Genomic DNA, 71,247 nt, shown 5'->3' with positions numbered 1-71,247 from the left:
ATTACATTACTCTTTGTTTTTGGCGGGGGGGGGGGGGGGGGGGGGGGGGCGTTACCAATTGGACCACATTCATAAAAACAGAGATGAACTAATACCTGCAGGTAAGCTTCAGAATCTCATATAAATAGTTGGAATTAAATACACCAATTTGGGTAAGGATGCTGTTTACAGTGTAATGAAGATATTACATTTTACACTGCAAGCACACACACACACACACACACACACACACACACACACACACACACACACACACTGTGTATCTGTGTGGCTCAAAGCAAAGCTGAGCTTGGTAGCAAGGTCCCATGCCTACCCTTATTTCACCATGTTAAGCAATGCGCACACACACACACACACACACACACACACACACGCATTCTCCATGTGAGGGGGAGCGGGCGGTGGGGGTACGCCGGTTGCCTTGGAAACACTTCAGTCCAGATAATTATTACTGTAACTGTCTCTGCACACCCCACCTATAATGGAAATGGATCATAAATTATAATCAGTGAGTGGCAGCCTTCTGCTGGGCTTCCTGCTCGCTGCTGCCACCCACTGTGCGGCGGAGGAAGCGCGGGGGAGCCGTTCCTCTGCCCTCGCCTGAACTGACAGGAAAAAAGCCATACATCTGCTTTTTTCCTTTGTTTTCTCTGCGCTTGGTACATTTTCAGAGTGAAAGTTAAACCCATATGACAATAACAATAATATAAAAACATTAATGGCAGAATGGAAATCTGGCATCATGCTGAATCTGTTTAAATATTTACAAAGGCCTATTCCCATGGTCCGTTCGTAAGTAATCAAAAAACAATTAAATATTCTCGCCGGTTGAAAGTCGCTTTTTTGTTTGTTTGTTTTTAAAACAAAATAATTCAGCGCCTTATAAAGAAGTAGTCCGGGCTCGAGTCGTAATTGCAAAGTGAGCGCCCTACTTTTCCCCCGTTCTCACAAAGGGGAAGGAACGACCAAAAAAACTCTAAAAAAACGAGGGGAAAAATGAATAAACAAACAAAATCATAGATTGAAGTAGCATTAGGAATATAAACTAGCAGCCAAAGGAAATGCAGTAATTGCCTGGCTGTGTATTTACGGTGGCCTTTGTTTCGCAGTCATATCCCAGAGAAATGATGAGTTTCTGGCCTCGGGTTTGATGGCTGGAGGATGCGGTTTTCCCCAGCTGAACACTTTTATTAGCAGCGCTTTCTTTTACTCCCTTTCTCATCTGAAACTTGAAGCTATTCATCACGTCCTCGCACCGCAAACCTGCCTTTACGCTGGCTGCTAAACAGCTGATTTTAATTCAGCTCTCTCCTATGAAGTGCTTCCCGATCGCAGACGAGGTCTTCGCCGCACTGCCAATTACTGGCGAGCTGCAACCGCCTTAAATCAGCTTCCACTTATCAACACGGCTTCAACCGCAGCGGTCAGATTACTGTCAGACAGCAGGTTTAAAAGCCAAACCTCAACAGAAAGTCAGGTTTCATATCTGGTGTCGTCTCGGCTCACCTCTTCAGTCTTAAAAATGAGACGCGGCAGCATTTTACTTCCTGCATCCAGCGAGCGGCAAAGTTTCGGGCTGTTCAAATGACCTCAGCATTATGATTGTAACTCTGCAGAAAGCGTGGCAATAAAACCTTTTAATCATCAATTGTTGTTTCTGCTGAAATCCCAGTCCATTTCTTTTCAAAGCACACACACACAATCTCTTTCAGAATAAAGAAAAAAGAAACATCTTCTATCCAGTAACTGAACAACTTTAAATTACACCATCTCTCAACTCTTTTCAAAAGCCAGGCTGTGGCTGCTTCAGGAGGCAGGACCTTTGAAAAGTTGATAGCACCTCGTGTTGGCAGTTTACGGCCAGAGGTTTCGCTCACTGCACAACGCAAATCACAGGTGGGTTTCCTCATTAGGCGCTATTGACAGGCCACATAAAACAGAATCCATCGCTCCTGCAAAAGGCTGCGCAGCCACCATCTTCCTCGCCCCCCCACCTCCTCCTCCTCATCCTCTCGTCTCTTTCTTTTCTCCGCCATGCATATTTCAGATCAGGAATAGATGTCAGGCGGTGCGTGGGAATTATTAATCTCAGGCTCCGTACTCGTGGCGAGCTGTTTAAGGATTCATACTAACAAAGGGCAGCGGAGTCACGCAACAGGGCTGACAAGGCCCGTCTTTCCACCTGCACATACCCTACCTGTCTGCTGCCTCACACACACACACTTTTTCTTCTGTTGCTCTCTCACTCTTTGCCTTCGTCTCTCGCTCTGGCTGACCTTTGGAGCCACTTAGGTTCACAAAACACCTCCAAACAGTTCCTCTCTAATGGCCCACTCCTCAAACAATCGGTAGAACGACCTGAGGAAGATGATTGATCTCTGACAAGCGGCTCGATGCATTCCTATGAGTCATTAGATCAGCCCGGATGGAGAGAGAGAGAGAGACCTATCGGAGAATTGGTGCAGCTGTGTGTACAACCAGACCAGGCATTTATCTAATGTCAAGACTCGCAGACAACCTTTAGTCTGAGTTTGATGTTGGAGGAGCTTTGGAATGACAACACATGCACACGAGCTCAGGTCAAAGAAAACCACACACACTCGGAGTAAAAGCACTCGTCTGCTGTGTGCGCTCAAATTAATCTGCAGGAAGAGCCCACACACGCACACACACACGAGCGCAGGCGGCGAGCGGTGAAACAGTATCAGTGGAGCAGCTCGGCGCCGTGGAAAAGAGAAATGTCTTCTTTAAAGATCCTCTTGTTGTGTTGTCGCACTGGGAGATAAGGACGGATTAGGCTGAGAGACGCTCTGAGCTGAGACACGCAAACATGCTGTTGAACATGGAAGTGAAGCACCAGAAACTCTCCACGCAGCAAATCAACACACACACACACACACACACACACACACACACACACACACACACACACACACACACACAGCCTGACTTTTACACACCGTCAGCTAAGCCCCGTTTAGCTGACGGCCCTGCAGCCTCAGATGTGGATACACATGTGAGGTTCGGAGCTCTGCAGTGTAAATATGCACTGATGTTTTTGAAGCAGGAAATCAAAGGTCAAAGGTGAAAATATTCCAAAGAAGGGTTGTCAAACATAAGGCTCTGGGGCCAGAATCGGCCGGCCAAAGGCTCCAAGCTGGCCCACTGACGGCTCTGAGGGCATACATTTTTGGAAAGTCTTTTCAAGGCCGGACCGTTCCTTCAGTGATTTCAATTAAAACCTTCCTGTTTTTTCACTGATAGAAAAATGTCTGTTTTTAATTTTGGGTCCACAGTAACCTTTCTGTCAGTTTATACATTCACTTCTTACAGTGTCAGCCCAAAGAGCTGTGCTGAAGGATTTCTTTCATTTACTGCTGCTGCATTTCTTTAATGTGTAGAAAAACTGAGATGTACTTCTTTCTGTTGCACCAAGATATTACATTTCCAGCTACATTTTATTTATGTAGCACCAAATCATGACACCAGCTGCCTCAAGGTGCTTAATATTTGTAATTTAAAGAACCTACAATAACACAGGGAAAAACTCAATCACATGACCCCCTATGAGCAGCACCTGGCGACAGTGGGAAGGAAGAACTCACATTTAACAGGAAGAAACCTCCTGCAGAACCAAGCCGAGGGAGGGGCGACCACGTGGGGGTGAAGACGGTAAAAGACACGCTGTGGAAGAAAGCCAGAGATTATAGTAACTAATGATACTGATGACTAATATATACGACAGGTCTCTCCTGCAAATGAGACATTTGGTCTCAGTGGGACCACCTGCAGAGATAAAGGTTCAATAAAAACATCTCACCTACGATTTTCCAACATTAGAGGCCATCAGTAGTTTTACTAGTACATTTCCTTCGACTCTTGCCTGTGTCCTTTGACCTGTGTCCTTTGACCTGTGTCCTCTGACCTCGTGTCCGTCTCGTGTCACGCTGGAATCACGGCTATGCTAACGCCCACGTGTTTGGAGGAAACCTCTGCACCACTGCACAATCTACTAAATGCTTTTTATTTAACGTAAATAAGCAAACCTTAAAAAGTAAAATTAATACATGACATCATTCTTTTTGTATTTCGTCCACTTTGACCCTGCAAAGCGTTCCCAAGGGTGCCCGAGGCCCAGTACTCACCCGTGGGCGGTGCAGGTCAGTTTGTCGTTAGTTAGAGTTTTTGTATTTTCAGGCTGAGAGCAGCTGCGTTTCTGTTGTTTGAAGATTAGCTTGTGAGGTTTTGACAGTGCGCTGGTTGTCGGGGACACGTTAAAAGCAGGCAATGCGACACGACGTCCCACTCCCAAACACGTCCACCTCAAACTGACAAAGACATATTCATTTTGCTTTTTCACACCTACTTTCAGTTTGCTGAAAACAACCTTGTTAGGTGTCACACTACAGGTGTGGACTGCACCTGTGGGGACAGAAATGGACTTTTACTGAGAGCACAGCTGAATTATTTCCAGCATTTCTGTGCTTGTGATCATTTCTGGTCCAGTCTGCAGTGCTTGGCAGGGAGCTGCTCTTTGTGTGAGGCGTGTGTGTTGCTCCTCCTTTACCTCTAAAGCATGTTTGGATGCGTTCGGGTCAGGTGACCGCATTCGCTCGCGTCTCTTTTTAAAACCTGCTGTGCGATTGTTCAGACGGCACGTTTGGAAGCACCGTCGCTTCTAGAAACTTCCTCTGCTGCCAAACGTGACGCTGGCAGCCGTCTCCTCCTTCAGCGTTTGGATACACAAACCTGCTTCACGCTAGCGCCTATAAATCACGCGTATACGTGTTTCAGCCCCGTACGAACGCGCGTCCACCTCCATGTTTCACCATGGCCACTGTGCTGTCACTCTGCTGCTTCCCGCCAGGACCGAGCCAAACATCCTGGACTCCATCTGATCCACACAAATTTCGGGGGGTTTATCTGACCAGAAATGTGCTGCCAATATTTGTCAGGCTTCTTCTCATGTTCTTTGGCAAAGTTTAATCTTTTAGTTTTGTGCCGTTTGTGTGGTTTTTTTTCTTGGACGCCGTCCTCGGACGACGACTTTATGCAATGCTGAACAGTCACTGAAATGCCAGATAATCTAACTTGTTCTCCCTGTCAGGACATCAAATACCGCTGTTCTGTGTCAAAGCTGCCGTCTCTGAAATGTTTTAGAAATGTTTGATGGGAAAATTACGACCCTCCCATTTAAACCATCAAATTGGGAAAACGATAGAAGCTCTGCAGCTCTGATTTGAGGGAAAAGTAGCGCAAATGTTGATGTGGAGCGCTGAGTTAGGCCTCAGTCAGACCGGGCCTTGATGACCCCTTGGCAACCGCTGGTTGCTACGGAAACATTTTCTCCTCATGACTGTCATTTAGTGATCAGTCTCATATCTTGTCAGCTAGCTAGCTCCATCCTTCAAGGACGGAGGTTGCTGTAGCTGCTAGCTGTCTGCTGGGCGTCACCTCAGCTAACTGGACCTCCGGACCGTGTTTGTTCTGTCGGAGCCTTTTTAATGACATCATGTGACCAAGAATATGGCTGCTGTGAGGTCACTGCAGTAACAGACTGAGCTAAAGTTAAAATGATGTCAGGCTTGGTGTTCAGCTGTGGCGTCACTGACGTCTTCACGAGGACAGAAAGACCAGTGACTGTGTCTCTAATCACAAGGTGAGGATTTGTAAAGAGGTGAAAAGGCAGTGGCGCCTTCAACCTTTAATGCACAAAACTGCGCACACACACACACACACACACACATACACACACACACAGACCCCCACCTCCCCTCCATCCATCTCCATCCACCACAGCCCCGATCCTGTGCAGTGCCAAGGCAGCACAGATGCAAACTCCCCCCTGACCGGGCTACTGCCAAGGCGCCGCTTCCGAAGCCTCTCCACCAGCTGGAGACTCTGATGAGGCCAACACATCCATTTCCCTGGTAACCGAAGGGCCCAGACGCACACACACACACACACACACATACACACACACACACACACATGCATATAAACATGTATATGCGTCCATGTGAATATGTATATGCCACACACATGCAGGGTCCCATCAACGCCCTCCTCTGTGCAAAGCCCCCCCCCTCCCCGGCCTGCCTGTGCCAGGTCTATTATCACACAGGATGTGTTGCAGGGCCACAACACAACAGCTAAATACATTTACACCCAGTAAGCAGACATATGCAGAGAACAGCCTGCTGTTGTGCTTAGCAGCACCCGCCCAACGCGTCACCTTTTCTCTACAGTGAGATCCACCTCAAAGACCCTGGAAACATTTAAACTGCTCTGCAGAAATATGAATGTATTTCAGATCTGAAAATGCCTCAAACAGGCATCACATCACAGTTTGGAGGATAGCGTGCTGGTATAGTCGTTATTTGTGGTTTTTTACAGCAAATCAAAAGAGTCAAAGCCATCTCGCCTCATTATACCACAGAGGTCACTGAACGTGGTTCTTCCAGCTGAATCCAAAGACAGCGTCCTGGACATCAGCTTTGGAGCCCGTGTTATTCTGTTTTTCTTTGTTTGTCTCCAGAAGTGACCATATTTGGGTGAGAGGGTGCAAAGATCAGCTCATGCTAGCTAGCATGATTGTCAGACTCTATGGGAGCATCACTCAGACACAGAACTTCAGTGTATTTGTCAGATAATTTAATTAAAAAGGCTCCATCACGATCCAGAGGTCCAGGACAGGGACTCCAGTTAGCTGCAGTAAATGGTAAGTGGAGTGGCATTTATACATTTATATATATTTAAATTTATATTTATATAGAGTTTATATATTCTGCTCAGAGCGCTTTCTCACTACAAGCCTCGTTCTCACACACACACACGAGTTGTTATGGTCTCTGAGCACATTTAACCTGACGTGTTAGCACGCGACTCTAAGCCCACCCTGTCCTGAGCCACAGTCAGAGGCCACGCCCCTAATAATACAAAGTGACTTCTACAAACATCCCCCCCCCCCCCCCCCCCCCGTTCAGGTGTTATGAAGGAGGAAATTATGAAGAGACACCAAACAGTTTGTGTATCCGGCTGCAAACATGTTTCTCTCTGCCGGGAGTGTATGGGGACCAACTCGCTGCTGCCTCTGCTGGACATTTGAGGAACTGCATGTTATTTAATGGTGCATTGCTTTCATATTTCAGCCTGGAGAATGATCTTTAGCTAAGTGTAATAAAATGCACAGCACTTTGAGGAGTTACTATTTTTTAGCCTTTAATGCGGTCAGCTTTTGTAAAGGTCAACCTGTTTGTGTCAGGCTAACAACGAAGGACCAGCATGGCAGGGAATGACACGAGGAAGAGGAAGCAGGCAGGAATGCGGCTGCTGGAATGGGATCAGTGGCTGAGCTTTAACCTTGGGGCTCTTCATGCTGGAAAACGAGAGGGCCCTTAGCCTCCGTTTACACACAAAGGGCCAAAGAGGGTCTGCGCTTCCACCACCCCCCTCGCTGCTCCTCACATACAGACAATCCACTCTAAGACACGAGCAGGGTTTAGCTCTGTTCATGTCGACAGAGCCCTGCAGAAACCTTTTGATGTCCCTCTTGTTTTTGAGGGGACCGCAGAAAGGCTGCAGGACTTTTGGATGCGCTGCCAAGAACAACAAGCGAGGAGGCAGCTGTGTGCGCGAGGAGGCGGATCGGCCCAGGAATCAAAGATGGCTGGCGAAGAAAGGAAAACAGTGTATCAAAGGAGGGGTCCCACGTAATTGGAGTTAGTCAGTGTCTTTAAATAAATTGAATTGGGCGGAGGCCACCAAAACCACACACACACACACACACACACACACACACACACACACACACACACACGCATGCTAGAAGTGGACGATCAGAAACTTTCACTTTCCAGGAAATGTTTGCAGAAACTGAGAATTGATTTCAGCTGGAAAAACAAACTGACTTCAGCCACTTTAAAGGAGAAGCCCACCAATTTACCCCCAGTGACCCGCTCGCTATCATTAAACACTATTTTCAACATGTGGTGTGAAATGTTTCGTCTTTCATAGACAGAGTGATGGCAAAAAACAAAATGAATGGATGGAAATAAAACAGAAAGAAATTATGAGTGAAAACCTGTGAAGACAAAAGTCTGCTGTGCAGTTAAAGCATCAGAATAAATGCCCAAATAACAGCCCTGGGACGTTTCAGGTGACCCGAGCGCTTCAGTTTTATCTATTTAGCACGATCAGATAATACAGAGAAAACACAACAATCAGACGACCCCCGATCAGCAAGTAGTAATTGGTGACAGTGGGGAGGAAAAAGGCCCTTTTAACAGGAAGAAACCTCCAGCAGAACCAGGCTCAGAAAAGTCAGCCTGTGAAAAGAACCAGAGCAGGGTTAGCTCCGCCTCCTACCTCCTACGGTAACTAATGCTGTAAAAAACTATGAGACAGGAAATAAAGAACCGGCGAATGTTTCGACTCATCGCTGTTTACCTGCTCAGCTGATACAGGTACATCCCTCTGTGCTGGACAAAGACGGTGGTTACAGTTTTGCCTGTCTGCAGCACCGCACGACTAACATCATTTTTAAATATAGAGACTGTCATATAAAGATGTTTTTGAGGCTAAATCAGTCACACACTGCAACAGGAAACAAAATTATATCCTGATATTTCAGGAACATTTGCAACAATGATATTTATGACCATACAGAAAAAATACTGAATAATGCTGAAATGATGCTTGCAGTAAACGAAGGACATCGTGCTTTCCACAGAGCTGCTGTCACCGATGACAAGCTTTCTAATTCAGTGAATCTACTGAAAGCAGGTGGCAGCAGCATCGTAGTGCAACAGCAGTGACTCAGCAGAAGTCAAACACAAACACAGATGTAGCTCAGGTCGTGTTTCCCTGGAAATTAGGAGCAAAAGTATAAAAGAACTGCTTAATACATAACGTAGCCTATTATTACATACCACAGAACAAATGTGCCAGAGCTTATCTTTATATAAATAAAGACAGCATGCACATCAAAATAAACCATTTCCAACAAAGTTCTCGGTGTCCCACAAACCTCTGCACACAAGGTCAAAGGTGACTTTTCAATAGCACCAGCTGGAGCTGTGATAGACTTTGGAAAATTCCCGCAAAAATGATGTCACTTCCTGTTGTCGCAGTGAGTGGTGCACATGAAAAGCATGTGATAGGTCATGTTGATCACATGATGACATATCTTCCAAAGTAGGAAGTGCTGTGAACAGCCAATCAGATGGATAAAGAATCTGGATTATCTCGCGGTTTCGTTACCTGATTTCTGCAAACCCCGCCCACTGAGGCGTCATTAATGTTTGATATGTTAGAGTCAGTCCTCCAGGCTGTATGCTCTTATTTTGGAACCTGCTTTTAAAAGGATGAACCCTGAAATCTGTGGCGCACCGTCACAGAACGAAACTGAAAAACATTTCCTACCGGGGATGTTGTGTGTTAGGTCGGGCCACCACATTTTCACCACCTAAACACGCCACTAACCTCCACCCACCATTTCCCCTTCCTGTCACATAGATCCTCACTCGGTGGATTCATGTCTTTACCTTCGGGTGACACGTCACCAGCTGCTAGCTTCTCCTTGGCCGTACTCAGGTCGTTCCCAGCTTCAGGAACAGTTTTCCTGCATACTTTGCATTCCGGGTGGATGCTGAAGAAGCATGTGCTCGCTCTCAGACATGCCGGACGATACGGCACAGCCCTCCTGCTGTGCAGGCTCGTCTGCCCTGAACCTCGGCTGTGCAGTCAGGACTCCCGTGCAGATCACCTGGGTCCTCTAAAATCTAAAAGAGCCAATCAGCAGGCAAACAGGAAGTGTATGAGCCAATCAGGACATTAAGAGTGTCTTCTATCTTCCTGTCTTCCTTCTCTCACCCTAACCAGTCACAGCAGATGGCCCCGCCCCTCCCTGAGCCTGGTTCTGCTGGAGGTTTCTTCCTGTTAAAAGGGAGTTTTTCCTTCCCACTGTTGCCAAAGTGCTTGCTCATAGGGGCTCATATGATTGTTGGGTAGCCTTCTTGTGCGAGCTTTTCAAGTGCACTTTAAGGTTTGTGGGATTTTTTTCCCTTTAGAAATGTTCCCGCATAATTTGTCTCTTTCCACTACAACACACTTGCTTTATCTAAAACACAATCATATTCAAAGTAATCCGACATTGGACTCTGGCGATTTCTCCCGACTTTTGCTGACGTGATTCTGCGTGGGACGGAGCAGCGACACAGACGACTCGACTAACGTACTGCCACCTGCTGGCATAATGAGACACAGCAAGAAAAAAACCTGGAAACTACACTTCATTTTCACCCTCGACTATTGTATGACACGCACACATCAATGAAAACTAAACACATTTTTGCCATAAATTCAGTTAATTTTAGTTAGTTTTCCTTTTCCTGCAAAGTCTTGTTTTTATTTTTATTTCTGTTAACGAAAATGTTTTTTCACTTCTAGTTTTCGTTAACGATAATAACCTTGATCAGGATCAGCATGAAGTTTTTCTTGTAATATGCTGAAAGCTTTAAGAGGAGTGTGTGAACACAGTAACATCCTCCTCCTCGCTCTGATCTGCTCAGTTAAGTGATCATGAAGTGAACTTTATGCTACAAATACACTTTTTCCATCTTGCACACTCCATTACAGCCTCTTAAGAGATATCCATGCGTTTCCTGAGGCTTCGTGCCCCCAGGGCCTCCCCTCTCCTCGCAGGAAGAAATCATCAGCTAAAGCAACAGCTTCTCCTTTCCCCCACGGCTACTCCAACCACACACATGTACCACTTATGCCTGGAAATCACATTTCCCCATCACTTTAGCACCATCGCTTTTTAAAAGCATGCCATTTCCCACCAGTTTAGGCCGAGTAAAGAGATAAAGAGGATAACACAGAGGCTGCTTTAAAGATGGCTGCTCGGGCGTGCTGTGATGTCACAGGTTGTTGTTTCCACGCTGTCCCTTTGTCACGTCGCTTTTCTCATATTAGACGTGAGGTCAGACAATCGAGGTCATCACGTGGCTTCGGTCATCACTGAAGAAGAAAAGCAGTGAGCCTCGACTTCAGTGTTGCTGTTGTCGCCATGAGAAGCGACAGCAACACCAGGACGGTTTGTGGACTCAGGATATTTTCTGCCTTTTGCAGATGATGTGCTTCTCCTGGCTTCATCAGGCGGTGACCTCCAGGCCACGGGCCTCAGCCAGAAAAGGGTGGAGTGACGCTTTGGATCCAGGAGTGCAGTTGATCTGCGTTCCCACCCTCACCTACGACCACGAGCTCTGGAAGCTTCCTCTGACGGGTGTCTGGACTCGGTCATTCATAAAGGGCTGAGTAGAACTGCCACTTGACCTGGATCCCTCCTGATCGCCTCGTAGGCGAGGTGTTTCACACGTTGTACCAGGAGGAGACGCCGGGGCAGACCCAGGACCCCTGGAGAGATTACCTGTCCTGCATGAGCTGGGAGGGGTGGACATGGAGAAGGGAGGACCGAGCGTCTCTGCTGCTCACACGACCCAACAGCAGAAAACAGATGGATGTACCAAACACTTCTAAACACATTTATTCTGATCCTTGACAGAGTGAAACGCTCGCTGCAGTTTAGTCGACAAACTCAGTCAGAAATGTGGACGTTCGGTTTGGTGACATTCGCTTCTGCTGCAAACTGCAAAATAACGTTTGAACTGTAAAATGGGCGCACACAGGAGTGCTCGATAACACAAAGTCTTGCCCCCAAACTAAAATCCATTTTTACAGCCAGGAATCCAAACGTGTTTAAACGCTTTTCCTTAATGTCAGATTTCCTCCGAATCAGGTGAAACTTTTATGTTTTGTTCAGAAGAAACAGGAGAGAGAGGCTGAAGGTGCGGACGTGTGAGCGATGATTGTGAACAATATTTGAGCTGAGGAGAAAAAGAGGGGATGAAAAGGAGGCAGGATGAAAGCGAGAGGGAGGCAGGAGAGAGAGGAGAGGGGACAAGACATCCAGCCTTCAGCCACGTGTTGTGATCAGCTGTCAGGTGGATCTAATCTGCTGTCGTCTCTTTTCCTCACCTTTCTTTCATGTTTAGTCTCAGCTCGTCGACTTTGTTCTGCGCTGCTGTTACGCTGCCTTCCTTCCTCACTTCATTCACATTGTGAAGGGCTTCCAACCCCCCGCCGCCCCCCAGCAGTCTGAGTTTAAGCAGAAGCCGTCGGCCACGTGATGTTCTGTGTTTGTGGCGCCACCAAAATGCAATCAGCTGTGTTTTCACCACTTCAGTCCCGACGTGTCATCGTGTTGAGACGTTTACTTTCAGCTCGCTCGTCACATCGTCACACGAGGAACTCCTGAAGAAAAAACACACTGCTTTAGCACTTTTTGTGCTTACAAAGCCTGACGAGGGCTGAATGGAGACAGTATACAAACGTGATAATGAGGCCTTTTCACTGATGAGACACTCATTTGAAACCGCGCACATTTCTCCTACAAAGAGACGCCAAAGCTGGATGCTCACGCCGTCTCCTCAGAACGTGCTTTCACAGCCGCAGAAAAAAACAAAAGAAGAAGAGATTTTCTCCTCTGTTGTGTCCGCGCGCCGGCATCCAGCTGAACCGCCTTCAGTCCTCTCCTGGACGCCTTCGTGGACCCGTCGGCGCAACAGTCAGCGCGCTCATGGTCGTTCTCGGGTTTGAAATGAAATCTGTCAGCCTGCTCGAGGTAAACAGACAGCTAAGCCCTACAAGGCTTTTCCGCCTAAACGGTCCACTTAAAGCAAATTATCATTTACCTTTTGACGTGTGCCAGATCATTAGGCAGGGACATTAAAACCAGCCACCGCAGCACCAGAGGGGGCCCGAGTGAACCGCTGCCCGCTGCACAGCTCTGAGCGCGTGCACGAGGACAGAAGTGGGCATTTTCAAGAAGGCGTGTGCGTGCTATCAAAGAGGGCCAGCAGCCCTGGGTGTCGCCATGTGCCCAGAATCATTTGATACAAGCAGATGCATCATTAAAACGCCGCCGCGGCGCTCGCTGGCCAGCCGCTCGAACGCACGTCGACGTTTTCTGCCCCCGTTTCTTTCAAACCGCCCCCAAATTCCTCAAAGACGTGCAGAAAGCTCGCAGGACAGGACGGGGCGCATTTTTCCACGTTTTCCAGGAGAGTCGTGTGACTTTCAGCGAGCGTGTGTGATTTTGGCGGCGGGAAATAGGTTGGGCATGGCGAGCAGTGTGTGTGAGAATGTGTCTGTGTGTGAGAGTGTGTCTGTGTGTGTGTCTGTGTGTGACTATGTTTGTGAGACTCTGTGTGTGTGCGAGAGAGAGAGAGCGCCTGCCCGGCCCTTCTCATTAAATCAGGCAGACCAGCTCGTGTCTGGGGTCCACGCTGGCCACATGATGCACACACTCGCACACACACACACACACACACACACTCAGTGTGACAGCGGGCCGACCGTGGGCCAGCCGTGGGCCTGTGATGTGCAGCCAGAGGAGATGCAGACAGACTTCACCTTCTTCTTCTTCGGCTGCTGCTGAGAAACAACAGATGGCTGAAGCACAACTGTCCTCACCCCCTCTCCTCTACACTCACTTCCTTCCTTCCTCATCTATCTGTATATTTATCTATCTCGACCGAGTGAGGGTTTCGGGGTTCTAATAAAGCTCGAAGTTGCTGAATCCTTAAATCTGGTTTACATTTGTTTTTCGTGCGCTGCAGCTCGGTGTTGGTCCCAGCTGACCGTCGTTCACTGAATCAGATGCTAAAGTCACCCCGAGGTCCACGTGCACACTTCCTTTTTCCTTCTCCTCCCTGTTATGTGTTCGCTCTGCAGATGTCAATAAAGCTGGGGTCGTGGAAGTTCAGCGTCTAACTATAACACAGAAGGAGCGTGAACTCAAGCAGAGGTGCTTTATTTTTACGTTTCAGCTCATTTCAAAATCAGCGTTTGAACAAATACAATCAGCGTTCAAGCTGAAGGCACGGAGGGCTCATGAGTGTGCGACGAGTTCGCTCTCAGATGGAGAAAGACGTAAGAAACAGAGGACAGCTCAGAATGAAGACCTTTACACGACGAGCAAAAAACTACACAAAATTCCAGTTTTTTTGGATCCAAACTTGTCAGGTAACATATGTAAACACAAAAGTTATCCTCAAAAACCCACTGTGACAGGAGTGGACATGAAGCAAAGATGAGCTGGTCCTGATGTTTCTGGACCAAGAAACGGAGATCATGCGTTTCTCAGCAGCAGCAGGGAGGATTTCCCGGTTCGATTCCAGAGTCGGAGCTTTTGTCCATATTTCAGGATGTCAGTCAGTCTGAGCTCCTGTTAGCAGAGCTGCGACCACATCTCAGGAGGCGTCTGATTCAATGATGTGCACGACTTGAACTACAAGCTCACTTGTTGCCAAATGCAGCGATCTGATTGGTCGGTTTGATCTGTTGTTCAGATCTAAGAATTCAACCCTGCAAAATGTTTTTAATGTAGGCCTTAAGATTCAAAGTGGAAAGGTAAAACGTATTCTTTGTAGTGTTTCATTAATCAGACGCTGGCTTCCTGAACTTATCGTGTTATTTCAAAATGAAAGAAGCCTTAAAAACAGAAAAACGGTTATACCGGACACTAACGCAGGGGCAGCTCCAGCGATGCAGTCCTGCAGATGGGGCGCCATAAGCTCTGCTGCACGTCTGCACAGGTATTTGAACGCCTCCTGGTACAGTGGGAATGTGTTTTTCTGTGCGTGTGTAATTAAGCTGCCGTCCACTCTTTCACCTGAGATCTTTTCACATGTTCTCGCCGACTCGGGTTCCTCTTCCATCTTTTATTCTCTCACTCGGCTCGGTCATTCAGGTTTGCTCACAATGTTTCGCTGACGGCTGTTAATCGCTGAAACTCCACCGACTGACGCCGCGGCTCGAACTCTGCTTACAAACTCGTGTCTGCGGCTTTTATGTGAAAGCATTTAAAGACGAGGACGCACTGATCCAGACGTGTCATGTTAACAGCAGCCCGTCTCACTGTCTCAGCCAACTTTAAACCAAACTTTAAGTCTCGACTACGAGTTACCTACAACTCAGATTTAGTCATACAAATCCTTACAACTTTATTCAAACTGCAGCTCAACACAGACTCACAGACCGTCCAAGACGCCCGAGCTCTGTTTGTTGGGCTGCACGAAGGGTCTGATCAGGTGATGGCGGTCTGCAGGCAGAAACAAAGCGCTGCAAAGTCTCACCACTAGATGTCAGTAAGGTTCTGTTTTATGAGCCGTCCCAATCGGAGCTACGGCGAGATCAAGAACATTCAGTTTAAAGTGAGTTAAACTAATGTTTGTGTAAAAAATCTATTTTTATACACCCTCTATTTTAACATATTAAATAATATCAAGACTAAATACAACTTTTCTCAGACGGCCCCGCCCCTCCCTGAGCCTGGAGGTTTCTTCCTGTTAAAAGGGAGTTTTTCCTTCCCACTGTCACCAAAGTGCTTGCTCATAGGGGGTCATATGATTGTTGGGTTTTTCTCTGTATGTATTATTGTAGGGTCGACCTTACAGTATAAAGCTCCTTGAGGAGACTGTTGTTGTGATTTGGCGCTGTATGAATTAACTGAATTAAAAAATTTATCCCTGAGTCCCTAAAAAACTCTGTCTGTCGTTCATCTGTGTGAGTGTAGGCTGTGAGCGGAGTCCGATACGAGTCGAAGAGTCAGAGACGCTCACAGCCACACTGAGGCGAGCTGTTGAGGACACGCTGAAATGAAGCACTGCTGCTTCACCGAGCTGTAGATACAAACATAAAACAGCAACTCTTGCACGAACTGAGCCGCGCTCCTCCTTTTCTATCAAATCACCTGAAAAACAGGGAAGCCTCGGACACCTCGGGTCTACACGAGGCAGTCGGCGCTCACACGAAGCCGAACTCTTTTGGTCCAGTTGGCCTCAAACACACCAAACACCAAATAAATAAACAAAAATCTGATAAAGATGCTTTTGAGCAGCATAAAATGTGATTTCATTTATGAAATAATCAGAAATAAACGTGGTGACTTCTTATTACGTTAACCGTGTGCGGCCCATTGTGAGCAGCAGAAACCTGCCCAACATGTTTGGGTCTGAACAAGAATCAGGGAGTAAGATGTGAAAAACTTTCTTAGATTAAATGAAACTCTGTTTTTATCGATCTTCTGCTTTCACGTGTTAATCTGTGCAGATGATTAAGAATGTGAGTATTAGAAACGGGTCATGGAAACAGTGAGAAACAGCCAAGATGCTCTGCTGGGTTACTGTGGTTTAATCCTTTTATAATAACTGCACCACCGAAGCGACACAAATCTGCATTTTTCTCTAAAAAAGCGCAGCAAGAGGAGACGGACGACATCTCAGAGTCAACGTTTTTCTTCTCCGGTCTCTGCAGCTTCCAGAGAGGAAGAGGATGTTTGGTCTTGGGTCTCATGTCTACTGTCTAAGGAACTATAAATACACACCTAGACACTTCCAGGTGAAAGGACGGGGCAATGCAAACACACAAACACAGCTAGCCAGACAGAAGGAGTGCAGGGAGGGAGGGAGGGGCGCAGCAGCCAAATAAAAGTCTATTGAGCTTAACAATAGTGTTATAAAAACGTACAGAGGTAGTGTTTAACAATGCGGTAGGAAGAGACGAGGGTAAATACCTCTGGGAACGACGGGACTTGGCTCAGCATCAAAGTCCTGCCAAGAACACGGCATTGTCTTTAAATTCACACCATTGTCCTCCAACACACACATACACACAGCTCTATACATCTAAAATGATGATGTGCTGGGATATTTTGGGGTCTTTTTGTTTTTCCAATGTGGATTACGAGTCGGAGAAGCTGCAGCGAAGCACGGAGATGGATCAGGGCTGATACTGCACTCAGCGTTTCAGGGGAACATCCCCTGTCGATTATTAGACTTACACTAGCGGCACGAGCCGTCAACCCCCAAAATCAGCCCAGACCTGCAGTTCCTCTGTCGTCCAGCAGAGGCAGCAGTGAGTCAGTCCGTGCTTAAACTTTGCAGCTGAAATAAACGTGTTTACAACCTTTTGGTCTCTGTGGATCACGTCTCCCTCCATGACGCCCGTTATAACCCGTTATTGAGTATTACTCGTATAAGGTTTAAAGTTTGCATCGTTTGGGCTGTTTTTGAACGAGGCCATGCTGCCGTTCACACAGGTGACCTATTAAACACAGAAACACACAGGTGAAAGCGCTGCACTCACAAACAGACGTGAAACTACGAAACCATTCCCTCGAAAATCACCCACAGACAGATTTGACCGTGCATGGAGAGTTTGATGCGACCGGCTCACAAAGGAAGCTCGACGCCCCAAAGCTTCGATGAAAGAGGATCAGAGTCTCCTCCGTGATCTCGGAGCGGATCGGCACCACCGGAGCCCTCGGCTTAAAAGACATTGATAAGTACACAAATATCTGCTGCATAAAGAGACATTAGGCAGTAAATAAGACACGTGAGTATTTTCTCTCAGACATTCTGTGAAGCGTGCAGCGCTCACAACATACTTACCAAGACTGACGAGCTGTTGTCACGAATCCTTCGATAATAGCGGCGATAAAGTGCAGATTTATGGCGAATGTTTTCATCGTTTTGCCTCTATCAGTGCCCCTGCTTCAAAATTAATTATTGATTAATCACTCTGCTTTTTAAGCAAAAAATGCACACCAGCAATATCATACTATCACAAAAAAATGATTATGCCCCCAAATCACATTTATCTGGCCCATTCATTACTATTGTATTGACAAGGCCCGAGCTGCTAATCGCCAAATCCAAAGAAAGGAGGGCTGTCAGCATTTCCGCCGGCCGTGCTAAAGCAGATATATGGAACACGATGTAAGTTAATGCATTGATCAGAGCGGGAGGCAGCGGTGGCAGGGCTAACCGTGCAGAGGAAGGTGCATATGCATAATCATCAGTTTGCTTTGGTCTCAAGTCCACAGCGAAGCAGCAGCGAGACACGATGACACAGAGTGTGTGTGTGTGTGTGTGTGTGTGTGTGTGTGTGTGTGTGTGTGTGTGTGTGTGTGTGTGTGTGTGTGAGTGAGAGAGAGAGAGAGAGAGTGTGACCGTGTTTACATATCTTTGTGAGGACCAAAAGTTGGAATGCTATCCCTGTCCCAACGAGTTTGAAGGAATTTCAAAATGTGGCTTTAGTGTCAGGGTTACAGTTAGGTTAGGGTTAGGGGAGCATTATGTCAATGAGATGTCCCCACAAGGATAGCAAACCAGACATGTGTGTGTGTGTGTGTGTGTGTGTGTGTGTGTGTGTGTGTGTGTGTGTGTGTGTGAGAGAGAGAGAGACAGAGAGCGTGTGTGTGTGTGTGTGTGTGTGTGTGTGTGTGTGTGTGTGAGAGAGAGAGAGACAGAGAGCGTGTGTGTGTGTGTGTGTGTGTGAGAGAGAGAGACAGAGAGAGAGCGTGTGTGTGTGTGTGTGTGGGTGAGGGAGAGAGAGAGCATGTGTGTGTGTATGCATTAGTGTGTGTGTGTGTGTGCAGACGGACGCTGCAGCTCAATTGCCAGTGCAGGCAGCAACAAAAGGTCAAGGCAAAGTTTAGATGGCGCGTACTCGGGGCCTTAAGATATTCACAGCCAGCATTTTAGCCTGAAACATAATGAGATGGAACTGGTAAATATTTGCTGATGGCCTAAAAAATTCCAACCATGCTTGGAAGCTATTTTGAATACAAAAGATGTCGGGGGAGGATGATAAGTGAGGATGGGGGTGGTGGTGAGGGAGGGTCACCTGATAGCTAATTAGTACATTTGCCCAAATAATTAGAATGAGCGCTCATGGCTGATATCACACAGGAGAGCGGTGTGTGCAGCATCCTGAGCGGCAGAATCTGCATTTCATAGGCCGCCGGCCGCTCATAATCCGGCCCCTCGGGGCCTTTAATGGACATATTTACCTTTGCTGCATGTTGGGTATCCGTGATTAAGATTGGCAGGTTGGTGCACCAATAAGTGGCCGCCTCTTAACCCCGAAACATCCAGCTGAACACGCTCCCAAATTCCTGCGGCGCTCAGAAGGCGTTTCAGTGAAGAGGATATAAAGACGAGCCCTCCCACCTCTCTCCGGGCTGACAGAGAGAGGTCCACACGTATTAACAGCGTCTGGAGACACACACATTACGCCGAGCAAATAGATCCTCCGTCTCATTATCCTGTCCTTTAAGTAAAAGCTGAACATGGCTGTTTGTGCTGTTATTACTACTACTTCACTGAGGCAGGGACGAGGGGGAGGTTTCCTAAAAGCAGAAAATTACTGTGCACGTCTTCCTCTTGGTAATATTAATGCAGACCTCACACAAGAGTTTTGGTGATGTCAGAGGTCAGGGGTCAGACTCCTTCTCTAACACAGAGATAGAACCGGGAGCATAACTACAGTCTGTATATAAAAGATGGACAGCACTGAATTCTTTGTAACATACAATGAAATAAAATAATAATTTATAATTATTATTATTATAATAATTTTACTGCTCTGTGCTAAATCAGATTTCTTTTTATCATTATTTGTATCATCCTCTGATCACGTCTCTGATTGGACCAGGCGGCGCTCACAGGGATCATTTTGCACATTTGTAGTCACGCCCCTCTGAGTCTCTTCAGTCTCTGAAGTTTGGAGGTCCAAGCTTCACAAACCAGCTGGTGATGTCATAGTGGCGGTGTACATCTTTTATGTACAGTCTACGCTGTAAACCTTTTTACAGACGGCCTTCACGCGTTCAGAGCGCCGACCTCTGCTAACTCCAAACCAAACTGCAGAGTCATCAGGGCACAAAACATCTCTAATAAAAAAATATTTCCAACTGTTCATGAGGGGAATGAAGGCAGCGGGACACACAGAGGTTTCACTTCAACTCAAGCCGTCAGGAAGCGACAGCGTTTCCTTCGGTTTGGGTTGTTGAGTTAATCTCGAACGTCTTTCTAAGAAGCTTCAAAGAGTCCTGAATGTAACTCGCGTGAAGCCGCAGGAGCCCCGCTTTATCTCCAGCATGGAAAGTTTTTCAAGGTCTTCAGCAGATCATCATCTACTCGTGTGTTCAACGGAGGAGGAGGAGGAGAAGTCAACATAACTGAAATAGAAATCTGAATTAGAAACAAGGATACAGATCAAAATGTAATCCTGCTTATGGCTCGGTCAGGCCAAGGAGAGAGAGGCGCTGCGACAGAAGGAGAGAGATTATGTGATCCTGTGATACCTTAGCCTATCTTTACAATTAGGTTCCTACTGGCTCAGCACGCTGCAGAATCACATTGAACAAGCAGCCAAACAGGGTCAAGGAAAAGATGATTTAAGCCACTACTATATTTACGTGCAGCGCTACGACAGCATGCTGCAATTTGTCTCTGTCTCTCTGTGTTTTTGCAACATCTGGCAGCCAGAGATTTAGGTTAGACAGGTAATTAGTGGCACATATTTGTCCTAAAGACAGGTGTATTTTCATTTAAGAAACACTCCATCACTGCGTGGATGAGAGCCAGTTTGTCAGCCTCCGTGTGAAGGTGTCCACGTGCACCGCGTTGCTCGTTTTAAAAGTAAAGTCCACGCTGTGCACGCCTCCTTTCATTACACAAGCCTTGCATGATTGCAAAGGTTTGGCAGCGACTGTCTCGAAATGTTTTCATGCTTATGAATGCGGCATTACTCTCTGTTAACAACTTACACAGGATTAAATATCTAACATCGGCGTCCTCCTAAAAACATCGTTTCACCCGGAAAATATGTTTTTAGAATTTATCTGGAGGCGACTTCCCCGCTCGTCTTCAGCTCTCTCATCATCAGCCGTTCTCTGCTCTTTAACTCACCCCCTCTCTCCAGATGAAGCCGTATAGTCTTTTAAAATGGAAATGCACTTCATCATGGTCACCGGGCGCATGGTTCTAATAAATCAAGGGCCGTCCGCCATTGCTGCTCCTCTCTGGAAAACAAACTGCCCCTGGATGGATCTCCTCAGCTGCTCCTAATGGAGGTCACATTCACAGACACACATTTACTCACGAGGAAAAAGCAGCAAACACATTTGTCTCAAAGTGTAAGCATGAAGCAGGAGAGGAGACGTTTTAATGATCCCACTTCACTGAAAACTCTTTAACGTGTCTGAGCCGCACCCACACACGTATGAAACACGGCTCGCATTAAACATGACCAGAGTTTCCAGTCACCGTGAGCCCAGAACACTCACAGCTTTTTCTATTCCTGGATCTGGATGATGTCACAGAGAGGCACAGAAGCTCCACCCACCTGCTTATGGTGCACTTTAAGTTTATTTTAAAGTGGGAGAAGGTAAAAGAGCTAGTGTCAGAGGATGAGCGGAGGGGCTGCACCGCGTCCCGGCATCATATAAAGAAGGATCATTTTGAACTGTGAATCATGCAAAGCTGCTCTGGGAGAGTCCGGGAATAAAAAACAGGAACGAGTGACACGTTTGTGTCCCGCAGTAAACCAAACGTTCGTCGAGGTTAGCACACTACACTGGGCTCATTAGCTACAGAAAAATTTCATTAAGAGTCATGACATCACAAACCTGATTGGTCAGTTGCAATGACATCATGTTAATATGTGACATCAGACTGTCGTGTGCACGCATCACCAGCATCACTCATGAGCAGTTAGAAACATCCCAGTTTTCCTCACGCAGGAATTCAGAGCTGTGGAGTTTCCATACAGTCACATGACCTTATTGTCATGTGACGCCTCAGTCTGATCTCAGACTGTTAAAGCCATTGTTCACACTTAACGAAGCATCCATTTAGAACACAGATGATTAATGGTGATAATGTTTTTGCACATTTAGTCTCTGTGATTATTCACAAACTTGTGATTATTGATGATTTCTTCTTCATCATCATCACCATCCACAAGCTCTGTATGCATTCTGCAAACACCCCGAGTTCATAAACTCCAGTTATTAATCTGCAGTTTTCACTCACTGGGCGGGCCGGTTTTGGCCCGTGGACCACATGTTTGAAACCTCTAGATTCAGAAAACTGTAACAGATAAATAAAAATAAAAAAGCAATTGTGGTGTTCTTTTAATCAAAGACAATAATTAGATTTTTAACATCCATTCAGTATTTTTTCATTTCTTTACTTTCAGTTCTCTGTGTAAAGATCCTGCAGCTGAGAGAGGAACTCCTGACTGTTGTCAGTAAAATCATTTCACTCTGTCCTGTCGTTTGCTGATTTAAATAATAAAATCTGATGGTTTTTACACCCCGAAGCCAGCGCGGCGTCCTCGGGTCAGACGTTTCGTGTGAATCGTGTAAATGCTTGAAACGGAAACGACTTCAGCATTTAGAGCAGATTCGTTTTTGGTTGGCCGAAATCACCGAACAATCTTTATTCGAACAATAAAAACCATCAGACCGACCGCTCGGCGTCCTGCCTCGGCGTGTCGCTCGTTTGGTGAAATGAAAAATGGTAAAATGGTAAATGACCTGTATTTGTATAGCGCTTTACTAGTCCCTAAGGACCCCAAAGCGCTTTACACATCCAGTCATCCACCCATTCACACACTGGTGATGGCAGCTACATTGTAGCCACAGCCACCCTGGGGCGCACTGACAGAGGCGAGGCTGCCGGACACTGGCGCCACCGGGCCCTCTGACCACCACCAGTAGGCAGCGGGTGAAGCGTCTTGCCCAAGGACACAAAGACCGAGACTGTCCAAGCCGGGGCTCGAACCGGCAACCTTCCGATTACAAGGCGAACTCCCAACTCTTGAGCCACGATCGAATCAGAAAGCTCTTCATCACAGGCTGGTACAGGTCATAACGAGGCACTAAAGGTCATCGCGGTGGTGTCGCGCGTTCGTACGGCGGCCGAGATTTTTCGCCGTTTCTGAGACGTCCTGCACAAACACACACCTTCTGCAGCCACTTTATCCACAGAAATATATTCCTGCTCATTTAATTGTAAGTGGGGGGGAAAAGAAAACAATGAGATCAATTGTGATTCAACTCATTCCTCTGAATGGAATTATCTGCACACAAAAAGAAATTCAAAGTGTCTCTGCTGTACGGGCTCAATCAAAATATTCTGATCCTAGTTACAGAAACTGAATATGTATGAACAGCTCAAATATGCTGAATTTATTTTGAATATTTAATGAGATATAAAATATAAGTCTATTTCAGCAACTAATAAAATCAGTCTTGTATGAATGTGCCATAGATTGAAAATGAGTGGAGAGAGAGGGGAGAGGGCGAGACGGAAGGAGGAGGAAGAGGAGGAGGGGGGAGACGAGGGAGAAAAACAAAGGGTGTCAGAGCTTCATCAACATGCTCTAACTGAGTGGCACGGCCATATTTTCCAGCATCAAGCTCAGTCAAAATACCCTCTTCCCCTCCATCTTTCCATCTCTCCATATTCCTCCACCCCTCCTCCACATCTCCCTCTATCTCTCTGTGTGTCCAATCACACGGCAGTCCTTCTCAATAAAACAAATTAACTGATTAGACATTTTAATCTCAGTTGTCTTTGACCTTGTAGAATATATTACTGATGTCTACATCGCTGAGAGCAGATAATGCGGCAGGCAGCTGCTTTTCTTAAAGACAAAACTGCCCTTTTTAAAGAGGCGCCAGACACATAAGCTAACAGGTTGGGGGCAGAAAACGCCCCCCTCCCGGCCCTCCTCCTCCTCTGCCTCCTCCTCATCACCGCCGCCCTCCCTAACCCGACCCCCCCTCGCACACACACACACACACTCCTCCCCTCCCTGCAGGCAGCCAGCGGGGAAGGGGTTAAGGCGGAATGCATTAACAAAAGAAAATTATAGCGTAAACAGTTCATAAAATCTCACAGCCCCTGATGTCGGGGCTAGATCATTAAATTTCTGCAACAATTAGACCTTTTCTCACGGCGGCAAATTGGAGCCGTTGCCATGGCAAATCCGAGCCCTTAAGTCATATATCTTTGATTGCGGAAAGGTCAGGCGCAGACAGCCTAATAACTCAGGGAGCTGTTTGACAGATTTCATCCAAGCATGATCACATAACAGAGCCAAACTATGTCGGCAGTTGTTAAAAGCGAGGGAGGGGTCAGCAGGAAGGTTGGGGTTAGGGAATGTTTCTGCTCGGCTGGGCCCAGCCTGATAATGTTCCTCGCTCACTTTAAATAAAAAGGGAGATGGAGGGGGGTGGGGGTGGTGGGGCTCGTTTCTTTAACTGTACATCAGTGGGGGGTGTTTTTTTTTCTTCCACTTGACCAGAGCCAGAATATTCTGAGGAGGGGGTGATGTTAGGGACGGCTGATTTAATGTCTGCATGAAGCCTAAAAATAGAAGAGAATGGAGGAGATGGAAGTGTGACGGCGTGTTTGGAGACGCCGATGATGAACCGTGATTTATTTCCCATTCAGACACATATGTTGAGGGAATAGCGCGGGAACGGCGGCGTGGGATCGAGCTGCAGCTCAAATCCCCGTCATCGACTCGTTTAACGACCCTGACATACAGAACTTTGAATAACAATCAGCTTCTCCCGACTCTGTTAACGCTACATGTCTGATGCTACGGCTCCACAGACCAGCGCCATCCCTCCAACGCTGCCCTCCGCCCCCCGTCCCCCATCCTTCTGTCTCTGTAGGCAGTGCTGGCATTTCAGCCGTCTTTCCCCGAAGGCCTCGGCTCGCAAACGAGTGCTAATAGCACCCCCTGCTGGATGAAACGCACCACAACCTCACGCCCTGTCCCGCACAACGAGGACAGGAGGTGGACAGAATAATGTGAACACCCCACGGTGCAGTGAAAGAAAATTACACTTAAACTGGAGTTTAAGAGAGGAGTCGGTGGGCCCCCCCATAACAAAGAAAAGAGCTGTAACGCTGCCGTTACCCAACACTGAGACGCAAGTAAAAAAAAAAAACATGTGACATGTTTCAAATGTGCAAAAATGTTGAACAGATCGTGCTGCAGGAAGGCGAGACGCTCTGATTCTGAATCAAATACCAAAATAAAATCAGAGCATGTGAAAACAAAAAGGCTCGATAAGGTAAACTCAGCCAAAGCTCAATAAGACCAAAGAAAACAAAGCAGCTCAATAAGTAAAAATCCTGATACGGCGCAAAACTCACAAAACAGCTCAAAACAGAAGAGATTGGCTGAAATCAAATCCCAGCTGAACAGAGTTTAAAGGAAACAGAGGAAAGGACGACGGCCCCGCCACTGAAACGTGTTTCAGACATTTTCAGCAGTTCAAAGAAAACAACACACATAAAAGTGTAAAATTATTATCAGACAATAATCCAGCGAGCAGCTTTAGTCAAACATTTATCTAATGGGAAGAAAGAAGCTCTGCAGCAGCATCTGCACAGAGTCGCTCCGTGGAAACTGTCAAGTCTTCTCAAATGTGTTAATGGAACAAATATATTTTCATATTTGAGCTGCTTTAATCTGACGTCATTTCTCAGGTCTCTGCTCAGGGGGAAAAATCTGCTGTTCCACCGAAACTTTAACGCATCTCTGCACCAGAATACATGTCAGCGACATCAATAACAGGAAATGATGTCATCAGTTTGAAGATGGAGAATTTAAATGTTGGTGTGTTTAGATATTAGTTACATTTTATTAAATAACCAAAATATCATTTGGTTCAGTTTGTTTACAAAACCAAACATGAAACAGCGCACGTCAGTGCCAAAACACACAAAACAAACACAAAAACATAAAATAAAATAAAAAACACACAAAAACACACAAAACAAAAAAATTTAATAAATTAAAAAAAATTAAAAAAAGAAAACCATAAGAAACATAAAAACACAAAAAACAAAAAAGATTAAAAAAAAACATAAAAAACACCAAAAAAACCAAAAATACACACAAAATAAAAAACACAAAAAATTTAAAAAAACACAAAACACATAAAAAAAAATAAAAAAAAAATACACAAAAAATACAAAATAAAAAAAAACAATACAAAAATCACACTTGCCTGCAGTCGCTCGCCAACTGCTCTCCGAGTGGCGTGAAACTTGAAAAACAAATCATGAACGGAGCCGTTCGTCTTCGTTAGCATTACACTCTGGACACACAGACACACTTTATGTGTACGCACACGCTCCGTCTAACGACCGAACTACCTCTGCAGTCTGTAGAGATGCAGCTGAGAACAGCGAATCCAGCCTTCGTCGGAGAGCTTAAGCTTAGACAGACGATCGAGCGCCGAAGCTTCTCTGAGGAACTCGAGCAGCTGAAGGTTCAAACTGTGAACGAGACGCGTACAAGTCGACGTTCTCCTAACTGAGCAGGTCTCGTCACCTGTGCTGGTTTAGAGGGATCTCACTGGTTTGCCAGTTACTTTGATGGTCAGGTCACAATAGCGATGGAACCACAGAAGCTCAATCCCAGTTCAAAAAGGACAAGAGTCAGAGTGTGAGGGTCACGCTGACAGGAAGGTTTCAGTGAGCTCTCTCAGGCTACGTCCACACTAGCCCGGATAGATTCGAAAACGGCGTTTTCGTCTGAAAACGCGCCGCGTCCACACTAGCGTTTTCAGTCGTTTTCACACAGTTGAGCGTCTACATTGAAACGGCCCAAAACGCTTACGTTCAAAGAAAAGCTCTCTGCAGCATGTACAAACTGATATTAATCTTTTTTAGGGCTGCCAAAATTGAGAGCAATCAAAACAACTGCTGTATAATGCCCTCCGCTACCTTTGTTTAATTGGTCACATGACTGGATCATATGACTAACATGCGTCTCCGTTTTCGCTGTCCATACTGTGACGCGAAAGCATCGTTTTCAAATGTATGCGTTTTCGAGAGCATTTTCAAAACGCTCAGCGTGGACGGGAGGCCAAAACGGAGAGAAAACGATGCATTTTTAAATGAAAACGTATTAGTGTGGACATAGCCTTAGGGACACTCCCATAGGGCTTAAATCTGGGACTCGCCACCACTCCTCGATCTTAGAACTGAAGAAGCTTCTCGGGTCCAGACGCTTTTCTTTCCGAGCTCCTCAGTCCAGCATGAAGGAGTTTGTGGGTTCTGCTCCTTCACAGCAACGGGAGCAGTGGAGACGTTTGGGCGAGACAAGAGAAAAAAAACTGTGACAAACTGAGTGTTCAGAGCACTAACCTTAGTGCTCTGAACACTGCGCAGCCTCGCCCCCCTTAGTTCCTCCTTACCACCTTCATGCTCTGTCTCCGCAGTCTGATGTGTGATGTGTGGAGGGTCCGGGCTAAGAGGATTATGGCAGTGGTGACTTTTCCCAGGAGAAGCTGGGACCCTGTTTATTAGAAGGTTTTAAAATTTCTGTACTTTTAGGTGGCAGAAGGAGACATGTGGCCTGGTCAAAACACAAAGAGCTGCACTCTAAAAGATCTTTAAATGTAGTAAACATACCTCGTGTGCCACAGACTGCTCCCAAACACGAGGGGGCAAATAATACCTCTAAAACACTTAAGTTGGCTTTATTAAACGTTAGATCTTTAGCTGGGAAAACATTTTTAATTAATGATTTAATCACTGAGCACAGCCTTGATTTTATGTTTCTAACTGAAACTTGGTTGGACCAAAGTAACAGTGGAGCTGTTCTCATCGAGACGACCCCTCCTAACTACAGTTTTATCAGTGAGGCCAGGGTGAGCAGGAGAGGAGGAGGGGTTGCCGTCTTATTTAATGAATCATTTCAATGTAAGCAGCTATCTCCTGGAAGTTTTCAGTCTTTTGAATATGTGGCTTTACAGCTGAAGGCTCCATCCAAAGTTGTGTTTCTTAATGTTTACAGGCCTCCTAAATACTGCACAGACTTTTTTAATGATCTCAGTGAACTGCTGTCTGTGATCTGTGTTGATTTCGACTGTGTAATTATTGTTGGGGATTTTAACATCCATGTGGACAACCCTCAGGACAAAGGGACTAAAGACCTGAGTAACACTCTGGGCAACTTTGGGCTGACTCAGCATGTAACAGAGGCCACACATAATAGAGGACACACTCTTGACCTGCTGATCTCCAAGGGCCTGAGCATTTCAAAGGTTACTGTGTCTGATGTGGGCCTGTCTGATCATTACTGTGTTTTCTTTGAAAGTAAAATCTCAGCCCACACAAATATATCAACAGCAGTGATCACAAAACGGTGTATAACTGAACACAGTAGTGAGATCTTTAACCAGGTCTTCCCATTAACACCTGACCTGTCCAGAGGTTCAGTCAATGAGCTCGTCACTAGCTTCAATGCTAAAATGTTAAATGTAATGGACACTATTGTTCCCATTAAGGTGAAGGTTATCTCTGGAAGGAAAAAGTCTCCATGGAGAAACTCCACACTGGTGAAAAATGAAAAAAGAGAGTGTAGGAAAGCTGAGCGCAGATGGAGAAAAACAAACCTCCAGGTTCATTATGACATCTATAAAGAGAAACTTCACAATTATAATTTACAACTGAGGAGTGCAAGGAGGTCCTACTTCTCTGACATCATCACCAAAAACAGTCATAATGCTCGGGTCTTATTTTCTACAGTTGACAGGCTAACAAACCCTCCTGTGTCAGTGGCAGCTGAACTTCATTCAACCATGGCCTGCAATGACTTTGCCAAATTCTTCACAGAAAAAATCCAAAAGATTAGACAAGCAATTGGTACATCAACAGCAGATCCAGGATATGTACTGTGTCCACCGAAAAACTGTTCAAACACCATCAAACAGTTTCACCCTATTAACAACAAAGACCTGGAGGACATCTTAGGTCAACTGAACTCCTCCTCTTGCTGTTTAGATGTCCTGCCAACAAGTTTTTTCAAAAAAAGACTTTGGAGTCAGACCTGTTACAGATCATAAACTTTTCTTTAACGTCAGGTGTGTTTCCAGAACCACTAAAAACTGCTGTAATAAAACCTATACTGAAAAAGGACAATCTTGACAAGACACAAATGAATAACTACAGGCCGATCTCAAATCTCCCATTTTTAAGTAAGATCATTGAAAAAGCAGTTTCTCAACAGCTCAATTACTTCTTAACACAGAATAACTGCTATGATGCCTTCCAGTCAGGTTTTAGACAGAACCACAGCACTGAAACCGCTCTGACCAAAGTGTTTAATGACATATGTCTGAATACAGACAGTGGAAAAATGTCAGTCTTAGTTTTACTGGATCTCAGTGCAGCATTTGATACAGTTGACCACAACATATTACTCAAACGACTGGAGAACTGGGCAGGTCTTTCAGGAACTGTACTAAACTGGTTCAAAACATACTTAGAAAACAGGAAATACTTTGTATCAATAGGTAACTTCACATCTGAGCAGACAAGTATCACATGTGGAGTTCCCCAAGGTTCCATCTTGGGACCCCTTCTGTTTAACATTTACAACAAAATAAACTATCATAGCTATGCAGATGACACACAAATATATATCACAATGTCACCAGGAGACCGAGGCCCCGTACAGGCTCTTGGTAAATGCATTGAGGAAATTAATGACTGGTTGTGCCACAATTTTCTCCAGCTAAACAAAAACAAAACTGAAGTAATAGTCTTTGGAGCCAAAGAAAAACGATTACAGGTCACCAGAGAACTTCAATCTATACACCTAAAAACCACAAACCAGGCGCGAAATTTGGGTGTAGTGATGGATGCAGACCTAAACTTAGAAAAACACATTAAGACAATAACAAAATCAGCTTACTATCACCTCAAGAATATTTCAAGGATAAAAGATCTGATGTCTCAACAGGACCTGGAAAAACTAGTCCATGCATTCATCTTTAGCAGGCTTGATTACTGTAACAGCATCTTTACAGGTCTACCTAAAAAATCAATCAGACAACTACAGCTCATTCAGAACTCTGCTGCTCGAGTCCTCACTAAGACCAAAAAAGTGGACCACATCAGTCCAGCTCTGAGGTCTTTACACTGGCTGCCTGTCCGTCAGAGGATAGACTTTAAAGTTCTGATGCTGGTCTATAAAGCTCTGAATGGTTTAGGACCAAAATACATCAGTGACCTCCTGACCCAGTATGAACCTTCCAGATCCCTCAGGTCATCTGGATCCAGTTTTTTATCAGTTCCCAGAGTCAGAACCAGACACGGAGAAGCTGCATTCAGCTTCTATGCTCCATATATCTGGAACAAACTCCCAGAAAGCCTCAGATCAGCTGAAACACTCAGTTTATTTAAATCCAGGTTGAAGACTCACCTGTTCTCAGCTGCTTTTGAATAAAGCACCAAATCCACACTTTTAAGCTTAAATTTCAAAACTTACATTTTAACTACTGACTTTATCTACTGTTCTGATTTTATCTACTGTTTTGATTTTTGATTTAAATACTGTTTTGTTTGTTTGCTTGTCTTAATCAATTTTAAATCATGCTTTTTATTTGTTTTTGCTTTTAATGTCTCTGTAAAGCACTTTGAATCACCTTGTTGTTGAATTGTGCTATATAAATAAACTTGCCTTGCCTTGCCTTATCATTAGAAACCTGGGCCACATTTAATATGAACCTTCAGGAGACACAATGCTGTGCAAAAGTCTTGAGTCAGCCCTCACCCTCTTTATATTTTGTTGGGGAAAGGGAAACTGCAGCAAACGTGCAAACATTCATGAAAACACAGCGTATAAGACAAAAACAGAGTTTGTGTGTTCTGAAAGGTGAATATGTGGTGTGAGCAGCTCTCTGTAGGCTCTGTGAGGATCTTCAGGAATAGTTTCCAGGCTTCCTGAAGGACACTCAAAGCTCTTCTTTGGATGTTGTGTTCTCTGTCAGGATGATCCCACACTGCTTTAGTGATGTTGAGGTCTGGCTCTGGGGAGGCCGATCCATGAGTGGCAGTGTGTTTGGGACCACTGTCATGAAACATAAAACACCCAGATGTTTCCAGATGTTCCTGGGCGGTGGGTCAAACTCTGATGGACCTTCTCTGAGTTCATCGGTTTAACAGAGATCTCCAACAGCACTGACTGACCTCCAGCTGAAACCGTGTTTCACAGATGGCTGCTGGACCTCTCGGGTCCTGCGTCACGTCTTTTTCTGTTTCTTAGGTGACTTTGAGATTCTGTTCATCTGCTGTAGATGGTCTCACACTTCTTCTTCTGTCCTGTGTCCTCAGATTTTTTAAGGATAAGCTGCACACCATGCTGAGATATGCTAACAGCTCTTTTTATGTCAAACTCTGTTTTCTTTGCTATTTTTCATAGATTCGACTAAAGAAATGGGAACAAACGATGTGTTTGTGCGACTGCTGCTGGGAACAAAAAATAAAAGAGATGAAATTTAAAACCAGCTCTGTGCTCGGCTGTCTCAGGTGAGGAGCCTTTTTATGCTTGAATGATTCATAGGTCAGAGTTCAGACTTCTGCACAGTAACTTAAGAGTTACTCAATCGATCCACTGCTTCAAGAATTGACCAAACTGTTTCTCCATAATTTCACCAACCTTCAGTGTGACAAACCTGCGGCACACAAACACAGAGCTGCTTTTATTCCCACTGAAGTGCAATCATATAAAACTCATTTGGATTTAGTTTAAGGAGCCCTGAGCACGCTTTCAGCATTTCCAGTGAGCACAGCTTTTCCATCATGCAGCGAGCTAGGTGTGTTTTCTTTATTCTTTAATTGTCTGCAGCACCAAACGAGTCGAGCTGCTTCACATCAGACATTTAAAGGCCTCGCACAAGTTGTGTAATATTTCAGACAGCCAGCAGAGCCACATGTGTGCTGATTAACGACGGCAATAAGTCATAAATCACATGAAGGTAAATTGGGCTGAGAGGCAGGTAATGTCCATGAGTGTGTGTTCGTGTGCGTGAGAGACATAAAAGTAATAGCAGGGAAGGTGTGTGTGTGTGTGTGTGTGTCAGATGGATGCTGCCGGAGGTCTGCCGGGCCTCCCGCTGCTCACCGACACTCCAGGCGTCGTTGAGCAACGATCTAATTTGCTGACACGGTGTCACTTGTGATAATTGGGGAGCGTCGGCGAGTTCGCTCACCTGTCTCCTCATAGGTGCTGTGATGTCATCACCCAGTGGAGAGGAGCCACTCCTCTTCCTTCTCTAAGCAACATCAAAGCTGCTCGTTTAAAGATGCGTTTGCTCGTTTATCGCCTGCGCTGCCCCCTGTCTGTTAGTGGTGGAACTGCAACAGGTTACAGACAGTTAAACTGAGATTCAGTATGGAGGGAGGGAAGGATCAGGCTGTGGCTGGGGAGTAACAATTCTCAAAATACATGATTACAGCCGAAAACGTTTATACAGATATAAACTTTTACCAGACATAACATTATGACCACCTGCCTAATATTGCGTCGGTCCCCCTGACCCGTCGAGGCATGGCCTCCGCTCAACCCCTGCAGGCGTGCTGTGGTATCTGCACCAACGTGTCAGCAGCAGGTCCTTTCAGTCCTGTAAGCTGTGAGGTGGGCCTCCGTGGATCAGACTGTGTGTCTAGCACATCCCAGAGATGCTCCACTGGACCAAGATCCGGGGAATCTGGAGGCCAAGGCAACACCTCAAAGTGGTTGTTGTGCTCCTCAAACTGTTCCTGAACCGTTTCTGTTTTAGTGCATTATCCTGCTGAAAGAGACCACAGCCATCAGGGAGCACCGTTTCCATGAAAGGGTGCACACGGTCTGCAACAGTGCTGACGTCGGTGGGACGTGTCAGAGTCACATGTAGATGCATGCAGGACCCAAGGTTTCCCAGCAGAACATCCCCCAGACCATCACACTGCCCCCTCCGGCTCGCCTTCTTCCTGGTGTCAGGGATTCTCCAGGTAAGCGATGCACACACACCTGGCCATCCACGTGAGACGAGCCCACCTCCTTCCATGCTCCGTGGTCCAGTTCATGCTCACATTGTTGGTTTTTGGGTGGTGGACAGGATCGCCATGGGCACTCTGACTGGTCACACATGGACTCTACACTCAGACCAAGTCTTCTGTTTGCACTACTTCTATTCTATTAAAAAATGTTCACCTGTTCCCTGATATATCCCGCCCACTTAAGGTGAGATAATCAGTGTTCACCTGTCAGTGCTCAGAACCTTAAACCTGATCGGTGAATCTCATGTGTACGCGCTCAAATCCAGGCATTATTCCCACGAAATAATAATCCTGCATGGTCAAAGCCACATATTCACCTCTGTTTTCATCTCTTGGTAAAATCTGCATCATTTAAAGCAGCACAAAAACTTTGCGTCTGAACTCTCCGTCGGTCCGACCGTCACCAAATCACTGCACTGATTTGTTATGTTGGTGTTTTGAAGAATCAGAGCGTCTGTCTGACTGATGCTGAGTTTGTCTGAAGGTCACAGGTTTGGCATCGCTTGTGTGAAGGATGAGTTCTTATTTTATCTGAGTATTATTTTAAAAGCACAAACCACAGTTAAAGTTTCATTCTGAGAAGAATGAGCTCTCAGAATCAGTTCCTTTAAACTTTAATGTCTAAAACGAGCGTTTAACAAAGACATGCAAAGTTACTGGTGGTTAAATCTGGACAAAATTACAGCTAGAAGATGGTTCTGGGATCAAATATAGGTAGAAAGGAGACCTTTCACCTGTTTCCACCTGTTCTGAGTTGCTAACTATTGCACATGCTAATATGAGCTGGGTAATATGAGCATGTGCGGCACTTATGGAGATCAAAAATGCTTTAAAAATGTTTTATGAGCTGATTCTGAGGATGTCAGGTGGGATTCAGGTTTGACTGATTTGGTCTGGGATGAGATGTAGATCAGCACAGCTCGTTTTAGGCCAACGAGTCTCACAGTTTCACTTCTGTAAGTTATATACTGCCTATTTAAAAAAACACATTATTTAATTGCATGCAAAAACAAAGATGATTGTGATTCTTTCAAGGATTGAAAGTGGTTCGCATTAAGAGACACACCTGGTCACCCACGTGCAGACTCATTCAAACATCCACAGAGCAGGAAGGGTTTCCCTTCCAGATGTGCTCTCTCCATCCACATCCACGAAATTCAAGTCTAAACATGCGGAGAACGTCAAAATGAATCCAGGAGGGATGGGGTTAATTTCATCCATCAGCAAAAATTCAAAAGTTAGAACAAAAACCAAAAAAAAGTCCGATTATGTGAGAAGTGAAAGGGGAGGTGAGGGGGCCGCCCGCACAACGAGGCGAGAAGGAGCAGCAGCCAAACCACTTGGGAGTAATGGTCTGTGAGGCTAATGTTTCCTCTGTCTCTGCTGAACCCTGAAGGAGAGGTGGGAGGACCGCGGGGGGAGGGGGGCTCACTTGTTGTCGGTGCGACGTCGGCGAGGTGGGCAGGAGGGGGGTCACCTGTAATGGCGGAGCGCTACATTGTGGCCGTTCCACACTCATTATACCATTTACAATTACTGCTACCTATCACCCAACTCCCCAAGAGGCCGCCATTAGCACCACGACTCAAATGAAGTGGATAATTGTGTCTCTCTGTGGCATATCATGAGACAAGAGAGTCAGACGAGAGGGGAGGAGGGGGACGAGGGGGGAGGGGGCGTGCGGAGACAGAGAGATGTTTGAAATTTAAAGAGGGAGATGCGACGTTTGAGGCCCGGTGTGTGAGCTACAGGTCAGAGCGCTGCAGCAGAAAGCATGACTGCGGGTCTCATAATTAACAACGTCCCAGAAAAATCACAGCTTTTCCCTTAAAAGCGAATCAGATCTGTCGCAGGGCGGCTCTGCATGATTCAAAGATCATAATGATCCTTCTGTACCTGATCCTGGGCCGTTTTAGCTCCTCCCTCTTGCAGGCTAGCTGTCTCCTGGCTTCTATCCTTTCTCTGTGACTCGGATCTAAGAGTAGAAAAACGTACTACCTGGTTTAATATGAAAGTTCCGGTGTGACGACACGTTCGGATTGAGCTTCAGTCGGCCTGAAACACCACAGCTGCTGCTCGCGTGTTTGATTATTTTCCACTGTTATTTTAGGATATTTCTAGCTTCTTATGATAACGTGATCATTTCTGGACTTTGAAGCTTTGCTATCTTCCTGGTTAAAAGATTTGGCAACAATAGTCACGTGACTCTTACAGGGCTACGACACTATGGGTCAAATCCCACACGCTACCAACGCGGCACACTTTTATATCTAATTCACTGCTTAAATGAGACGAGATTCGCTGCGTGCCGTGAGCTCGACATCAACTCGAAGCCCTGACGATTCAGGAAGCAACTGACGGCATACATCCTCCCTCTGCCTCGCACTTAAATGCAAAGATGATAAAAAGCTGTAAAGAACGGAAAATGCATCAGTGCGAGAGATGCCATCAGACACACTTCGATGACACGTCCCCGAAGCATCACGGAGGAAAGGTGGAGCGCTGCCACCTCTCCGGAGATCTCCAAGTGGCTGCAGGGTCCAAGTGTTAAGGACCGATGTGGATCACAAGAGCCTGAAGGGCTAATGACAGTCCCCATCTCCAAAGAGGAGGCCTGCCGCTGCGAGTGTTCATTCAAAATGGAACACATAGGGGTGGGAAAGAAGAATTGGTGAATAGGAGAGGGAACAAAAATAGAGATTCATCTCATGGCATCTCTTGAATGCTAAATATAAGATGAAGGCCAATAATTTTAGAGCAAGCCCAGACAGACTTGTCAAACTTTGCGCCTTTACTATCCTTTGTCTTAGCACAGTTGTCATGTAGGGCCTGTACCCGTATGAAATATTAATTCTGCATAATAACTTTCAAAGGGGAATAAAGCACAGAGTTAATTATTAATAGCATGTGTATTCAAGGCATCTCCCTTTTTTCACACACACCAAAATATTCCCTGACAGTTGCCACTCGAAGGAAGAGAATCCCCATAATGCCGCGCTGCCGCAGAAATGACAATCACTAAACACTGATGCAAGTTCCATGAAACATCTAACCTACATTTCACAGGTATCAGCGGGAAATTCGGGTTTCTCCCTCAGCTGCCTAACATCCCACGCGCTCGCCACATTTACAGAGCGTGCTCGAAAGCAGCAAACGGCCACATATGTGAGAAATTAGTATGAAAATGATTTTTTTAAACATGTTTGAATTCATTTCCGCGTTTCCGTTCAGAGCTCTGAACAGTTTACCTCAGCTCGTCTGCGCACTAACAGCCAGCCCCTTTGTTCCACTCACACAGCTGCACTGAGCTTTTCCACACACTTATTGTAGTTTTATATTCTCACCTTGTTTTAGACTGGATGGGATGGGCGTGTTCACCGAGGCAGTGGGAGGGTGCTCGGGTGGGTGTGGGGATGTTGACCTGCCTCTACAAGATTGTGAGAAAACAGATACGATTTGGGATTGGCAGACTGGAAAAGTGGTTCCTGTTTTTAATAAGATCGCCAGCAGAGCGGAGAGTCCCGGTAGTTGAACCTCGGACTGGATCGGATCTTTATACTCTCAAGGATAAGAGATCTTGGAGAGGGTGTTTGAGCACACTCCTCAGGGGATCCTGTCAGGGAGGATGGGGTACCAGCTTGGACTGCACTGAAACTGGAACATTTCTAAATTGTGTAAAAACCCGCGTCGTCTCATGGTTAATGACGTTTCCTAAAATTGGCTTTTGACCACTTTTACCTGGAGTCATTTTGACCCCAAAGAAATGAGGTAAAACCGCCAGTGCGTCACGTTTCATACATTTTGAAGTGAAGGCTGTTATAACCAAATTATTAATAAATGCAAACAGGAGTGTAGTTACAATGTCTCGACGCATGCTCAATCATCCAGGTAAGTAAATCCCAAAAAGTCCATCCCGTGCATCTGGACGTAGCGTTTGAGTCTCTTGGATTCAGTGATGAAACGTTTCTCCCACTGGAAACGCCACGTCCAGGTGAACGCGATCGACTTTTTGGGAGGACTGTGGTTAGATAACAGACGAGTAATCACTGCCGACCCCTCCGGCAGTGCTGAAGGAAGTAAGTTAGGCTCCGTCAGGCCCGCCCTTTCTCACCACTGCTGTTCAATATGGTCAGAATTTCTACGCATCAAGCGGCGGAGGCTCTCCTGTTCAGTGGTTTCAGGCTTTCCACTCTGCTTTTTGCAGATGACGTGATTCTGTTGGCTTCAGTGAGCGATGACCTCCAGCTGGAACCAGGGCGTGAAGCAGCGAAGATGACCGTTATCACCTGCAAGTCTGAGGCCTTCATCCATCCAAGCATTCCTCTCCACGCTTGCCAACACTTGGTTGAAATTCAGATTTTATACACTGCACGTGCATGTGTGTGTGTGTCTGTGTGTGTGTGTGTGTGACACGGGAAAGCCAAGGTCAGGTAATCTGAAGTGTCTATCCACCAATCAGGCGTCAGATGTGGAGAAAAATCAGCGAGGCACTATGATGAGGAGAAATGTTATCTGCCAGACAATGGGCATCTCATTTACTGTATTCCCATTTCGGCCCATTTCGGCACGCTTCGCCCAGAGCCTCTTAATATACGCGTTATCCGACAGCGCCGACGGGGCGGGAGGAGCTGCGAGAGGAGGAGGAGGGGGCGAGGAAGGCGAGACAGACCATTTCAGTGTCAATTTACAGAAATTCCCGCCGTCAAAAATGAGAAGGGGAAAAGTGAGAGTACTTCCCATTTTCTTCCCAGATCTTTTAGTTTAATTCAATTGGACCTTTCAATACCATATTTATGACACGCAGGAAGCATTCGCCCTATTGCATTATGGGAGGAGGGGAGAGATAAAGATGCTGATTCTTTAAAGCTCTCCGTCACAAAAGGAGATAAAAGCAGATAAAAAGAGGAGTGTGTTTTTCATTGTGAGGGAGGAGAGGATTAAGTCGCTTCATATCACCGCCTGTCTGCGTTCAGGAGACTAAACACGTTTAACTAAACGCCGCTATTTTTGACTTCTCCTCTCGCCGAACTTTAGAGAAGTCACCGCACTCTTCCATCAGAGTTTAACTCATCCATCAACATGTCCTTAAATCATTTAATCTGAGAGTTTAGGGGAGCAGGAAGGTGATGCAGATATTGTGTACACATGCAGAGAGTCACACCAGGAGGCAAACATTTCAGCTTTGGTTTGGGTCGCTGTCAAAATAAAAGCAGCAGAGGACTGAGAGCATCATAGTCAAGGTATGAAGGTTTTACCCAGATCATCTCGTGTTCTTAACTGATCTCCAGACTCACGTGGACGGGCCGCCTGCTGTTATGAACCCAAAGATCCACCTGCTCCTAAACCTGCCCGAGCAGTTTTAGTGCCTAAACATCACCACCGGAGGCAGGTAGGATGTGCTCTGCTCTCACTGCTTCTCCTCAGCTACTAAAGCCTACCTGGGTAGGTTTGGGTCAAAATACACCTGTCAAGATGGGAGCATAACCAGGTGAAGCACGCAGAGGGCCACCTCGCCACGCAGACGGACGAGTAACAGGTCGACTGTGCCCAAAGAGCCGAGCAGCAGATCTTCTCTTTTCCAGGAATCTCAATCAATAAGCAGTCGCTAATGCATCTGACTGAGCGCGACGCACGAATCCATATTTAAATAACGGGGGGGAGGGGCGGCGAGCGTTTCCTTGGGCAGATTCAGAGCGGCTTCCTGCGCCTCCCTCTGCAGGCCTTCCTCACACAGCAGCGCAGACGGGATGCCAAACGCGCCATCGGAAAATGGCACATTCCCACACTTAGCAGCACCGCGTGATGGCTCCAGGCGCCACCTTTGTCTCAATCGCAGCGATGACTAAAATCGAGCATTGTAACGTGACACCCTCGATTTCATGCAACGTGGCGGATTACGGATATGAATTGAACGCTCGGCTCTTTTTTGTGTTCCAATTTCCCCAATTAGGATTTTCTGCCTTCATAATGACACAAAGTGTTCTCTTAGTCAAATCAGTGACAGCTATTTATATGAGCGCTAATCTCTCAGCCAGCTCCGAACTGCCAGAAAAGAGGGAGAGCTTTCAAAGTAACGCCGGGAAACAAAAGCAACGCAGCTCTGTCTGTCTGCGTCCATCTGAGCCGGCCAGGAAGGGCGCACAAAGAGCTGTTTAAGACAGCTCATTTGGTAAATAACCCATAACACCGTGTTTGCTACCAGTTAGGCTCGGAATAAAATGTTCAAATAAGCAGCCCTCCCTCCACCAGCGCAGCTCATTCCTCTCTGTCGAGCGTTTCAACAGAGCAGGGCATGAATGTCTGACGAGTAGGCTATCATCCAAGAGATCATTAAGCACAAGGGTTGAAGTGCCATCTTCAGTGCCATGGCAACAGGGTTGCGAGATGAGATAAAAACAATGCGAGGCAGGAGGCAGGAGACAGGAGGCGGGGCGGGCGCTCGCTGATCGATGGCTCTCTCTCTCTCCCCCTTCAGAGGCCAGGAGCAGGAAGGGGAGGAGGGGGAGGAAGGCCGGCGGCTTCGAGGCTTGTAGGTGCACTAACAGCGGGGACGGTCTCTCTTCAAAGCGCCGATTGTTTTCTAATTGAACGTGTCAAACAGAGCGTTTGCACGGGAACGATTATCCTTGCTTTGCTGCTCAGAAGTCCGTCTAAAAAAAACATGGCTGCCGGTAAACCCGGCTCCCGGCCTTGCCGGGCTCCGGGTTCTTTCTCCCCGCGCTCCAGCTGTTTGCAGCACGACAGAGGTGACGCGAATTATCTCATGCAGCTGGCAGCACCGTTCGCGGTTTCGTGCCGCAGCTCGGGGGGGGGGGGCGTCGGGTTACAGCCTTTTCTCCCTTTAACTGAGAGCGGGAACGCTTTTCAAAGTGTGCGATAAGCCCTGCGCATCCAGCGCCCCCTCCCTCGCGGAGACACGCAGTTTGGGAAGTTGCTCTCTCCCAACGTGTGCTAATCAATCTGCGGAGAGCAATCTGTCAGGAAATCTTTAGCTTTAACCGCGGATGAGGCCCTTTCTGTGGGGCAGGGCGCTGCGGGGACTTACCAATAGCTGTCTTTACGCCTCCCGCAGTGTCAATAAGGATTATGAGAGCGAGCTTTTATCTCTTCAAACACGCAGACCAGTCACTCATTTAAATGGATGAACAATTCAGGTCTGCTCAATAAATAAAAAAAAGAATATAGTTCCGTAAATACATTCAAATCCCAACTCTATTCAAATTCCACCAACCATATGCTTCATTTAAGATCTAATCTGCCTTTTTCTATTTCCGCCAATTCAGCGAAGGGAAATCTTTGTACACGTACTTGTTTAAGACCTCAAAGGATAAACACACACTACCTATTGTCGATGGCAATGCACCTTTATCCTCAACTTAAGACCCCGGGCTCCTTTGAGAGCGCTGCTGGCAGATGCCGTATGCAAAGCAGGTGCACGCGGGGAAAACGTGCCTAACAAAAGAGACATTATTGCATTTCGCAACCTCCCAAAAAGACGAGCAGAATATTAAAGGTGACACAACTGTATTTACACATCGTTTCCCGCACACCTAAAATAACCTCGTTTCTATCTCGCTCTATCAAATAAAAGGCAGGCAATAAAAATGTGCCAAGAGAAGAACAAATAAAAGCAAATTTTGACATTTTGCTTTTTGACGCCTTCCATTTATAGGTCAGAGGAAACACCGGCCGACCTCTCATTGTTTTTTAAATGCCATTTTGTAAGGCTGGGAAGCGGGAATTAATTAATGCGTGGGTAGCTGCCACTGTCAAGAGGCGGCACATTAAAATCAATGATTAATAAATTCAAAACACACAACAAACTCAGCTGGGAGATGAAAATAGTATTGTGCGCTCCATAGGAAGCGGCCCCAGCGCGCGTCCTCCCACCGAACCGAGCGGCCACTCAGATGGCTAATGGAAAGTAGCCGGTGCCAGCTGTGTGCCTATGAATAAAATCACTTTAATTAAAGGAATTACAATGGGAAAGGAACTGGGAGTGTGTGTGTGTGAGTGTGAGACACCCTTTCCTGTCGATACCGCTGCGCGCGCACACACACACACACACACACACGATGAAATCCCATAAAGACTTAAAATAACAGAGAGCCTTTGTGCTTGCATTATTAAATAGGCCTAATCCACACATGCTCCATTGTACCAAACAGCTTTAAGATTTACAAATGTGTCGCCCTCAGCGCGCATCATACGCCAGGATACAGATACTACGGCGGCGTCTGCGAGTGTGACACCCACTGACGAACAAAGACCACCGCGTCCCCGACAAATCACAAATCCCAACGCGCAATTAAGCGAGGTATTTGTTTGCTTAAGCCGGGACAACGGAGCCAAAGCAGGACGAGATCCTGCCGGTTTGTCGGGGGTGAGAGGGCGACAAGAGCACATTTATTTAACCTTCAACCAGGAAGTCTCCGAACTCTACGGGGGCCCACTGGGGCCAAAGCCCCGGCAACGACGCCTGAAGTTAACCAAACTTTAATTATTACCAATGAAACCGTCTCCAGCTCTTATTAGGGCGTTAATGAGGGCTCAGGTCAAAGTCTCAGCCCTAGACTTGACTCAGCAACGTCACTGCATAAGGTCAAACGCTACAAACTGCAGGAAAAGCACATCAAAGGTACGTTTGTATGAACAGTTTTCTTGATTCACACCAAATATAACACGAACATATCAAAGTGCAGCAACAGACGCTATAACAAGGTAATAATGTGCCATAAGATCACGTGACTTAACATTTATATTTCTCTTCAAAGACTTCAATTCATTTAAATTCCCTGGACAGAGCACGTGCATGCACACTAATGCAGCTCGTCTATGTGCTGGCTCCAGAGCACCGCGAAAGAAAAGCCAGAAATAAAATTAAAATCAGTTACAGAGAATCGTAAATCTACAGAAAACACAATATATTAACACAGAAATTTTAAATATATAACACCAAGTAAAAACACAGCATATACATCATTCAATCAGAACTACAGATACTGAGTCACTAAACTAAATTCAGCAGTAATAAATAAATAGGATCCTAAACGGGTATAAAAAGGTTAAATGTGTCAGTGTGTAGTGATCTCCAAAGTCTGATGCTTGTATATACTATTTATCTCTGTTCCATGTTTATAAGAGGGTATATTTATTAAAAGTATCATAGGTATGACTCATACCTGTGGACGTACGATCAACAGCAAACGTACAGACCTCCTTTACTGAAGCAGAAGTACAGATACCGGTGTTAAAAAATACTCCAGTAAAAGTACTGAAGCAACTTTTTTACTCGAGTAAAAGTAATAAAGTACAGGCTCTGAAATGTACTCAAAGCAACAAAGTAAGAAAGTAAAAAGCTGAAGGACGATCCTACTCACTGCGTTTGTACAAAGGTAACTGAACCTTGTGCTAAATTAATATAATAAAATAATATCAGTACATGAGAATACAAATAATTTTCAAATCCTAATGAATGTACTTAGTTTGAATCTCTTATGTAGGAGACAAGCAGTGAATTTAAATAAATACCTGTTGGCTGCTCTGCAGAGGGTGACCTGCCCTCCACACCTGAACAGTAACGTGGGTCAGGGGTCACAGTGGGATTCAGCAGGTGGCTCCAAGTGGAGGTCAGCTGACCTGCTGCTCTTTGTGGGCGTGTCTTTATACTCCACAGTATACAATTAGTGTCAAGTTGGAATTCAGTGAATGAATCTAAACACCACACCACATTCACCACATTAACGCACAGTAATCTGATTACCCTGGCTAAAATTACACAGTGTTTTCATGCAACATTTGAATAACGCAGGTTTGTATAGCTAAATAAAAACACATGATTTATCAAAACACATCATATACCAATATGTGATGAAAATTATGACATGTAAGCTCTAAATCTGCAGTTTATCGAGCGTCACTGAGCATCCTTCCCTTTAACTCTAAGCTATGTTCTTCCTCTCCGGTCTTTCTTTCGCCATCTCTGAGTGAAGTTAGCTCTCTTTCTTTTCTCTCCCTGTGAAATAAGCAGCTGGACCTTTAGCTGCAACACACTGTGAGACAAACTGCACACAAACAGTTTGTGTGTTTGCTGATGTTTGTTGATCTCTTAGAAACGCTGTATTTCAAATTACGACACTTAAAAAAGACATTACTTTATTCTTGCTCCTCTTCTGTAGCCCAGCTCGATGCTAAAGTAGACAACTTACACAACACAAACACACCTTACAGACACTGCAGTCCCCTGGCCACTTTATCCCCAGAGTAGAAACGCTATAAATGAACCTAGAGTAACGAGTTTAGGAAATGTAACGAGCAGAAAGTTCAGATATTTGTTTAAAAATGTATGGAGCAAAAGTCCAAAGTTATCAGAAAAATAAATATTCAAGTACAGATGCCTGAAAATTCGAGTTCGTTACTTTCCACCTCTGATGTTCAGACATAGTGCCCACGTTTTTATGCCACAAATTTCACTAATTTGTTTAAATTCTGTCTCACGTTTAGAAGAGCTGATGAGCTTTATGGTGCACAGGCTGTGGCTGGGATTGACTGAGAGAAGCTTCTATCTGCTCTTTAAGTGATGACCTGATGAATCCTGCTTCCAGGTCCAAACTACTCTGAATTTATTAAGGCTGTTGTGTTTTTAACATGTTTTCATGTTTTGTATCTTGGTTTATTTAATCTCAACAAGCCCTTAAAAACAGTCAGTGATCACTGTCGGCCTCTCTCAGTTTTTATTACCACTGTTCATTTTAAAGCTCAGTGTTTAAAACCATACGATGTAACTACAGCCCAGCCCATGCAGCAGTATATTAATGACTAACCTGGTATTGTGGATGGATTATCTCAGTTGTTCTCCTGACTGAAGTTTGGTCCGTTTACAGCATCCTGCCATGCGATTGCATTTGTCTCTAACCATCAGGAACCCTCACGTTAACTTTTATCGAGTGGAAAAAGGTTAGCGTTCATCTTCCAGCTTCACTGTGTTTATGTTATGCTAACATAGCTGTGTCGCTAGCGGTCACGTAGCACATCATTATATACCAGCTAGCCCAACTTCAGTAACCCTACAAACGTCACTGCTGTTTAGTTTTCTGTCTTCATTTATGTTGGAAGTGATAGCAGAGCTGTACGTTTGAATTTTTCACAAATCTCTCAGTCAGAACATGCTATATCATGTTTAGGTGGAAGCTAGCGAGCTAACTTCCTGCTAACTTCTAACTCTGTTAAATGTAATAAATCCTGTTTTCATGGATGCCTGGATGTTAAACTTCATTGTTACACCTGGTAAAGCAGCAACGCTGATCATTTTATTACAGATGAAAGAACAGTTTGTAACTCTCAGTGATGCTGCAGTGTTCGTTTGACTTTGGGACCTGAAGCCATACATGCTAACCCTACCGATTTTTCTGGGAGAATCCCGAATTTCAGTGCCCATCCTGAAATTTCTCAGAGCCACCATTCTCCCGAATTTCTCCTGATTTTCCAAAAATTCATAGCGCGGCCCAGCCAATTCCAGTTTCCAACAATGGCAGCAGCTACTTAGTTTTAATATTACTCTTATTACTTTCTGGGTCGCAAAATAAACTTTTAACATATTTTCAGCTGTGTAAACTTAAAATAACTGTGCCGGGGAGAACAGCAAACCCCCGGCACATCGTTTTCAAACCCCCGCGGTCTTTCATTACTCAGGTTAAACATGATATAAGTCACTTAGATAACTTAAAAATGTTATTGTTTGGCTTTTTTCAGTGTTTTATTTGTTCCTGAGTAAATCAGTTTGGCTGACATTAAAGTTATTAGATTAGATTAGATTAAATTTAACTTTATTAATCCCTCGGGAGGGTTCCTCGGGGTTTTCACACAGCTGAATAAACGCCAAACAGAAAACTGATTAAACGGAAGTGTGAGATGGTCGAGAATTTACGGCTGGTTTTCACTCCACCGAGCGAGCTCGTGACGTAATTCTGAAGGCTAGACTGTCACAGTCGCTCACTTCCGGCCTACCCGGCTTTCGGAGGACCCGCCACACTTAGACCACGAAGGCTGGGTCCTGAATTTGGGCACCCCCGCTGTTTCCGGCCCGACAATAATAACGGTGACATTTAACTTATTTTATAAACACTGTAAAATTCAAGTTTTTGTATATATATGTATATGTATACCACTCCCCCAAAAGCCCTTTTGAATGTCTCCCTAATTCTGAGGTCTCAAAGTTGGCAAGTATGCCTGAAGCGGAATTTGGACCCGAAAAGGCTAATGACATCAGACTTAAAGACCGGATAATCTCACGGTGAGTCATGGTGAGGCCAATTTTGATGTCCATTGACGTCATTAAATATGTTTCCTTGGCCAATAAAGGGTCGGATATATTCTAATAACATTTGCAGAAACAGAGCCGAGAGGATCGAATCTGCGTCGTTTCGTGGCGTCGTCGGTTGCGGGTCGGATGATGGAGCAGTAATCTTCTATTTTGATTTTGATGATTTTTTTTTGTATTGCCATTTTTTTTGAAAACATAAAAATTAATCAAATAAAACTTGTTCTTTTTTATTTAAATGTTTTCAGTTTTTTTTTTTTTAAAGAAAAAAGGAACATAAGTTTATGGAAATAAAATATATTTTGAGTTTTTCTATGAATTTTTTAACAAATAATAAAAAACATGTTTTATTTTACATTTCAGTTTGCAGCAAAAATAGTTTCAAAATTTGTTTATGGAAATAAAATGGCTTATAGTTTGTCATTTGTTAGAATTAAATTAATTAAGTTTTAAGAGATAACGAACAACATACAAGACCTAACTTTAACTACACAAACATAAAACACGCAGCATTTTTTTTGTTTTTTGAACGTGTGTATGGAAATAACAAAAATGTGTGTATGTTAATAAGAATACATAAAATTCTGTTTTGTGTTGTTTTTTCCCCCAATTTTAAAATGTTTTCACTTCACATTAGTTTAAGAACAAATTATTTTCTTATCATTTTACAGCAGAAATAAACGTCCTTATGAAAACGGTTTGGTGTCTGTAACGAAAACACTGGGTTAAGTCATGGTAGCTACGTCCGTCTTTTATGTACAGTCTGTGGTGCAAGTTTCTGTCTGTGAAGCTGTCGAAATCCAGAGATGTTAAAAATAAAGCCTGGGGCCCAGAACAGGGTCACCAAAGGGTCCAACCAGGCCCAGTGGATGGCTTTAATGTGTAAGCATTCAAAGCAGGAGGGATGTGGCACTTTTCACTCTATTCTGCATCATTATTGTCTGTATCACATGAACCACAGGTCTGAGTCAGTTTAACTGTCGGACTGAAAGGCATCACACGCTCTGCGCTTATACACAAGTAAGGCAGTTAAGTCCAAGGAGCCGATTTACTCAGCATTCACACGGAGAAACTGAGACTTATTTTTCTTGAGATATCTGAGACTGCTCATCGGTTTTATAAACGCACGGTTTATTAAACGTGAACATTTTAACATATTTAAGCTTCTTCACACTAAAAGAAGGAGGTGATTTTATCGCAAGGTTATTGGGCGACAGCTCTTAGTGGTCCCGCCCATTTAAGATCATGCTGGAGTCTGTGTCTTAAAGAGAACTTCTGTAACTGAGGGGCAGCCAATGAGGAGAGAACTGGCATTAAAACGGCTCATTTCAAAGAGAGGATGAGTTAAAGGGCTGCACTGAGGCGGGACCAGATAAGGAGGGATTTGAGTCAAAAATGAAATATAGATGTGTAATGAGCAGAACAGGTCACCTTTAATATACACACAGGTGATGAACACTGAGCTCAACAAGGAAACCCTGCTTCAGTAACAATAACAACATCAGTGGATTTAAGTCCTGCACAGGTAAACTGAGGTAAACTGTAGTTATCGTGAGTGTCCACCAGAGGGAGGTACAATCCCAGCTAAACCATCAGGAGCCGCTGAGCCTGTCCAGCGCCTCCTCGGGCCCTCAAAGCTTCTGCAGACCCGACAAACTTTAGTGGACTCACTGAGTCTCTGAGCTAAAAGTCTGCTTTACCCAAAGCGGTGCCTGAGAGAGACTGCAGCCGTTCCAGGCGACATGAATACGATGAATGAAATATTTAAGAGTAAGAGAAGAGAAAGTGAGAGAGCTGCTAACATCAAAGTGTCTGCTAACATACACTGGAGCAAGTTGTTTACATGGGGCGGTGGCACGGCCCTGAGGGAGGTCTGGCCTGGTTCTGACGCCGCTCAGCTCGAGCAAACATCACTTCACACAGGCAGGAAACACCACCCCTACACCCCCACCAGGAGCCCGGAGGCATCCACCACGCTGCTTCACCAGAAGCCCGACGTGGATCCTGATCCCCCCCCGATCCACAGCTGGAGCTGCTTCTTTTTTTCTCCAGCAGATCTCCACGTGAAACTTTAGAAACCGTGAAGAAACAGCAAAACTCCAGTCCACCCAAACTGGTTTCACAAACCTATAAATACAAAAACATCGGCTCACGCACTCTGGGACTCCAAAGGGAACCTGATAAAAAGTTTGATTAAAACAGCGACAGAGCACGGAGCTATTTTCATGCACCTGTCTATCAGAGCAGTTTTTATTAAGCAGGTTTAAACTACAAATCGATCTGAGGTCACCTGGGTGAAGGCATGAAACCAGACGAGCAGATCCACAGCTCCTTCGTCACATAATGAGACTAACCAGCGGTCAGGCCTTTTTATCCTCGAGAGGCTGAAACAAACCCACTCTTCACTAAAAGACAATCCTGAAGGAGTGAGCGTGCCTTCCTGTGGGGTCAGGATTAAATAAATTCCTGAGTGGGAAAATTCACAGACACTCCTGGAAGTCGGAGGTGGTGTTGGTGCAGCAGCAGCTGATCGGTGACATCACACCGCAGTGAAGCGTTATAGATTAACAGTCCAAACTGGCGGCTCAGATTTAAGGTGTTTGGCTGTAGCTGTTAGCCTCCTGCACTCTGAGCACTGACAGAAAAAAATCAAAAACCTTTTAAAATAAAATAAACTTTAACAAAGCAGCAGTTTCAGGAGCGGTCCGGGTCGGGGGGGACCTGGAATGGCAGAAATTTAGACTTGTTAAAGTTTCTGATTGCTTTTAGAAGAACTCGTCAGTCCTCGTCGAGCACATCCATCATCTTAGAGCCGTCCACATTGCTCTCCATCTGAGGAGCTCGTGAGCTCAGAGCCTGACAAAGCGAACGCTCAGTCTGATAAAGCTGAGCTACCGTCCTCATCGAGGCTCGCAGACTGTGTTCATCAGTCTCTGCAGGAGAACCTCTGGGAGCGGACCAGCACGCTCTCTGCTTTAATCTGCTGGTTCATGCGTGTTTCCAATCCAGAGTTCAAAGAACAGAACACAAGTTTCTCCACCCAGCTGAGTCAGGTTCAGGTGACTTTACCTGTGCCTGCAGGTGTATTCTGGGAGTCACCCATGAAGATCAGAGTCATGTGTTTGTGTTCTGGAGGGTCTGAGCTTCAATTAAATCCAAAATCAGCACAACTCACATCAAACTGTCAGCAATGTGAGAGAAACAGAGGTCAGAGATAGTGTCTGTTTCCTGAATCCAAACTGGAAGCTGGTTCCACAGAAGAGGGGCCTGAAAACTGAAGGCTCTGCCTCCCATTCTACTTTTAAATACTCTAGGAACAACAAGTAAGCCTGCAGTGTGAGAGCGAAGTGCTCTAATAGGGTGATATGGTACTACAAGGTCATTAAGATAAGATGGGGCCTGGTTATTTAAGACCTTGTATGTGAGGAGCAGGATTTTGAATTCTGGATTTAACAGGAAGCCAATGAAGGGAAGCCGATACAGGAGAAATCTGCTCTCTCTTTCTAGTCCCTGTCAGGACTCTTGCTGCAGCATTTTGGATTAACTGAAGGCTTTTCAGGGAGTTTTTAGGACTTCCTGATAATAATGAATTACAGTAGTCCAGTCTGGAAGTAATAAATGCATGAACTAGTTTTTCAACATAACTCCACTGAAAGGTTTAGTGTGGACCACTGTGACTCCTGAAGGATGTAAAAGGTTCAGAGTGAGCTTCATGGTCCGCGTGTTTCCTACATGCAAAAACATTTCAGATCAGAGGAAAAGCTGCAGAAGTGAGATACAGAGATGTTTTAACCTCTGAGTCTTCTGCTGTGTAACACCCACCTCCTCCTATCCCAGCATCCTCCAACCCTCTGCATGTCCTCCTTCACTACATCCATGAATCTCCTCTGAGCGCTTCCTCTTCATCCCCCACCCTCCCCCCTCATTTCTGATCCTGTCTCACTGCCAGTCAATATCAGAACATCTTCAGTTCAAGCTCTTTTTGTCAGCATCACTACCGTTGTGTTATCCTAACACCTCATCTCCTGTTTGAATGCAGTGAACTCATGTTTGAGTGCCAGAGATGCTCTTTGAGTTCCCGTTTCCTTCCTATCAGCTTAAAGCGTCTGACGGCGTCACAGTGCCACCTAGTGGAGCGCAGCCTGAGCTCGTCCATCTCACACTCATCACGTCAAAGAGCTTAAAAACCTTTATTGGAAAACATGTAGCAGCATTTCATTAAAAAACAAAAAATCATTTTGGGATAAAAAGGTCAAAGTTCAAGACAATCAACATTTAGCTTCTGAAGCCCGGCTGGTTCACCTGTCCATCGAGGTAGCCAAGCTACTGGTCCCCAAGCAGAACATGGCCACACTGTGCGCATTAAAAAGGAACACACACACACACACATACACACACACTTCCCATCATGCTCAGCCCACTTTATAGCAGCACGTAGAGCCAAACACGACCCTAGAAATAGTTTGGGGGCAAATGAGGCCACTAATAGATTTAAGCACGCACACGCACACGCACACGCGCATGCACGCGCACTCTAAAGGTCTCCTCAGTTTGGCCTCTGCATAGAAAATAAAGGCGTGGTTGGACTTGATGAGAGCGTTCAGCAGCACCACTAATAAAAAGCATGAAAACAAAGTCTCCTCTGCTCGTGCTCAGACCGGAGCTTAAACACGTTCCCGTGGCGGTGACGCGTCTCCTCGCTGCGCCCACAGAGGCTCTGAGAAGCTCCCGGAAAGCACAAAATACTGTTTCCCTCCCTGGAATTAAAAATTTAATCTCAGCTGAAACTCAAATCCAACACCCCGAGCTTTCCCGTCCCGCCGGCGTCAGCAGCGCTCTGCTACTGAGGGGGCGGAGACTCCATGCTGGCTCTGATCTTAACCACGGTGGCCTCGCCTCGATCCGGCTCTTCTGTCTTCTCGCTGCTCAGGGGCGGAGTCAGGACGCCCGAGGGGATGGGGCAGCCGCCGTGACACTGCAGCTCCACCTCCTGGTAGGAGTACGCCTTTTCCTGTAACACAGCAGGAACACGCGTGTGAAAAAAAAAAAAAAAAAAAAAAAAATCACACGTTTGGACCTTTTTCACATTCACTACATCCTGTCTCCATCGACCTGTGGGACACGCCCAGGAGTCTACATAACTCCGCCCTCTACCACCTGCGCGTCATGATGACCCCTCAGCCTTTAACCTGACCGACATGACGGGGGCGGTCCTCGCTGCAACACATGTTGGAAAAAACTTAGACTGAAAGTTTTCCTCGGTTCTCAGGAGGAAACGGAAACAATCCAGAATCAGCCGAGCTGAGCAGTTTTCTGGATCCTGTCTTTAAATGTTCACACAAAAACTTTAATGTCATCTTTTTTCAACCATTAAAGCGCCGATCGGTCATCACCGCGGCGACGGGGCTGGAAACAGGAAGTGTGAACAGAGGAGTTTCACTCGTTTTGCTTGGAGGGCGCTGCTGCATCAGTTTGACCTGCCGTGAGTTTAATGAGTTCTTCTGCTTTGAGCCGTTTCAACTTCCAGGTCTTCGAGCTCGTTTAACCAGAGGTGGCAGCGCGTTTCACGTTTTTCTGCCGTCCTCTCGTTCATCATTTTTACAAAATTATTCTGTCTGAATTTCCGCTTCTGCTCTGATATTAACGCTTTGGGGGTGAACGCACACGCGGGCGTGTCCTAATCACATGACCAATGTAAGACGACATGGAGATGCATAGATCTATAGACAAGTTCTTAAACTCGACAGGCCGCGTAAAACCAGAGATGATAAAAATACACGTGATGTTTTTCCTGAATGAAACTGTGGTGTTTACAGCAGGAAGAAAGAAAACACAGGAAACACACCCTAAGGACAGCGCTAGCAAGCACACTCCCCTTTCCTATTGGTGGAAAAAATGTACCATGTCGACCAATCAAACAATGATATAGCATCCTGGCATTTGGTTGTTTAGTAAGGGGGGGGGGAGAGAGAGCGAGAGAGTTTTGAGATGTGTGACGTCGAGCGTGTCTGCAGTCTGTGTGTTGCGTTGTGTAGTTAGTGTGTAGTGTCGTGGACAGGGATGGAGCGATCCGATACACAGCATCGGTCTGATCCTGACCTTCATGGGTGACTCCTTTTAAAATCACAAACATGGCGTAACGCAGGTAGTGACCTCAGCACGTCGGAGCAGCACGTCGTGTCACGTGATAGAGCGGCTGCTGTGTGCGGGACCTGTCGGCGGTCTGGAGTTCACAGTGAAAGCATCTGGAGCCGAGCTACGTGCTGCCAAACCAGGTGTTGTGCCGAAGTAGGCACCGCCGACAAAACCCCCTCCCCCCGGGCACAGAGTGGGGATCCAGTTTACTCCGCCTCCATTACAGACAGCTAGACGTGAAGTAGTGATGTTTTAGTTTTGTGAAAAATGAGTGTTGTTACGTTAGCATTCAGTGTATATATTTATTGTTCTCACGTCAGACTGATTATTATTTTTTATCCTCCTGTAACTTTACTGTATAAAGAGCTAAAAGCTCCAAAGTTTCAGGAGGAGTTCATCGTTATAAGAAGTGTTTGTGAACTAAAAATCAAGAATGTGGGATACTGTGTGTCCATGAGTTGGAGAGCCCAGCGTGTGCCCCCCCCCCCGTCAGAACAATGAGGCGACTGCTGAATGTCACAGCTGCTGCCAAAGAGCCACCAAAGGTAGATCACAGTGTAAACGCTGTCCTGACACACCTGCTGCTGGTGTCAGGCTGGGACGAGCTTTGGAGCGTGATGTCACGGGAGCGGGGCCACGCCCCCTCCCGCCATGACAGTAGGCCAAAGAAAGCACACGGAAGCGTCAGCTATGGTTCATACGTGCTGTGTTGCAACGTTAGAGCACACGATAGGGAAGGCAAGAAGCTGGAAATTGGCTCTCTTTTCATCGTTTCCCCTCCTGGAGGCAACGGGAGGGACCTCATGTATCCGATATTACTAAACGAAGACGTCAGGCTTGGATTGCAGCGGTCAGACGAGCGGATATCGAGTTCTCTGCCATCCCCAATTTTTTGTTGGTTTGCTCGCAGCATTTTCTTTCCGGTGAGTTCTAAATAAATTCATATCTCTCTTAATAGGCTTTTCGTGTTATTTTGAATGCGCTGAGGTCATAGATAATTAGATAAAGCATCCTAATGTGTGACGCTGCAGAACCACGTCATGTTGACGGAGTAGCGTATTATTTGGCATTATTGCAGGCAAACCAGCATATGAAATATGAAACAGAAAAGAAAAGTATGTTTATTTTTTTTATTCAAGATCTGTTCACATGTACTTAGCAAGTACATACACATGAAATGCAAACTATTTACATGGCAACGCACAGCTGGCAACCTCTGGCTGTATCTTGGTCATATGGTCAACGTACTCACAACGTGGAGGCTTAAAAACAGCCAAATCTTGTACCCAACCGTTTGTGAATTAGATGTGCGCCTCCAGGAATTTATAATTCCGAAAATGATTCGCCGTGTATGCGCTGACTCCACAGACAAGGTACGCGACGATATCGGGATAGGACAACGGCGGCAGGCCGTCTGGGTTTCCGCTCCACTGCCTTTTTTCATACGGGTCCACATTACCGATGCACGCTATTTTTCCATGTACCGTTTCTTGGCGTCTGGGCGCAGTCGGTCGCGATACAGCCCTTTGTCTTTTGCGTTGATTTTAAGCTTGGTTCTGGCAGTCCTGCTTCCAACACAGTGTGTTTGTTTTGATTTGTGACCTTCTGACATGGCGCCGCGATCCCACAATGCACTGCGGCGTGACGTCAACTCCAAAGCCCTTCGGCACAAATAATTTGTGTGACTCTTATTTGATGCAGAACAGCTGATTGTTCTGTAAATAGTTTGAAATGGTTATAAAAAAATGCTTGGCTGCATTTTTAGGTAAATAGCTGCAAAAAACTTTCTTGTTTGCCAAACTTGTGCATAGTTTTTAAAACTTACAATTAATATTTGCATTTGAAGTTATGAAAATTATTCTTTAAACAAGTTTGTTACAGTAAAAACTAAAACTTCTACTCTGATTTTATGTTTGTCTGATTCCAGATCAGTTGTGTTAATGCAGTCTCAAAATGAAAAACTAACAGTAAACTGAGACACGTGAGGTTGTGCTGAAAGAACGAAACCAAACAAGGCGAGAAACCGTTTTAAAGGTGAAACAGTCAAAAACAGCAGACTGTACCCCGGAGCGTTAAACTTATCAATAAAGTTACAAACCGGTGACTGTGAGGGGAAACAAACAAACACACACACAGAGCTGTTGGACCTACCAGCCAGGTCACGTAGGGGGCGTGTGTCTGGATGTTGTGCATGTCATCCGCGGAGATTCCCGGGAACGTTTTCATCTGCGAGCTGCCGACCTCTCGCAGCGCCATCGCAAACGGCACCATCCACCTCACGCATTCCTCCACCTCCACCCTCTTCAGAGCTGCACAGACAAGAGGAGGAGGAGATGAGTCGGGGTGGAGTCACACCAGCAGGGACAAACAGGAAGTGTGGAAAATGATTTTTACCTGACACGTTCTCCACCAGCTCCAGGGACGAGAAGTGAAAGAGCGCTGAAGCGGCGAGAACGCCGTTAGAAAACTCGAGGCAGCGCACGTCCAGCATGCACAGGTCCAACAACTGAAAGCAGACGCACCGTCAGAGACACTCGGCGGGAGACAGACGGTCAGACAGCAGCGCGGGAACCAGTCCCACCTCAGCGAGAGACGCTCATCGCTAGGGCTGGGCGATATGACCCAAAATTCATATCTCGATATTTTTTAGCTGGATGGCGATATACGATATATATCTTGATATTTTTTTTAAAGCTATAAAGTAAGAACAAAAAGAGTTCTTAGTCAAAGCTGTGTCCCAGGTGTCACACAGGCACTTTTATTAACATACAGCATAGATGTACATGAAAAAAACTACTCAAAAATAAATTATGAGCATTTATTAAATAATGATGCTCCATAAATAAAAGAAAACAAAGTTGTTTTTGTGCATAAAAAAGAGCTCACAATTGTGCAGTCAAAATGTAAACTAACAGACGCTGAGCATAATAACAGACTGCTCTTTCACAGCTGCTCTGTTCCCAACTTCTACTGCGTGACTGACAGCCTTGAGTTTGAAATCTGCTTCGTAACCGTGTCTCTGAACAGGTGCCATTTATGGTCCTTATACACACACAATACGGTAATATTACGTTGAAGCACAGTACGTATCACTACGCGAGGCTCCTCGGTAGCCGTAAAGCTCCGACAATCCATCAAGCGGTGCAGCTCCGTAGCTTACCAAAGTCGTACTAAAACATTTTTTGACAGATTGCTGAGCGCCGTGTACCACATAAAATCGGTTTGCGGTCAGTAAGCACAACCAGAATTCATACATAAGGTGCACTGTCGATTTTTGAGAAAATGAAAGGATTTTAGGCTGTGCAGCCCCTCTGGGCTGCATGTCGTTAGCGTGGTTAGGTCGTTAACACGTTGACGCGGTCCAGCCCCACGCACGGGGCGATGCGCAGTAACTCGTTAACGGAGATTTGCCGTGTCCATCTTGTCGCTGCCTGCAGGTGAAGCGATGGGGGAGGAGGGGGAGTTGTGTTCAGTTAAGGAGAGGCGAGGTCGAGTAACGTTGCGTAAAGACAAAAGTGGACGAAAGAGAGGCAAACAGCTCCACAACTATAATTATAACGTAACATAGACTATATCGATATAAAGGATATTGTCGCATCTTATATCTCGTATAAAAATATATCGATATTTTTTTAAAAACTCGATATATCGCCCAGCCCTACTCATCGCCACAATTCATTTATGGTACCTCTGCGATGTGCGTGAAGGTGGCCTGCGGGTATCTGGGGAGGAGGAGCTCGTCCGTGTCCTTCAGGTAAGCCACCTGCATGTAAACACTGAGCCAGGACACGGGAGTCTGCGGGCTCAGGCTCCACTGCAGCTCCTGCGTTAGAGAGAAGACGAGTCCACGTTAGAGACACCCAACACTCCCACACTCGCATCTGATGCAGGTTTAAGGGCTGCGATGACAGAATGACATCACTTCCTGTTGACATCACGAAATGACTCTATGGTAAACTGGTCTCAGAGAGAGAGAGAGAGAGCGAGAGCGAGAGAGAGAGAGAGAGAGCGAGAGCGAGAGCGAGAGAGAGGTTTTATCGTGATGGAAGTAAAGTCAGAGGGAATCAATGACGATGTTTATCACAGGTGAAGCGTACTTTCAGTTGTTTTTGGTCAGAGTGACGAAACTGCAGCTTCAGAGTCTGCGAGATGTCGGCTTTCAGCCCCGACGGCGTGTACGTGACGGGTGAACGATCCACGCTCTGTGTTTACGGCTTTAGCTGTTTGCTGGTTGTTGAAATAGTTTTGTGAGCTTTAACCTGAGATTCTGTTGTTTCTGGCAAAATACATTTATATTTAAAAATTGATTCAGGATTTAATGAATCACTTTATTCAAACTAAAATTGATTTTTTAAACACAATGAGCATCATTAAACCGCTCAGATGGCTCCGCCCCTTCCTAAGCCTGGTTCTGCTGGAGGTTTCTTCCTGTTTTTCCTTCCCGCTGTCACCAAGTGCTGGCTCATGGAGGACCGTCTGGTTGTTGGGGTTTCTCTGACAGTATAAAGCACCTTTGACGCTGCATAAATAAAGCTGAATTAAATTGACCAAAGAGTGAAATTATCACTGAGTCTTCAGCTGAGAAACCAAAGGAAACCTGATGACGTCACAGAGGCCGTGTCTCACAGGTGAGGACACAGGTGTGCTCAGAGGTCGGTTAAGGCCGAGGCAGGTCGTGCGTTTTACCTTCATGATGATGATCTCCATGCTGAGAATCTCGTCTTCTGTGCAGGCCTCGTCTGTCACGTAGGCAAACTGGTGGACTTTGGGAGGATACATCTCCTGGGAGAGAAACATTTAAAGATAAGAAACGCAGCAGACGCGCCGCAACAAAGCACCCGCACAGTACTGAAGAGCTCCGCCCTCCCTACCTCGACTTTGGCGGCAATGAACAGGCAGGTGATGCCGATGAGCTGCAGCGTGGATTTGAGGACGTTCCTCTGGGTGGCCATGAAGCGATCAAAGTAGTCCTGAGCGAGGTGGTACGTCTCCCTGTGCAGCTTATAGACCTCGCTCACCTGAGACACACACACACACACACACACACACCTTGAGTACATTGAGGTGACTGCATCTTTACTGTTTATCCATAGATGAATGATTTCATGGTTTCCGGGATGTGCCGAGCTGTGTCTGCCGTGGATCGTCCACAGTAAAACCTGCAGCCTGAAGCTAAAGGTTAGCGTAAAGCTAAAATCTCACGTATAGACACACCTGAGATCAGGTCGTGCTGCAGGTTCACAGACTCAGTACTGACCTCCATGAGCCAGTCCAGGAGGATGGCCCTCATCTTGGGCTGCAGGTGTGGATGTTTGTCCATCATGTGGACGTCTCTGGTGTAGGACTTGTCCTTCTCCAGCATGTTGTTCCACACGGCGTCCTTACTGGCCCAGCTGACAGACACAGAGTCAAACAGATCACTGGCACGGGACAGGTACAGGTGACAGATTAAAGGAAAACTCGAGTGCTGCTCCGATACACCCTCACCCCCGACCCTCCAAATCTACGATCTAACGCTGAGGGCTGAGCAGCCATCAGCGCCACTCACCAGAGCGCGGGCAGTGGCGCGTGGTGCACGGGTGTCACACATGTGGTGTGGAAGCTATAATGAGGAAAGCTGGCGTTGACCAGGGGGACGAGCGGGCACTCCTCCTGATCAGGCGTGGAGATCCACCTCTGCGGACTCACGCGATCAGCTGCAGGACTCCAGCCCGGCTGGGAGACAGGAAGAGCTCGGTTAGACTCGAAGAAGGGTGGAGGAGGAGGAACACACGCCTCCAAGATCTAAATGTGACTGTGGGCGTGGAGTCGCTGCAGGTAATTAGACCCACCTCACACTCGCGCTGCTTCTTCTTCGTCATCTCTGCTACCTCCTCATCCAGATCCGGTAAAACCTGAGAAACAAACAGAAAAGATGATTTAAGGAACCCTGGAGTTATCGTTTTCATGCTTTTGTTATTTGGAGGCGCCCCTCCAGTGGTGTCAGGTGATCAGCCTTCAAACCTTCTTCCTGACAAAGCTAACAAGTTAGGGCTGGATCAGGTGACCGCTGACCATCCACCTGTCGGCGGCGCCACGGGCTGCAGTTACAAAAACCTGAGCTTAAAGACGCGCTCTGTGCCTCCGTGTGCTGTTCACCATCTCCCCTCAGATGACTGCCCACTGCTTCTGTGTCAGCTCTCTTCCTCCTCACTGTTGCTCTCTAATATGATGTCTAACATTGTTGGAACCCTGCGTGACCCTCTTTGTGACAAAACACATTAATGACCCACCCCAGCAGTGTGTGTGTGTGTGTGTGTGTGTGTGTGTGTGTGTGTGTGTGTGTGTGTGTGTGTGTGTGTGTGTGTGTGTGTGTGTGTGTGTGGCCCTGCTGGAGCCTCAGCCAGCTTTTCAGGACACTCACAATAGCAACATCTGCCTTCCTCTTCCTCGGTCGGACTGTGGTGTGTTTGGGGGCCTCGGCAGGAGCACTCTTCGCTTCTGTGTCTTCCCTGAAACAAGCAAAGCAAACAGCAGCTGTTAGCGAGCGCTGCCATGTCCACAATCAGCCGAACAAACCCGGGTTAGCACGGGTAAACGCTCACACGGTGCAGAAACAACAGGCTAGTTAGCCCGTGAGGCTAAAGCTCCTGGCGGCTCTTCCTGCGTGGGCCAAACTCACCGTGTTCCTCTCATTATAGTCGGGGCCGTGGAAGCGTCCGTGGGAGCAAACCTGGGGACGACAAACGACTTGAAATTTAGACTTAAACAGCCGTAAAAGTGCGACGTACAGCGGCCCCAACCCCCACTCCGAGCCGCCTTCCTCCCGACAAAGCCCGGCTCAGCCTGGCGCGGAGAGCGGGGCAGCAGGCCGCTTTCAAGTGCCCCCAAAGCCCCCCCACCGGACCTCGGAGACCCGGGAAACTGCCCCGACATCCACGCCACACCGAGCAGGGTTGGTCTGAGGCGGCCACGAGGCTCGGTTAACCGAAAACAGCGATATTTTACCGAGTCCGGCTGCACATCATGGCCGCCTGATGCGGACACGGAGCGGCCAACAAAGAGCCGAACCCCCGGGGGCTGTCCACGTCTGCACCGGAGACCGTGGGGGTTTAACGTGGGAGTCCGGGTCACATTACGCTGCAGGCAATCAAGCCCCAATTCCACTCACGCAAACTTTTAGCCAGCTCCAGAAACTCACCTCAAGTTCCTCCCTTGAAGTTCACCCTGCTCCGCCGAGAGCTCCAAAAGAAGGTTTAACCCCGCAGTGGGTTCCCCTCGGGTTCCCCTCAGGTTCTCCAAGTGTGTTCTCCAGGTGTGTGCTCTCTGTCCTCCGGTGCTCTCCTGCTCGCGGTGCCCGGGATTCTGAGCTTAGGCCGGGCTAACTGCTCCGAGCTGGCGCCTCGCAGAGCGCAGATGAGCTCCACGTCAGGAGGCGTAGATTCCAGTTGGCGCTAAATCTCCACCCTCTGCGCCGCTTTACAGCCGCATTGAGCTGCGTCACCTCAGCCGCTCACGTGTGCAGGGCACGCGGCAGGTATGCTGGCTGAACTCTACGCGGATGGTCGCGAGCGTGAAGGAAATGGCGAGTTTTTAGTTTTGCCGGTAAAAATGGGGGCGTGAGTGCCGCGCTGACAGCTGCGAGGGGCGGATCTTCGCAGACCGGAAGCGCCCGGGCACCGCGTGGCTGTGTGTCAGATGTAAACAAAGACAGAAGCGGCGCAGAAAGACGCGGAAAACGACGCAAAGCGGGCAGAATGACGTAGCAAGTGAGCGAGCGGGTTCCGTGCACGTTACCTTCAGTGTCTGTCACTGGGACCAGGCTGTGATTCAGCGGGAAAATGAAGCGTATCTCCTCCCACATGTCCACTGCGGGCTGCCGTACTCGCCCCGCCTCCGACCGCAACGGAGTGACCCGCTCAGCCGCCTCCGGGCTCCCAACTTCACCATTAAATCTGATAAAGTGGCGGAAGGAGGCGAACCAACCATGTCAGCAAATCTGGCTGCTGGTCACGTGATCACATGACAGCGTCCTCACACGGTTGTTGCTGCAGGCTGAATATGATAATTCATTAGGCCGTGGTTCTAATAACCAGCTTATACAGGAAATGTAATAACGTCACATCGGTACCATCCTTCCTCCTGCTGCTGAGACATGACCCGTAACAGAACTCATCATCTGCATTTACAAACACAGCAGCACAGGTCAGGACAGTGGAGACTTCCACGATGATCCCTGTGAGCTGTGGGAAGCACAGAGGCTTCCTCGTGATTTACAGAAGGCTCCTCCTTCAGGAGGAGAAATGGAGCAGGAGTAATCCTGAAGGAGGAGCCTGAGCAGTGCTGTGGAGGTGAGGAGTAACAGACAAGATCACCAGTATGAAGCGTGAGGTCGAAGGGTGTCAGTGTGTACGCCCCACAGGGTGGAGGTCAGAGGGGTAGAGGAGGTACAGAAGGTGTGATCTGAGCGAGATATGAGACTGTGAGGTGGTGTCAGGGAGGATGTAGCTGGGCAGTATCGGATGGTTGACTGCAGGGTGACTTTGGACATCAAGAAGAGCAAGTGAAGGAAGGAAGGATGCTGCACAGAGTGGGAAAGTAAAGCTGAGGGAAACTGCAGGGAGTGTCCTCTGGACAAAGGAAGGAGGACAAGGAGGCTTGGTGTGGACCCAAAGCAATGAACGGTGCACTAGAGAGGTGAAGAAGGCAGGGCGGAGCGGGTGGAGATGAATGTCAGGGGTGATTCGTGACGGAAGGGTAGCAGCACGAGACAAAGGGAAGGTTCAAAGACAGCAGTGAGCTCTGCTGTTTGGAGATGGCAGAGGCTGAGCTGAAGATGTTCAGACGTTCACTGGGAGTGAGAAGGAGGAGTCCATCAGAGGAGCAGCTGAGAGTCAGAGAGGATGAGATGGTTTGAGCATGTGCAGAGGAGGGAGGGTGATGGAGCTGCCAGGTGCAGAACGACTGCTTTGAGTTTCCTGCAGGCAGCACGGAGCTTCGAGGTTTCAAATCAATCAAATCAAATCACTTTTATTGTCACATCACATGTGCAGGTACACTGGTACAGTACATGTGAGTGAAATTCTTGTGTGCGAGCTTCACAAGCAACAGAGTTGTGCAAAATACAATAACGTAAAACAAGCAAAATATAAAACTGGCTAATCTAAAAAGTAATAAATATATGTACAATATGTAAAGGTATATACATTACTGAATGTGTATACTAAATATGTTTTTCTACGTGTGTGTGTTTGAGTGTGTATATAGTATGTATATACATGTTTTACAAATGAAATAAAGTAAACAATAAAATAAGATATATAAAATATACAGAGGTTGGTATGTGCAAAACAGTGGTATTTATATACAGTATGGAGTGCATAATGTTGAAGTTCCAGTAGTGAGGGTGAGGTGTCTATGAAGTGTTCAGCAGTCTGATGGCCTGATGGAAAAAGCTGTCTCTCAGTCTGCTGGTACGGGACCGGATGCTGCAGAACCTCCTTCCTGATGGTAGTAGTCTGAACAGTTTATGGCTGGGGTGACTGGAGTCCTTGATGATCCTCCCCGCTTTCCTCAGGCACCGCTTCCTGTAGATGTCTTGGAGGGAGGGAAGCTCACCTCCAATTATCCGTTCAGCACACCGCACTACTCTCTGGAGAGCTTTGCGGTTGTGAGCGGTGCTGTTGCCGTACCAGGTGGTGATGCATCCAGTGAGGATGCTCTCAATGGCACAGCGATAGAAGGTCCTGAGGATGCGGGGGCTCATGCCGAATCTCTTCTCTTGCTGCTATATGAAGAATAGAAGTTTTAATAAGTGGGTGAAAGTGGAGGAAGGTGAATCTGAGAGGAAACCCAGACCCAGGTGAGTGCAGACAAACATTAATGGTTAAACTTCAGCTTCCTCAGAGAGCCTAAAAGTTAAATAGATGAAACACGTCTTTGTGCTGAGGTCGGTCTGATGGCTCTGATTTACAGCCAGGAAACTTCTTTTATTCAGAAACAAACTTGTTCCAGAGATGATTGTGTGTTCCTATCTTCGGTGAAGCTGAAATACTCTTTTTGTTTGGTGAACAGAACAAAGTCAACCTTTGGTCAGTCACATGACCCCCTCCTGAGAACGACACAAACAGGTTTCATTCTGTGGCGTCTGCACGGAAAGGGAAGGATGAAGTTTTTGGAGCTGTTTGGGCGTCTAAAATCCGTCGTTATCGGAATGATTCACGTGAAAGCGTTGCCAGGTAACAGAGTCCACCTGTCGGCGTCCTCCGGGTTCAGGTGAAGTGTTTGGTCGTGGCAGGGGGAGGTCAGTAAGAGCACAGAGGTTTGCAAAATGTGATTTCAGGGTGACCTGGCGTCCAGCTTCGCGTGGGCCTGCACGTCATCAGGTTAAGACAACATCACACATTCTGATTGGCTCAGATTTAGCTGATATGTGAGCCACATTTTCCTGCGCATGCTGCGCTCAGACATGAACTTGATTAAGTCAGACGTGTAACATTTCAGCCTCACACACCGGTGTGTGGTCGCCCTGTGACGGGGCAGTTAAACTTTATTTAACCAGGATAATGTGAGTCGAGATCAAACATCCCTTTTGCAGGCTGAGACACACAGCAGTACATTCAACCTTAACTTCATGTGAAGATACACGGCAACAAAATACACAATAAGTACATCAATGTACACGAGGTCAAGACGAATGTAAAAAGATGACCCACCCTAACTGTGACGCCGCTGAACCCTGAACCTCGGCCCCGTTCTCCTGTCCAAACAAGGCCTGTTCACACGTTTTCTGCTGTCATGACCTTTGACCTTTCACACACTAACACACACTTTCTGCACGCTCTGACCTTGGGGTAAACTTGCTGGGACGTCCACTCGTAGGAATATTTTGGGATTGTGTTAACACACCTGAACACGGTCGAGCTGCAAACAGACCAAACCTCTGCTTTATAGAGGCGCTCACACTGCTGATGATCAGTTAATCAATAACCTGCAATGATTAGCAGCACCTGATAGGTTCTCACACACTGCTTCTGCATTTTGGTTTAGTGTTAAATAAATAATGACACGCTGTAAATATGTGGTGATCATGGTTGTGTCCTGATGTGTTACCAGGTGTACTCGTGACTTTGAGTAGGAGGAGCTGCAGAGAAAAACATCACAGTTTGCGCTCGTATTCTTGTACATGTATGATGTGCACATCGGTGCCCACATCCTTAAGTTTTGAGGGTACTCTTTGAGACCTTATATAACAGGCTCCTCCTCTTCCTTAGGTAGCCCACTGGGCTCTTTGAAAATGTCTGAAATCAGCGAGGCGGCGTGCCGGGAGGCAGCGATCTACAGAGACGCAGGGGTTGTACGTTTGTGCACGTTGTTTGCATTCCTCACAGCTCTGCAGTCTGCACAGGCGAGGCGCTAATCGAACCTCCAATCCCGTCTTTCAGGATGGACTGATCGTTGAGAACATGCACGATGTGCCGTACTCTCTGAGCGTGGGCCCCGAGGTGAGCGCCTGCATGACCGCCGTCTGCTGCAGCGTTAGGGCCGCCTGTCCGTCCCTGCCGATAGGAGCGCAGATCCTGACTGCAGCCAATCAGCAGGCTCTGGCTGTGGCTCTGGCTTCAGGTTCAGTTGTTCGTTCAGTTCATGTTGATGTGTTTGGAAAGATGAAGGACGTGTGATCAGCACGGTGACGGCGCTGTGTGCTTCCAGGCCTGGACTTCATCAGGGCTGAGGGCTTCGTCTTTGCTCACGTGGCAGACGAAGGCCTCCTGAACGCCGGCGCTGGGGACTTACTGCGGTACCGCAAACAGATCGGAGCTGAGCACGTGCAGATCTTCACCGACATCAAGAAGAAGCACAGGTGAGGTCACCTGCTGTGCAGTTATAGTAAAGAATGAAGTACTCAGTGATGCAAGAAGACGTGAAAACACTTCCTGTGTCTGAGTACAGCTGCAGATAATCAGGATGAGCGGCCCTGGCCAATAGTCATTCATGCCTGTCACAGCTGAGCTTTTAGGCACTGGGACATTAATGGGGCCAGCCTGGGCAAGAGAGGTGTTAAAATGTGTGTCAGCACCTTGGCGAGCTCTTAGAGGCCGTTGATGGTCCCCTGTGGTGTCCTTCTGCTGTCTACTGCAGGCACACTGAAGGGCAGCTCACCTGCTGCTGTGGGAGGAGCATCCACCCCACTGAGCAGCAAATCATGAAACTTTCACACACCTCACGCAAGGTTTGATTTTTATTACAGTGGAAACCACTTATCATCTCCAGTGTGTAACATCCACACATGCCTGTGTGTGTGTGTGTGTTTCCAGCTCTCATGCCCTGACATCAGACGTGAGCGTCGCAGAGACGGCGCGTGCTGCTGAGTTCTTCCTCTCAGACGGCGTCATCATCACAGGAGCAGCCACAGGACTGCAGGCCGACCCCGAGGAGCTCCGAGGTCCCGCCCCTGCCGCACACACACACACTCTGTCCAAATGTTAGCCTGACTCTCGTCACTCTGTGATAAAGACAGACTGTGACTCGCTGCATTTTTATTACTTTATCATCTATAATCAGAGTCCTAGCAGCTTCTCGTCACTGCTGAGATTAACGCTGCAGAATATAAAAAGAAGGAGACATTACAGGGATTTTTATTTTAAAATTAAAATCTAAAGTTAAAATCTCAGGTCAGGTGACTCCTGTTAGAGCTCCAGAAAGGATTCACCTGCATGCAGCACAGAAACAGCTGATTGGCTCTGCAGGGTTCAGGTGTGACTTCATCAGCTGTGCTGCGTGGGTGGATGCACACTTCACTTTATTCTCAGAACAGTACTTCACAACATATCAGACATTTTTTTAAGCCGATATTTGAGGCTCTAGATTGTCTCCATACAGAAGAGGAAAGTCCCGCCCCCTCACCACAGGTCCTCCTGCTTTTACCCCGTTTGTCCAGAAGAGGTCCCCCTCACCTCTATCAGCAGCAGGACTGGATACATTTTCTCCTCACTGCTTATCAGAGAAGCGTTTGTTCAGCAGCTCAAAGCTGAATCTTTCTCTGGCTTTATTAAATAGTTACAGTGAAGACTGACAGGAAACCCGAGGGAGAGAGGGCCGCGGGTCGGACTCGAACCACTGAGCTAAACCGGCGCCCAAAGAGTCTGAATTTTAAATGTCACACTCACAGCAGGGGGTCAAGCCCACCTGAGCTGTTTGTGGGAGATAAATCCACTCGTTTTTCCCTCTGTGTCTTTAAGTGATCAGAGTAGAAAAGAACCAGCCCATTTCCTATTGAAAGCTTAGAAATGAAAGTCACGGCTCCACCTACATTCACTGAGATAAACCCAGAGCTATACCTGCCCTCAGGTGTTACTGATGAGTGCCATGTTTTTGTGCTTCCTCATGGTGAACTCATCTGTAGTTCAATTTCCTGTTTAAAACATTTAACCAATCAGCATTCAAGCTACACGCAGTGTTCAGGTGCTGCTCTGCAGCTTCATGCACAGGACCATAAATCCTGCAGTAATCATTCAGTAAGGTTTGCATCAGCTCAGGTTACTGAGTCTGAACTCTGCACCGCGTCCTCGCAGCAGCGCCGGGGTCCAGGATATTTATAGCAGCCGGACACTCAACCCTGTAAACAGTCTGAGTGCCGTACATGCCACTGCTGCGCACGCACACACACACACACACACACAGGTGCTGGTCATGTTCAGACACATTCACCAGGTCACGCTAATGTGTCAGTCTTATATCTACCACACCCCTCTGTGCACAGGACTGCCGGCACAGACAGGAGACTCTGGCAGGTCAGAGAGGGCACACCTCAGGTGAGCAAAGTCATTATGAAGCCAGAAAATATGCATGCAGTGAGCCTGTTTGCACACACACTGTCCTGCACCGACCCAAAGGTCCTGCACAGCATGCAGTCAGATACCTTTGAGCTCCAAGGAGTTAGCGCTCAGTGATGATGTTTATATAGCAGAGGCTGCTCCAGTCGAGATAAACAAACCACACGTGCTAGCAATGGCTGCGTTTTAGTTAGCAATGCTTCAACCCAAGGTCCAAACAGCTGTCAGTAAACGAGGCAAGCGTATCAGAGACAGGGCGCAAAGACCAGATCCAAAATCCAGAACAGAGTCCCAACACAGAGCCAGGAAAACACTCGGACTGTGTCAGGGAACAGAAGGACCATCAGAGTGGGAACAGGTGTGACCAGGTGAGACTAATCAGGGTGGGTCACATATCGACTGAGAGGCAGGAAGTAGCACCAATAATTCAAACAGGAATCCCAGACCACAGCAGCCCTCATCGCGACGCCTCTCTGTGCTATGAGTCCAGCCTGCAGCGATCTACTAGATTCCTTTGTAATATTCAGAGTTTTAAATTAAATATAAATGATTTAATTCAAATTCTAAACCTCGTGCCTCACAGCCTCAGGTGGACTTCAGGGTTTTTAAGTCTGGAGGGTTGAGATGCGTTCGTGTGCTGCTGGACGGTGGGAAAAGAAGCTTTCGACTCTCCGTCAGCTGACGTGTTCTTAAATAGAAATTCATTAAAGTGTTTTTTTCTCTGTTTTTCCAGACGTTTCCCAGTCTGTGGGAATCCCCGTGCTGATTGGCTCAGGAGTGACCTATGACAATGTTGAACGCTACCTGGATGCAAACGCGATGATAGTGGGCTCCCACTTTAAGCTGGGCGGGCACTGGGCCAACGAGGTGGACCCGCAGCAGGTGAAGAGGTTCATGGGAAAAATCCGGAAGCTCCGCCAGTGAATGAGCCGCCACGATAAAGACACGCAGACCGCAGCTTTAGAAAATCTCAAAAACTTTATTTAGCTTTTTTTTTTTAAACATTTTATAAATACACACAAATAAAAACACATTAAAATCTCACATTTGTGTCAAATAAAAAGTAGAAAAGCAGCAGGAACGCTGCAAAGGTCAAGAGGTCAACTCATCACACACTTTAACACGCAGAAGAAGAAGAGCGAAGCCGCCAAAATGACAGATTTAAACGCGGCGACAGAGCACAAAGCTCTGACATCATCAACATTAATCTGAGCAGTGACTGTTCTGCCGCGCCGCGCTCGCCCTGCTGATAATAAAGTTTACAGAAGAATGAAAAACACGTGTGGTTCTTTCAGCTGTTTGATGGGTTTACTGCACAGGAAGTGGTGAATGTCACGTGATGTAACGGTGAGGTGAAGCCTGAGCGGCGCCGATATTGGAGTCAGTAGTTGTAGAGACGCTGGCAGGGCTGCTTGAAGTGTCCGTAGCGCCGCTCTGCAGGGCAGAAGCGTGTCTTGGCGAGGTTCTGCCTGTGAAGGGCGCCGCGGCTCAGCTTCCTGCCTTCAGCGCGACTCCTGGCACGCTGCGCCGCCGGCAGCTGGACGTTGTACGGCAGAGGAAGCCCCCAGGTGGCGAGACGCCAGGATACATGCCGCCTTACCGCCACAGGCCTGGAGAGACACACAGGAAGCCACATTATAAACCCCGCCCTCCTGCCCTGCTGTCTTCTTCTGTGTTTGTAAAACTGGTTTCAGATTATCTGAATGAAAGCATCGTCAGCATCATAACCTTGAGGTTTCCTCTTCATCAGAGCCCGGCTCCTCCTCCTCGGCTCCACCCACCCCGCGTCTCATCTGGTAGACGGACATGCTCGGGTGTTCGATCAGCAGGTTCTCGAGGAGGTCCGCGTCTGGACCCGACAGAAGCCCGTCCTCTGCATGAGGATAAGAGATGTTTCAGAAGCATCGGCGCCACGATGTAAACACCTGAAGCAGGTTGACTTTCTCACCTGGCAGGTTAACGATGACCCAGCCCTCGTCCTCGAACTCCAGCAGCTTCTCGTGTTCTTCTCCTGCTGACTCCAGGTCCTCGCTGGCATTCCCGATAAGCTGAGCAAGAATCTTTCCAATCATCCCGACGTTTCTGATAGCACCTGTGGATAAAGAGCAGCACACAGGTGAGGTCATCACAGGTAAAAAGCTTCCCTCATGACGCCGAGGCCTCAGAAACCCGAGCAGCCTGAACCCAGATGATGTTCCACAAAGACAGGAAGTCGGGTCGTGACCTTTCACCTCCTCCTGTTTCCACATTACTGCTCAACAGCAGTTTGTAAGATCTTAAAGTAATAAAACTTTCTATTAAACTGAGAACCGTTATTTCTACTGTGTGTTTGTCCTGCTCACATGTTGACTGCAGCTATCCGCTTCATGCTGATTTAATTCAGAGCACAGTAACAGCAGCTCTTCATCACGTGACCCTCAGTTTCATCATGTTTACAGAAACATCTGTGCGTGAAACACAACTGCATAGAAGTGCACGCACTCACTCACAGACACAACAGACTCACGCCTCTGTGTGTATGTGTGTGAAGCAGACCTCGGCAGGACTCCGTGTACCTCCTGCTGGAACAAACACCCCTGCCCGTGCTCAGGTACGGCGGAACAGAGACTCTAACACTAACCGCGTGCAGGTCAAAGGTCACGCGTGAGTGTAAATAAAGATTCAGACCCACCTGCTCCGATAAGTCGATGTTTTCGCTGCTCTGAAGCTTCCGGTTCTCTCTGTGCTTGTTTTCATCCACAGGTTGTTTATCTCACACACAGGCTCCTCCCCCGCCGCCTCAAACGTCACCAAAAATCCACCCAATCAGGCGGAGCGTATCTCACTGCATCACACGTAAACAAACATAGCCCCGCCCCCTGCCCCGATCCTCGCACTGAGCCGTTTTTGGGGTTTTTTTTTGTTTTTTTTGAATACGCTTTATTGACAAAGCACAAAATACAGATATACATATACAAAATAGCAAACACAATGTCAGGGAGTTTCGTATAAAAAAACAAAATAGACACAGTCTAATAAAGAATCACATGATATTGAACAGGGAACATAAGTTTATGGTTTTGACAGCTTTTAGATTTTGGGAGTGTTGTATGGTTTTAACATATTGTTTGGTTTCATTTAAAAAGCACTGAAAGGATGGTTTTGCGTTAGAAAATTTCGACTTATGCATATGAAATTTAGCCAATAATATCAATAAATTAATCAAATAAAATTCGTTTGCACTGTGCATGGGGTACTTAAAGAAACCAAACAATATTTTCTCGTAACAAAGAGAGAACTCAGAAAAGATAAAGGAAACAACAAAAACACAAAATTCTTGCCAGAAAAGATTCGTGTATAAGCATGACCAAAATAAATGAGAAATATCTTCCTTCACACAATTACAAAATGTACAGTTAACATCAATGTCCTTTTTATAACGTACAAGAAAAGATCTGGTTGGGTAAAAACGATGAATAACTTTAAAAGATATTTCCTTTACTTTGTTATTTAATAGAAATTTTGACGGTAAGGTCCAAATCTTCTCCCATTCCAGGTCCTGGTATAAGTTATTCCAGTAGGCGACAGCCGTTGGGACACAAGTTCTGTCTTTTTGAAACAGAGTTCGTATTTCACGGTTGTTTTTCCTCTTTACAGAGGGGAAACACACCTGACCGACATAAGTAACAGCAGGATCCAGCGGTAAAGGGGTCAAATCATTAACAACAGGATTTCTAAACAACATTAAGACCCCAGCAGGGATAGCATCAAACACTATGGCATATTCCTTTGGTGGAACAGGAAGACATATGTATTCAAAAATTCTGAGCACTGAGCCGAGTTCAGCCGGGCAGAACCCGGCAGGCCTGAGATCACTCCTCAGGTATCGGGAGCGTACCGGTCCGGGTCAGAGGTCACCGGAAGCAGGTTATCACCTCGCTGGGTTAACCCGCGCGCTCAGCGAGGCGAGGCGGGGCTGACAGAATCTGACCAATCACAAACACGGATGAGTGTAACGTCAGCGGAGCGGCTGATACGAAATCAAAATTGAAGGGAAGAACATTATCACTTATTTTGAAACTAAAGAAAAAAAAAGTGCCATTATCAATCTTTATGTCTTTTTAGGGAAATTCCATATACATAAATGTAAATTTCAAAACTCAACCCCATCATTTAATTTATTTTTGATTGAAATTGAATATTACTTAAACTCTCTTAAATTAACTTCCAATAAAAAAGGTTTATCATTGATTGAAATTCATTCAGAAATGTTTAACGAATGAGCTGTCACAAATACAACTTTCAAGTACAAAGTTGTTATGAAGTCTGTCACATCCCTCTCTTTTTTCCTCTCCTTTATTTATTTATCCTTCTTATTTCATTGCACTGTATATTGTTACTCTTATTTGCCCTCTATGTCTACTGTACAAACTGAACTGGAATGACTGACTGTTCACTTTATAATTTCAAATAAAGTTCGAGGGGAAAAAAGGGGGACGAACGTCTTTGTGGCAGTGTTACGTAACAGGAAGTAAAAATAGGAAGAAAGCGTGAAAAAAAGATGGAAATAGAATAAATGTAAACATGTCAGTGATTTGCACGGAGGCTGCTCCAGCTCGCTGTGCCGGGGTGTTTGGACCGGCTCTGTTTCTCTTTATGAAACTGTGATATTCGAAGGATGCGAGGAGGTTAAACAGTCCCTCTGCTCTCAGACAGGAAACAATACAAACAGGATTCAGACGCAGGATCAGATATGAATGTTTGTTACAGCTACAAGGTCCCGAGTCCCACATTCACCCCACCCGGGGCGTAATGGGACGCAGCTTCAATGAAACAAACGCTTCAGAGATTTATTAAAACAAAGGGGGCGGCGTCTCCTGGTGGCAGCTGCAGGTACTGCAGGTGAGGGCAGCGAGGTCCGATTTACTTCATTTTTTTCTTCGTTTCAGCAGGAAAAAAAAAAAAGTCAAACATAAAACACAGAAAAGTCCTCTGGTCTGAAGTTCAGTAACATCTGACCAAACAAACAGCCGAACGAGGTCAAAGCTAAACAGAATGAATACAATAAGAAAAACAAGCAGATAATTAAATATCATGTCATAATATATAATAAAGTAAAATATGAAGGACAGAGAGTGAAGTGCAGGGCTGTACGAGCAAATCTTTGGGCTCCAAAATCAAACAGATTTTAATAATAAACTCACTTTTCTCATTTACATTATAAAATAAACTGAACCAATGAAACTCAAACTCAGATGGCCACAGCCGACTGTGTGCTCAGCAGAGGCGGAGGCAGACATTTGAAACACCCGGGGCTTAGCCCTGAAGGGTAGTATGCATGTGGGATTTTTTTTTGTTTGTTTAAAAAAGAATGACTTCATATAGGGAAAAATATATATCACATATGCAGGACACCTTAAACTAGTTTTTTAATTAAGCAGCAATGCAGAACAAAATCAGGGCTGTATCAAGACACGAGGACTGAACCCCAGTTCAACCAGACCCAGAACTGATCCGGAATTAAAACAGGACTACAACAGTTCAAAATCAGGACTACTTAGGACTTAACCAAGACAGAACCAGAATCAGAACTAGATGATAGTAGCACTAAAAATCATCACAGACCTGCACTACACTTATTTTTAAATTCTACCAAAGTCCACTATTTAGATTCAGAAAAGTTTATATAATTATTTAGCCTTGTTGTGCAAACAAGCCTGCATAACTTAATAAATATATAACTTGAAAAATAACAAACCTAAAAAGAAACACTAGGTACGAGATACATGAATACCTATGATACGGTGATACTTTTGGTAAACAACCATTTGACTAACATGTCTGTCTCACCTGCTCTTGTTCCATCTCTCTCTCTGTTCCTCTCTCTCCCTCTTTGTGCTGACAATCATCAAATATACAGTTGAAACCAGATATTTACACACTCTTCAGATCAAAACACAAACACTTTTTTTAATTGTAACATCAAATCAGACTAAATGTTTATTTTTTTTTAGATTGATAAATATAAAAAACATATTTGTTACATTTAAGAGTAAAGAGAGAAATTGTCTGTATTTCTTAATTGTAAATGGCACCAAATTGTATTCAAACTGAGCCACACTTATGGAGCTCCACAATTCATTTCCTGGTGTTTTGGTTGACATCTCTTGATGTTCCCATGTCAAAGAAACAGGCTCTGTGTTTTGCCTTATATGCATCCACA

General features: G+C 46.2%; 3 protein-coding genes across 4 annotated transcripts; 1 reads left to right on the top strand and 2 right to left on the bottom strand.

Moving 5' to 3' along the window:
* Positions 1 to 46,330: 46,330 nt before the first annotated feature.
* Positions 46,331 to 58,966, bottom strand: ccne1 (cyclin E1). Of its 2 annotated transcripts, XM_063481273.1 has the most exons (12): positions 58,412 to 58,962; positions 57,893 to 57,943; positions 57,635 to 57,722; positions 57,063 to 57,125; positions 56,780 to 56,946; positions 56,489 to 56,624; positions 56,103 to 56,249; positions 55,918 to 56,013; positions 54,920 to 55,054; positions 53,626 to 53,737; positions 53,383 to 53,540; positions 46,331 to 50,107 (listed from the first exon to the last, which is right to left on the bottom strand). In XM_063481273.1, exons 2-12 carry the CDS (start codon positions 57,904 to 57,906, stop codon positions 49,937 to 49,939), a joined length of 1,287 nt encoding a protein of 428 aa, XP_063337343.1. In that variant the 5' UTR covers positions 57,907 to 57,943; positions 58,412 to 58,962; the 3' UTR covers positions 46,331 to 49,936. The 2 variants fall into 2 exon arrangements, with proteins under 2 accessions (XP_063337343.1, XP_063337334.1); XM_063481264.1 differs by having other exon boundaries at positions 57,893 to 58,966.
* Positions 58,967 to 61,375: 2,409 nt separating this feature from the next.
* Positions 61,376 to 66,015, top strand: zgc:162297 (uncharacterized protein LOC555865 homolog). Its single transcript, XM_063469107.1, has 6 exons — positions 61,376 to 61,448; positions 62,484 to 62,566; positions 62,655 to 62,835; positions 62,923 to 63,073; positions 63,528 to 63,655; positions 65,779 to 66,015. The coding sequence occupies exons 1-6, from the start codon at positions 61,376 to 61,378 to the stop codon at positions 65,967 to 65,969; spliced, it is 807 nt and encodes a 268-aa protein (XP_063325177.1). The 3' UTR covers positions 65,970 to 66,015.
* Positions 66,005 to 67,823, bottom strand: si:ch211-260e23.9 (uncharacterized protein LOC555795 homolog). The gene is made up of 4 exons (XM_063469115.1): positions 67,717 to 67,823; positions 66,994 to 67,137; positions 66,774 to 66,918; positions 66,005 to 66,655 (listed from the first exon to the last, which is right to left on the bottom strand). The coding sequence occupies exons 2-4, from the start codon at positions 67,115 to 67,117 to the stop codon at positions 66,427 to 66,429; spliced, it is 498 nt and encodes a 165-aa protein (XP_063325185.1). The 5' UTR covers positions 67,118 to 67,137; positions 67,717 to 67,823; the 3' UTR covers positions 66,005 to 66,426.
* Positions 67,824 to 71,247: the final 3,424 nt, after the last annotated feature.

This window comes from Pelmatolapia mariae, linkage group LG1, assembly GCF_036321145.2.
Source record: "Pelmatolapia mariae isolate MD_Pm_ZW linkage group LG1, Pm_UMD_F_2, whole genome shotgun sequence".
NCBI lineage: Eukaryota > Metazoa > Chordata > Actinopteri > Cichliformes > Cichlidae > Pelmatolapia > Pelmatolapia mariae.
Note: the sequence above shows the minus strand (reverse complement) of the source record. Positions and strands in the feature narration are given on the sequence as shown.

Bases quoted from the DNA above. Each gene is read 5' to 3' on its own strand.
- zgc:162297 (XM_063469107.1), top strand. From the start codon at position 61,376: ATGAAGTTTTTGGAGCTGTTTGGGCGTCTAAAATCCGTCGTTATCGGA. The intron at 62,567-62,654 runs GTACGTTTGTGC...CCCGTCTTTCAG, and splicing joins TCTACAGAGACGCAGGGGTT to GATGGACTGATCGTTGAGAA. The intron at 62,836-62,922 runs GTTCAGTTGTTC...GTGTGCTTCCAG, and splicing joins GGCTGTGGCTCTGGCTTCAG to GCCTGGACTTCATCAGGGCT.
- ccne1 (XM_063481264.1), bottom strand. From the start codon at position 58,146: ATGTCGGGGCAGTTTCCCGGGTCTCCGAGGTCCGGTGGGGGGGCTTTG. The intron at 57,126-57,634 runs GTGAGTGTCCTG...TTTGTTTCTCAG, and splicing joins GGAAGGCAGATGTTGCTATT to GTTTTACCGGATCTGGATGA. The intron at 56,625-56,779 runs GTGAGTGGCGCT...TGTGTCTGTCAG, and splicing joins GCGCCACTGCCCGCGCTCTG to CTGGGCCAGTAAGGACGCCG.
- si:ch211-260e23.9 (XM_063469115.1), bottom strand. From the start codon at position 67,117: ATGATTGGAAAGATTCTTGCTCAGCTTATCGGGAATGCCAGCGAGGAC. The intron at 66,919-66,993 runs GTGAGAAAGTCA...ATCCTCATGCAG, and splicing joins GGTCATCGTTAACCTGCCAG to AGGACGGGCTTCTGTCGGGT. The intron at 66,656-66,773 runs GTTATGATGCTG...GTGTCTCTCCAG, and splicing joins GATGAAGAGGAAACCTCAAG to GCCTGTGGCGGTAAGGCGGC.